General features: G+C 44.5%; 1 protein-coding gene and 1 pseudogene across 1 annotated transcript; both read right to left on the minus strand.

Annotated features, from left to right (window-relative positions):
• Positions 1–5957: 5957 nt before the first annotated feature.
• Positions 5958–8399, minus strand: LOC113186472 (L-aminoadipate-semialdehyde dehydrogenase-phosphopantetheinyl transferase-like; annotated as a pseudogene).
• A 4365-nt stretch (positions 8400–12764) lies between these two features.
• Positions 12765–50593, minus strand: Nlrp1 (NLR family pyrin domain containing 1). The gene is made up of 17 exons (XM_026393939.2): positions 50311–50593; positions 49267–49428; positions 47548–47748; positions 42398–44015; positions 38478–38648; positions 32666–32836; positions 29793–29963; positions 28071–28160; positions 25375–25466; positions 24912–24916; positions 24466–24686; positions 22893–23116; positions 17602–17867; positions 16978–17103; positions 15585–15726; positions 13496–13540; positions 12765–13057 (listed from the first exon to the last, which is right to left on the minus strand). The coding sequence occupies exons 1-17, from the start codon at positions 50591–50593 to the stop codon at positions 12765–12767; spliced, it is 4281 nt and encodes a 1426-aa protein (XP_026249724.2).
• Between the last annotated feature and the right edge of the window lie 21496 nt (positions 50594–72089).

Here is a 72089-nt window from a genome sequence, read left to right on the forward strand (position 1 = left end):
GCGGGTCGAGGGAGGACACCAGCGCTCAGCCGATGTCCGGGCGTCTGTTGGGTTATATTGTTTTGCACCCAGGGGCTCTGGCTGACCAGGACTTTGGGAATTTTGTTCTTTGCTTTATTTTGCCTAAGGCTTTGTCGCTACTGCGGAGCTTGGAAGACACTCCTAAGCCTAAGGAACCGTCCTCTTTGGAGTCCCCCGCCGCACTTGTCCTGAACGAGGAGATTCCCCAGGTGCAGATCTTCCTGGACGCAGGCGCCTAGAACTCGCTTGCTGAGTAGAATGAGACCCTGGGAAGCCGTCTGGGGTTAGATGGAGGGCTGTCTTTGGGTACTGTGGTGGCAAGCTTTTACAGGCATGGGAAGGATATTGAAATCTAAGAGATCTATTCAGTACTAAAATAGTTAAGGTGAAAAGTTATGGAGTGAATGGCTCAAACATGCTCAAAGGGAGAAAGGCAGGCCCTATGGAAAAAACTAGTAGGTGGGTGGGAGGAGTGGGGGGGAGGGATGACTTATACAACTTTTTAAAGTGTATCGCTGCTTGAAAATCCATTCATTGCTTGCCTGCAGCAAACTTGGACTAGCACATGCACTGTAATAGATGCTAATGGAGCACTATGTATATTCTTGTTTGGCCAAGGAAGTAGTGAGGATGCAATCTTTGGATTTGCTTATGCGGGGGAGGGAGATATTACTAGCCAGTCACTCCATTGTGCTGGGGGAATCCTTAATGAACGCATGTGATGCTGCTCCAGTTAGAGGCCAGAGGCTTTGTGAATGTTGCTGTTTATATCCATATGGTGTAGAAATGGTCCTGTGGGGGAATAAGCAATAAAGCTTTAGTTCCCTGTGCATCGATCAGCTGAGCCCATTTGCACTCCTAAAGGCTGAGCCTTTGAGTAAAGGAAGGAATTCCTTCCCTGGTTGTAGTGGCACCTCCCTCCACCACAGAAAATCTTAATGAAGCTTCTCCAGAAATCTTCACCATAATTGATCTCAGGACTATCAGCAAAAGGATCTCTGCAAAAGAGTTCAACTGTAGTTAAGCTTCCCATTTCCTGTTGCTCTATCTTAAAATAATTAAATTTGGCCAGGGGCCTGAAAGAGATTAGCACTCCAGGTACTGAATGCCCTTTTTCTAGTTTTTCCACAAACATTTATGGACTTTCTAGTATAGTAACAATATACATATTAGTTTGTAAAATATTTCAAGTGGGAAGTGCTTTGCAAACACAAAGTGTGATAAGGAAGACTTGTTTTTTAATGAGGCCTCTTGGGCCAGAGGCCTTAGGGCCTGGAGCTTCACAGAGATGTTTACATTTCAAAGATAAGAGAAGATGTTACTAATTGGGCTCCATGGTAACAGCTGGCAGGAGGAGGGAAGAAAGGGGAGAAGAAGCTCTCCCTTTTCATTCTGACTGTCCTTGAAGGGTTAATTTGCCTAGAACAGTGAAAGAAAGAGCTGCTTTTGTGTGAACTTCTGCATACTGTGAACTTCTGAGCCCCTCCCCTTACACACTGGATATAAAGTTCTGAAACTGCTTGAACTCAGGGTTCAGGGGGATTGATTGATTGCAGCAAAAACTTTGCCTTCTGAACCTGGTTGCAATCAAATAAGCCTGCTTCCTGTTTGTTTTTCTTTTTTTTTTTTAAATATATATATTTTTTAGTTGTCAATAGATCTTTATTTTTTAAAAAATTTATTTATATGTGGTGCTGAGAATCATGTGCCTCACACATGCTAGGCAAGCACTCCGCCACTGAGCCCCAGCCCCAGCCCTGCTTCCTGGTTTCCTATCTGGTGTCCTGACTAGTCTGTCCCTACAACATGGTCATACTGTGACTTTCAAGGAACTGCCTCTTCTCAAGGGGACAAGGTACCTCTTGGACCAAAGGCAACAGGGAAAAATCTAGGGCAACGAAGGGGCTGGACTTTCAGGACCGGCTCTGCTTTTTTTTTTCTTTTCTTTTTTTTTTTTTTTTTAAGAGAGAGTGAGAGGGGAGAGAGAGAGAGACAGAGAGAGAAATTTTTAATATTTATTTTTTAGTTCTCCGCGGACACAACATGTTTGTTGGTATGTGGTGCTGAGGATCGAACCCGGGCCGCATGCATGCCAGGCGAGCGCGCTACCGCTTGAGCCACATCCCCAGCCCCGGCTCTGCTTTTTAATGAATGACCCATCAGTATTTGGGCTCATCCTTTCTTGCGACATTCCTGCTTCTTTTCTCCTAATAATAGGTCTTCTTCTGCCTTCCCTTGTCTTGCCGTGAGAGCTTGGCACCTCCCTGTACTGTTCCTCTGTATTGTCTCCTAGTAATCAGTCTAAAGTCTAACATCTTCCATATATTCCTCAATTGTAGTGCCCTGTCTACTCAATATGCTGCTTTGCCATTTGCTCACTTGAGGAATGCAGTTCAGAATAGGGTTGGGGCAGGGGAGTTCATACCCTATAGTACCTGTCGGGCCTCATTTGAACCTTAGATTGACAGGGGCTGATAGACACAAATTTAATATTCTAATAAGTAGTATATATGAAAAATGACAACATCCGCCCCCAAATAGTGAGACCTGGGAAAAGGGGAGTGAGAAGGAAAGCCATACATTGAGAGCATTGATCCTTTCCCAATTCATTCGTTCCTGGTGATAAAACAAACTGGGGAAGAGGTGTCCATCAAACCTAGAAGGGCAGTCTCTGGGAAGAGGACAAAGCATTAATCCTTCCGTAAACAAATCCTTTTCAGATACCAACCACTGACCCCAGGGCCTCCATCAGGTCCAGTAAGATAAGTCCCAGAGACTGACTGCTGACCCTAGACTCCCTCCCATTTTGCCCAATAAAACAGATCCCAAATTCCTGAGTGCCCAAGTTGACATACTCATTAATTAATTCACCTTTCAGTATAACCTGAAAGGGTAAAGTTTCTAAGCTGCAAAGCCTGAGTTAAAATGTAAAGGACCAGGTATTGTTAAGTTCCTATGCTACACTCAAAACCTGAAATTCCTGTAGCTGTTAGGACAATTCCTGGGACTGCCCAGTAGATATTCCCCCCTGACCATTTAGTTGCTAAATAACCTGGACCCTGTGCAGTTTGGCACGTAGGCATTCAGGGCCCAAACCAATCAGTTTGAATGTACCCCCCTCCTTAGGACTGACCTATCACCCCCGCCTGACCTGTTCCCGCCAATGAATGGACTAATCATGTTTGAGAGTTGTTGTTCAATTTTCCTGTGCCTCATGATGATTTGCTCTGATGTATGCAAAGCCCCCGCCCTCCCCAAAAAGTGTACTTAAGCACTGCTCAACCCCTGCTCGGGGTTCTTGGCCGCTCTCCCTTCTTGAGTGAGCCTGGAGCCCCAGCGCGCTGGATTGGATCCTCAATAAACCCCCTTTTGCTGTTGCATGAGTCGGTCTCTTGGTGGTCTCTTCCTCTGACGTTCGACGGACCCTTACAAACCTACATAAGCCTAGTCCCTTCCTTTGTTCTGGGGCTCATTTTCCACCAGGAAAGTGGGTTCATTCCTGTAGATGTAGTCCCGTTCCTGAATAAAGGCTGACATGATCTGTGAAGTTTGCATCCAACCTAGACTCTTTGTTCTAACAATAAGGAGCTGAATATATTGTATTAGTAGGAACACAATAATGATTTTTTAAAAGTATTAATCATTTCATTATCATAGTGACAAGACAAATGGTTTTTCATGTCATCATTACACTCATGCTAGAGATAACAATACTTTCTGTTTTACAGATGCTACTTGATCTTTTTTTTTTAATATTTACTTTTTAGGTATAGATGGACACAACACAATGCCTTTATTTTTATGTGGTGCTGAGGATCGAACCTGGGTCCCGCCCGTGCTAGGCGAGCGCTTTACCACTGAGCCACAATCCCAGCCCCTACTTGATCTTTTTTAAACACATTACTTATTATGCTTGGAATAAATGAGCATGCTTAATAAAATTTAAAAAATTATAAAACATTCCAAGATTTTTAATTAACAAAAAAACCTACTCTTATACAGTTTACATACCACTTTCAATGTTAGGAATAGAAACAATGAAATTATTTCTTGATATTTAACAATAACAACACTAACTTCCCAAGACATGCACTACAACCATATGATAGATTCTGTCATCGATATGATGGTCTTGGCATCTTAATATATTATGTTCACATTTAAAATTAAGTCCTGTTTACTATAATAAAAACAGATGAAGGGCTGGGGATAATAGCTTAGTTGGTAAGAGTGTTTGCCTTGCATACACAAGGCCCTGGGTTCAATCCCCAGCAACAATCAATCAAACAAACAGATGAAGACAGTGAACAAGATGATCATGAAAAGAAGGAATACAAATAACCAGTAATTTTTTTTATCAAGCCCATTTGTAATGAAAAAAACACAAATTTTAAAAAATGAAGGGCTGGGGTTGTGGCTCAGTGGTAGAGCGCTCGCCTAGCATGCATGAGGCACTGGGTTCGATTCTCAGCACCACATAAATGTAAAATAAAGATATTGTGTCCACTTAAACCTAAAATATAAATATTAAAAAAAGATACAACATTCTTCAGTTATACAGACAAAGATTAAATATGGGGGAAAAATAAAAGATAAAACCTACAGTTGACCAGGGATATACTGATAGGCATGGTCACACATACTCTACAGCTTTTTTGAAGAACAATATGGTAATATTTACCAAAACTCTAAAAATGTTTAAGCCCTTTGGATCAGTCACTCAACTTCTGAAAACTTTCTTTTTAAAATTTTTAGTTGTAGTTGGACACATTACCTTTATTTTATTTATTTATTTTCATGAGGTGCTGAGGATCGAACCCAGGGCCTCACATGTGCTAGCTGAGCACTGTACCGCTGAGCCACAACCCCAGCCCCTCTAAAGAGTTTCTTAAAGACATAATTAAGCATGTGCCTCAAAATGTACTAGGACATTCACTGCACCACTTACAGTAATATAATGCAGACAATCAAAAATGCCTAACAACAGAAAATAAGTTCATTATGGCACATCTTTCTTATGCCAAGCAGTGGGCTTCATCTCAATGCCATAATCCCAAACCTCCTTTAGCTTTTTCCTTTCCAACAGAGTCTACTTCTAACAGAGGCCAAAAGAATGTCAGATGCTAGCTTTCTCTATGACCAAATCTGAGTTGATGGAAAATTAGGGGAAATTGTTTGGAGGCTAAGAGGAGAAAACTTCCACACCCATAAAATAAATGTTACAGGAAAAATGGTCTTTCGTGCCTTGTAGATGCAATTTTAGGAAGATATAAGACTAGAAGTTATAGCATTATGCTGGAGAGTGGGATGAGCCTAAGGCAAAAATCAATAAATTGAGGCCAAAAATAAAAAAATCCTTAGAACCGCTAAAAGTTTATATAACAGAGGTATTATGAACAGTTTTTAAAAATGTACAAAACAGTATTTCCCATTAAAAAAAAAAGTTAACATGGGTTCAATGGCCAAAGAAAGTCTGGAAAGATAACTCAGAGTTAAAGAGTAATTTATCTCTGAAAGATGGGATCCAGATGTTTCCTTATTCCATATTTGCACTATTTTTTTTCTATAATGAACATGTAAAATTCTGCCAGCCTTTTTCCATCAATTCAATGCAGTTTCTGACTGGAAGAGGTAAGTAAACGTATTGTACCAGAAGTCTGTTTTTTTTTTTTTTTTAATATTTATTTCCTTTAGTTTTCGGCAGACCCAACATCTTTGTTTGTATGTGGTGCTGAGGATCGACCCTGGGCCGCACGCATGCCAGGCAAGCGCGCTACCGCTTGAGCCACATCCCCAGCCCCCAGAAGTCTGTTTTTTTTAGTAGTAAAAGTTTTCAGTTTTTAAAAAATTGTTTTGTGAAATAAAATTTGATACCATAGGGCATTGATATTTTTTTTTCTGTGAATATGGAAGATTACAATTTTCAGTTCCCTTTATTATGTAGGGAATCTTGTCATGACTTTGTGCCATTTTTGGATTGGAATTTCTTCTGTGAAGCAAAAACAGTCCCCAAATAAAGGATTTTTTCATGGGAACAGCAGATGATATTAAATCATTAAAGCTGGGAATAGTAAACTGCCTCTGGGTTGGTATAGAATCATCTTGGGATGAAACATCCTTGTGTCTAGATCCACTGGATTTCCTAAGAAGTGCAAAAAAAAAAAATGGGGTTCATATATTTTGCTTTCCTCAGATGCCCATTATTTTTCTTCCTCTCCATCCAGGAACAAACGTGTTTCTTTATAAACTTGGCCTATATCCAAGTTTAATGGAGATATATCAAATTCAAGCCGCTGCAATTCAAATCTCAGTCCAACACCAATAGCTTTCATGAAGATTTCCTTCAGCACCCAATTCCTATAAAACACATCTAGCTGAGTCCATTCAGCCTTAAAGCTTCTGATTGTTTCCCATTCTTTGTTGGTAAATTTCCTTTTCATAATATGAAAGAACTCTGGAATTGAACCTCAGCCTGGAAAACGAGTCTTCATTATATCAATTCCAACATGTAGCTCAGGTTCCCCAGTAAACTCTGCATAATCCTCTTGATGAGAGGTGTTAAAGTTGAAATTAGGGTAAGGATTCAACGAGTCCTTTGTAAGGACTGGATTTCCTTTTGCAGTTCTTTGCAAGCGGATATGGTGCTTGAGGGATATTCAATTTCTCTGCAGCTAATTTCCTTATCATCAGACCACCAGCCATAGCTGTCTTTGTGTCCAGGGCAAAGACAAACTGGCTGATGTGCTCCTTCTCAGGCTGGAGAATTGCCTTTCACTCAGGGAGGTCAGTTGTTAGTTCTTTTCAGGCCTACGACTGATTGGATGAGGCCTCCCCACACTGTGGATGGCAATTTGCTTTATTCAAAGTCCTCCAAGTTAAACATTAGTCTCCTCCAAAATCACCTTCACAGAAACATCCAGAGTAATATTTGATTGACACCTGAAGACATACCCTCGCAAACCCTATGATCACAAGTACTATTCTCATCTTCATCCTTGATCTACAAGGAAACCAAGGCAGAGAGAGATGTTAGATAACTTCCCTAGAGTCCCACAGGAAGTTTACCAACAAAGAATGGGAAACAATCACAACCTAGAGGCAGTTTACTATTCTCAGCTTTAATGATTTAATATCATTAAACAAACAAACAAAAAATGGTGGAGATGGGACTCAGCCCCTTGCAAACTCTGCTGGACAAATAGCTCAGTTGGACAAATAGCCTGCTGTCATTGAAGACCTGGAAATGCATCCAATGTAGAGATTCCTGGAACTTGTCATTGCCCACTAAGGGGCCAAGAAGATAAATTTGTCAAAAACTACAGGTTTCTACTCCTTTCGTGACCTTGAAATATATTGTTTTTAATTTCCTGTGGCACCCACCAAATTCCAAGAAGCTCTAATTTTCTTTAACCAGTGGTATATAGCCAACTGGTAAAACAGCTATTTTTATTTTTTTTAAAGAGAGAGAGAGAGAGAGAAATTTTTTTAATATTTAATTTTTAGTTATTAGCAGACACAACATCTTTATTTGTATGTGGTGCTGAGGATCGAACCCGGGCCGCACGCATGCCAGGTGAGCACACTACCGCTTGAGCCACATCCCCAGCCCCCAAAACAGCTATTTTCAGAATCTGTATTTTGCCCTACATATAATTGTCTGCTCTCATCTATTTTACCCATCTGACAAAAATGACTTTGATGTGGGAAATGGGTCCATGTTTCCTGTAGGAAATACTTGGGGTGATCCTAGTACTCCCGCCTTGAGGTTAACCACTCCCCTGGAAAACTAATATAGAACCCCCAGTCCCTCCAGAGGAACTGTCAGGTCTCCACCATTACACCCCTGCTTGCAGAAACATGGACTTTTAGAGGATGTCTTCATTGAAGAGGGCAGTTACTATTTGCTATTTTGTATAACAAAAGGGGATTAAATTGGCCAGGGCATCTTTGAAATAGTGTGGATGAAGGAAAGCTTGGCTGTGTGGGTGGTGTATGCCATGTTTGTAAATTCTGATGAGTGTGTGTGTCCTCATATGAGGGGCAGTCAAGTGGCAGAATATAATGGACATGTCCCGATTGCCCCATTCCCCAGCACGCTAAATGGTAGCAGAAATAGCCATGTTTGTAACTGACCTTTTCTCCCTAGCCCTAGCAGACAGGTCATGGAGGAGATGTTAGCAGGGACCATTTCCTGGGAATAACAGAGGAAGGCTGGCTGCAGGGTTACAAGGGACAGGTGAGTGTAATTCAACCCAAAGGGTGACACCTACATCTGAAGACACGCCCTCGACTTCCTGAGCCGGGACAATGCCCAAGTCACTATGAAATGTAGTGATCCATCGATTGGTCAGAGCCTCTTGCTTCAAGATGGAAGGCATGGGTCATTCAGAGAGGCTCCCCACACTAGCCTACCCTGAAAAATTTGGAGTTGCCAGCCTCCATAATAATGTGAGCCAATTCCTTAAAATCTCTCTCTCTCTCTCTCTCTCTCTCTCTCTCTCTCTCTCTCTCTGCACATCATATTGATACTGTTTCTCTGGAGAATCCTGAGAGATACAGGGTTGTCATTAGAATTAGATGAGCTCCTGCACATAACACTTTTCAAACAGGGCAGGGTTGGGGGCCATGCTAAGAGACTTCAGTATTCACACATCCGGTTGAACTTCAAAGATACCTGTGCTTTCTTGCTCTTTGAACATATCCCAAAGCTATTGAAAATGCCCTTCTACCTTCAGCAAGGCAGCAAGAGACACTTGGGTCTCCCTGCAAGTCAGACACTCAGAGGTGGCACAGCAGGAAGTTGGAGGCTGCCTTCAATGACTCTTGGTGTTGCAGCCCCAACAACTGTGGCACCTCCAGCTGGGAGCTACAACTTGAAGGACAGCCCCTTGGACAGCTCCTGAGCTAATAGTCTCCACCTGCAGCTTCCTGATGGTGTGGCTCAGAGCTTCCTCTAGATTAGAACCGTGATGTGCAGTGCAAGGCAAAAGAAGCAAATAGTTTGATCTCTCTATGCTTCTGAGAGACTTCTTTGAGGCCTTCAGTCATGCAGAGAAGAAACAAAGTCTAAGACAAATATGGCCTCCTTTCCTTAAGATAGCTGAGGAATCAAATTCAGATGCAAGTTTTGAATCTGCCACATTTAGCAGAAAACACAAAACGCTGTGTGGACACAGGGAACTGATCTGGAATCCATCTAAAGCAGCAAGTTCGTTATGTATAGCTTTCTTGTCTTTGGAAGTGGACAGAGTCTTGGCTATAGGGTCCTGAGAGGCCTTAGGGTCTTATACAGTTAGCAGCAGAAAGTAGCCACAGTTATCTGGATCTTAAGTAAAAACATCCTTTTCAAAGTATGAGACTCCTTTTCCATTATGGGGCACATCTAAGAGCTGGCATACAAAAATTCGGGGACATTCTCATCCCTTTAGGAGGATCCTGATAGAATCAACCAAATTTATGGAACTTGTTAACAGTGTGGCCTGAGCATGAAGATCAGTGGGTCCAGAAAGTGGCATCTCTCTGGCTCATGCTTGTGAGGCAGGTGGGACTAATGTCACATGTGTGAACCCCTCCCTTTCCAATTTGTTTTATGCTTATGCACTAACCTTATTAATTTCTCTGTAGGAATACTTGTGGGTGGTTGAGCTATGCTGACCTCTCTCACCCATCCAGTGAGCAGGGAAGCCAAGAGATTGAACCTACCCTTTATTGCTGCTGTAGTCCCTCCCAGCCACCCCAACATGGTTTCAATTTGTGCAGTTTGTTACCCAAGGTCAAATGTATCCCAAGAATATTAAGTGGAAAATTCCATAAATAAACAATTCCTAGTTTTAAATTGTGTGTCATTCTGAGTAGCATGATGCAATCTCTCGCCGTCCTGCTCTGTACAGTCTGGGAAGTGAATCATCCCTGTTTTGTGTGCACACATGATGCTGCATATGCTGTTGCCTGTTAGTCACTCAGTAGCTGTCTGGGTTATCAGACCCACTGTCATAGTGTCATAGTTCTTGGGTTCAAGTAACTCCTTTTCCTTAATGGCTCCAATGTGCAAGAGTAGTGATGCTAAGAATTCAGATATGCCCAAGAGAAGCCACAAAGAGCTTCCTTTAAGAAAAAGGCCAAATACAATAAGATATTTTGAGAACGAGGGACACATTCACTTAACTATCTACACACACGTATATTTTATTTTATTTTATTATTGATCATTGTTGTTCCTCCTGCCTGCTTTGTGCTAGGGATTGAATTTAGGAGGCTTAACCACTGAACAATATCCTTAGTTCTTTTTAGTTTTCATTTTGAGACAGGGTCTTGCTAAGTTGTTTAGGGCCTCAGTAAATTATGGAGGCTGGTTTTGAACTTGGGATCCTCCTGACTCAGCCTCCTGAGCCACTAGGATTACAGGTGTGCACCACTGTACCCAGCTATTGTTAATCTCTCATTGTACCTAATTTATAAATTAACTGTATTTATAGGTAGGTAGTTATAGGAAAAGTATAATTATAAGCTTCAGTACTATCCACAGATTCAGGCTTCCACTTGGGGGTCTTGTAATGTATGCCCTGCAGAAAAGGGGGGACTACTTTACAAACTACATGCTTGACACTGATCTGAGCACCTACATGTATTATCTCCTGACACTCTTAGAACAACCTCAAGTCAGGGACACCATGGAAGAGATCCCTCCACCCAGAGGGACCCACCCCCCCAACTGTGCAGTGGTTGGGAAGGGCACAGGATGGGGAATCAAGTGTGTTGGCGATAAGATCAACTTGTGGTTCCGGATCTTGGGCAGGGGTAATGCGAGTGAAGTCTTGCTCTCATGAGTCAAAGGCAACATTTGTATAAATGTCATAATACCAGTGGGTTCAATTCTTTTTTTCCCCCTTGCTTCATGAACTTTATTATTTTTCAAATTTTTTAATTTGTCCTTTTTAGTTACACACGAGTCTCTCGGTAGAATATATTTTGACATATCAAATACATGGAGTATACTTCCCATTCTTGTGGTTGCACATGATGTGGAATTTCACTGGTCATGTACTCATATATGAACATAGGAAAGTTGGGTCTGATTCATTCTTCCATTCTACTGTATTTCCCATTCCCACTACCCCTCCATTCTATTCCCCCACCCCGCACCGCCCCACATTCCAAACCAGTGAACCTCTACTCCTTTGATTTTTTTGGGATTGTCTTATTTCACTTATCATGATAATCTCCCGTTCCATTCATTTACTGGCAAATGCCATAATTTCATTCTTCTTTATGGCTGAGTAATATTCCAGTGGATTCAATTCTAAGATGACCATTCACTGGAGTCATGGGTGGTCTATTAACTTGGAGATGATGAGTAAGGTGAACCCTGGCATCACATGGATAATGTGATGGTCAGGGAAGGAACTAAGGGAGATATCTAGAGAAAGTTCCTTTACCATTTACCTATTAATAAGTTCCCCATGTGCCAGGCAGTATACTAGGCACCGGGAAGGAATTGATGAGCACATTAGACATGGCTCCTTCCCTCAGGAAGCTTACTGTTTAATGGAAGGAGATGAGCAATGAAGCAGCAGGGATGATGCCATGTCTGATGGGCAAGAAGGAAACAGGGTGCTTCAGGATCACAGGGCAGTGTGGTACCTAAACCCAGTGGAAGGGCATGGCATCACTTTCTACAGGAGGACATCTCTCAGCTAAAACCTAGACTCCACCCTGCCCCAGGCCGCCTTCTTTATCTTTCCTGGCTCTAGGAATACATCTAGACTTCAGAAACAACATTCGAACCAAGATCAAAGCCAAGTCCAACATGACAATGGGAGATGCCCACAGTCTTGCCCCCCTTTCTTTATTTTTCTAAGTCACACAGATAACCTTGACTGCTCTGTTACCTGGCCAGCTGCATGTTTTCCTCTGAAGGATGGAACCCAAGCTGTGGCCTTGGGCCATTCCTAGGTACTGATAAAGTTGTCTAGATTAAACAATGAGAGAGCCATCACGTAGAAACTATCCCTGCTCCTGAATTTCCATGAACTCTATGATCCAACCCGCTTTCATGGATCTGCCTGCCTAGAACATGTCCTTTCTTGATATTCATCTAGAAGATGCTGATACCCTCTATAATAAATGCTTTAGATAAGATCACCCTGGCGTTTAGTGCTTTTTTTTTTCCTTTGGAACCCCAAGCGGCTCTATCTTGAGATGATTTGGGATGGTCCCTGGCAGCAATTCCCCTGTCATTACTTTAGGTGAAACTCCAGCTCTGAGTTTGGCTGGATAGAATAACTGAGAAATAAATCTTTCCCTTTCCTATTCACAGGTCATTCACACTCTCCAAGTACACATGTCCATTTTTCCATTGTCTCAAGTCAGAGGCCAACAGCCCCATGACCTCCCTACTCCTGTGTGCATCTGGATGGGACAAGGAGTGCTCTGGGCTTGGGTGCTGGGGCCACAAGACCAAGCACTTCAAGATCTGCAGGAATCTCGCCAGCTTCAGAGGAACATTCCCTGAGATGCTGTTATCCCACCTGGACAGTAGGCTGTGAAAGTCAAAGGAGGTAGTCCGGGGGCCTGTGAGGCATCTCAGGGCAGGAATGTCCATCAGGGGGCATCATCCATCCCTTTATAGCTGGATGGCAACTCAAACGATAACTTATTAATGATGAAGAAACTGAGACCAAAAGAAGGATCAGGCAGAGCCAGGACTCAATTGCGAACTCTCAAGACTTCAGTTGTTGAGCTTGTCAGAGACTCCCTAAGCCTCCCCCCCACTTCTCCCAGAGTTCCACAATCAGATGAGGATGAATCTCCTTCAAGGCTCGGTAGAGCTGGTCTTTGCAGGCCCAATCCCAGGACCGGCTGAAGCTAAAGAGCTTGCGCATCTGGCCCAGCTTGGTGGTCTCTGCCCGTACCTTCTCATACTGTTCTTCGCTCAGCACCTGTCCATGCAGCTTGTCCAAGACAGGGTCTACAGATGTCACTCGGGCCACCAGCTGTTCCCGATGCCGGTCCACAAAGTGCAGTGAGCCCAAGGCATCTGGGGAGTAAAGGTGAGGCTGGCAATGAGCAAGGAAAGGCTCCCACCATAAGCTCTACCCCTGATCCCACAGTTCTGGTTCTTGTCACTTATCTCATCTGCATCTCTGGCTTCATATTCCCTCTGGAAAGGCATTGGACACCAGCAAGGCACCTCAGCCCTTCCTCATGACAGCATCTAGCCTGGCATTCTGATGGGGTGGGGAGGAAGGATTCATGATGGGTCATTGTGACAGAGGGGGTACGAGGGCCTCCATGGGCAGGAGCAAGGCAGATGGGCAGGAACTCTGCCCTGGGCATGCACCACTCTTCAATCAGATCCCTGGTGAGGCTTGCAATGAGAAGTTCCCCTCCTTTCTCTGGTCCCTTCCCTCCAAGACAAGACAGTACACCCTAGGACTATACCTGGCTTCTTTGTTCTCTGACAGCTGTTACTGACCTTTGGTGACTGGAGGGATCGGAGTGGCTGCAGGTCTGAGGTCTCCTGGAGGAAAAGAGAGACGTAGAAGCATTCGTAATGGTTATAAATATGTATGACACACCTTAAGACTCCCACCCACTTCTGAGATTCTTTGATTCTGAGAACAAGCTTCAGACCAATTGGGGTAGAATCTGGAATAAATCCTGGAGGGCTTTTAGGGATTATTTAGATGAATCCCTTCCTTAGGCAGATAGGGAAACTGACTCAGAGGGGGATAATCATGGACTAATAAAGAGAGAAATTATCTGAATGAGCAATAGCAATTTCTCCCTCAATATCTCAGACTCAAGGTTTTATCTTGTCTTGGCTGGCACTGAATCTGTGATGGAGAACTAGCCAAGTCCCTTGCCAGATAGCTTAAACTATTTGACATCTTATTCTGAGCAAAAACACTCTCTTTGTACTTGTTTGATCTTCCATGCACACAGACCGAGTATGTGTGTTCTGAATTAGGATGTCAGAATCAAGAACAAGCAAAACCTTTGCACATGGGAATAACGAGTGAATTTTAATAGGAAAGTCAGCAGCAGAGGCAGCAGCAAAACAGCAGCAAATGAAGTGGCTTAAATAATTAATTCCATAGAGGGGAAGGGGTAGTTCTGAGCAATTTATGTGAATGAGGTCTGAGAGTTTGAGCAGACCCTAAATTCAGAGGACCCAAAGGGTAGGGAAGTGAGCACAAGGACCCAGGCTGTGGTACTGGGGGCACTGGGTCCATTGGTATGCTGCGGTGGGTTTTAGGGGATGGTGTTCCTCCTACTCAATTTTGACTCAGAAATCTTGGAGTCAATCCTGACTCATGCACAAACTGGAGCATCTATTGAGAAAGGTGACAGGGAGATCCAGGATTAAAAACCAAAGTATAAGAAGAATGATAGAGGGAACTGGAGATGTTTAGCTTGCATAAGGGTAGACATAAGGAGGCCGTGAATTCAGTCTTCCACTATCTGAAGACATTTCCCTGGGGAGGGAGGTAGACTTCTGTGAGCTTCAAGGGACGGAAGTAAGATAGGAGAAAGAGGTTGGCTTAACATGAGTAAGAAGAAGAATATTGCTACTATTTATTAAGGATCACTGCTTGAGGCATGGACAGACATCATTTTATTTAGTCTTTCCAACAATCCTACCAGTTGGTCATTTTGATCCTCATTTTACAGATGAAGAACCCCAGACTCAAACAAGTTCAGTAATTTCCCAAGGTTATCCAGCAAGTAAATGCTGGGGTGGGATTCAAACCAGGTCTGAGGCTGGGGCTGGTTGTTTCTCCCACTGTGGTTGTACCCAAGCCAAGGCTGAGTCCAGCCCATCCCCTTTCCACCATGCTGTGGAGCCTGTGTGTCAGTCCAGGTGGTGCCATCACCATTGTTTGACGGCTGACAAGGGCTGGTTGTCCCTAAAAGTACTGATTATGGGATTTTGGTTTGGGGGGACGTTGGTGCTGGGCTAAGAATCTATAAGTTTTCTTTTTTTTTTTTTAAAGAGAGAGAGGAGAGAGAGAGAGAGAGAGAGAGAGAGAGAGAGAGAGAGAGAATTTTTAATATTTATTTTTTAGTTCTCGGCGGGCACAACACTGGAGAGAAAATGGGGCTTCACTAATCTCCAGGATATATAAATAACTCAAAAAAAATCCCTCCAAAACAACCAATCAATAAATGAGCTAAGGAGCTGAAAAGACATTTCTCAGAAGAAGATATACAATTGATCAACAAATACATGAAAAAATGTTTAACATCTCTAGTAATTAGAGAAATAAAAATCAAAACTACTCAAAGATTTCATTTCACACCAATCAGAATAGCAGTTATCAAGAATACAAACTACAGTAAGTGTTGGTGAGGATGTGGGGGAAAGGCACACTCATACATTGCTGATGGGACTGCAAATTGTTGCAACCAATATGGAAAGCATTATGGAGAATCCTTGGAAAAGAGAAGTTATGTAACTTCTCTGGGCTATTCTCCTTAATGAATTATGAACTCCCCCTTTCCCCCCAACACTGATCTTCTTTCCCCCACTTCTGAGCTGTCTAGACTTGTCCTGGTTTTACCTGGTTTCAGCTGGGCCTTCCAAACTACAGTTCCACCTTTCTTGTTTTTGATTTGCAGCCTGATCCCTGATCCCAAGTGGCCAATGTAGAACTCAGAGAAGAGCTGAGGTTCTCTGGGGCTCCGATAGCAGAGCTCCAATTCCTGAGGAGACAAAGAGTTGCCATGTGAGAAGCCACTGTTCATCCTGCAAGTGAGGTCTTTCCTTACCTGATACCTTCCTGGCCCGGCCCAACCCCATTAAGGATACTGATTATCTCTTTTACTGCAATCATTCTCGGTGGGGAATCACTCCGAATGACCCATGCCTTCCTTCCTGAAGCAAGAGGCTCTGATGGATCACTACATTTCATAGTGACTTGGGCGTTGTCCCGGTTCAGGAAGTTGAGGGTGTGGGGGTGTCACCCATGGGGTTGACTTACACTGATCTATTCCTTTGTGATACTACCCCTTTGCCCTGTTTGGGATAGAATGTTCCATGAAACACCCTTTGTGTGTCTCCTTCTCTTGCTTTGTCCTTCCTTCCTTCCTTCCTTCCTTCCTTCCTTCCTTCCTTCCTTCCTTCCTTCCTTCCTTCCTTCAGTACTGGGGATTAAACCCAGGGGCACTCTATCAATGATCTACACCCCCAGCCCTTTTTAAAAACCATTTTATTGTGAACTTGCAATCCTCCTGGATTATAAGCATGTACCACTATGCCTGGATATAACTGCTTTCTTTAGATTGCCCTCCTAGAGAAAAGATTTATTGAGATGCTCAATCATAGAATTCTCCTGCTTCCTGACAATATCCAATCTAAAGTAAATCTGTTTCCTTAGAAATTTCCTCAAATTATTCAACTGAGGCCCAGATGCTATGTTAGTTTCTTTCTTTCTTTTCTTTTTTTAAAAGTTGTCAATGGACCTTTTATTTTATTTATTTATATGTGGTGCTGAGGATTGAACCCAGTACCTCACACATGCCAGGCAAGCACTCTACCACTGAGCCACAACCCCAGCCCATATGGTAGTTTCTTTTCAACATTCTTTTACTGAACTGCCCTATGATTTCCCATGGTGTGTATTCTCCCGCTGCAATAAGTAATAAACCCAGAGTGTTTGATTACAGGTGTGTTCCTGGTGCATTTTGGCCGGAAGGCATTGATACCCTGTAGTCCAAATACTTTCCAGTGCCCTCAAGTTGAACCCCATCATCCTCCCCATCCTGAATGTGATCCTTCCTCCCTTAATTTCCTTTCTTTCAATCTTTGAAGCATTCTTATTCACCCTGAATCCCACTTGTTTTCTGCCCAATCTCAATTTACCTAGTCCCTGGGAGAACCCTGAGACCTGCCCCCATACACTCTCCTAAACATGACTTCTGACTCACTGAGGGGCAAACATCCAGATTGCTCACCTTGGGGATGATTTCCAGCTTCCTTGAAGCAGACACAGTATAGCGGGATCCCAGGTAAAGGGGGGTCACTGGGGGTGGCTTATGTATTCGCACAAATTGGAACTTCTTTTCTTCATCATCTATGGCCTGAGGGATATACAGAAAATTGGGTAAGGGAGATCTGCCCTACAGAATCTGGTCTGAATACGGTGAGAATGGTGTGTGGGTATGTCAGTGGGTTTGTGTTGGGGACCACACCACCTCTGCCTCCCTCTTCTGTAGAGTACTGTCACGTAGATAGCCCCAAGCTTGGCCTCTGCTCTGTTCAGGGTAGAAAAGAGATCATTGTGAGAGAAGAAGGGAGAATAGAGAAAGAAGACAGTTTGGCTATCCTTTTGACTCTTAGAAACAGGTTGCAAAAGGTTATCTAGAGGTGAGTAGTGGAGCAGTGAACACAGTTTGGGGGGACTTGAGTGTCAGAAGACTAGTCCACCCTGAGTAGAGGGTAAGATTATTCCCCATCAAGGTTCCTTCAAGAGTCCCATCCTTATTCCCAGTTGAGGATTCCTCTAGGAGTCTCTCTGGCTGCATATTATGGTCAAGGTCAGCCCACCCTGGCCCTATCTTTTTGGTTCTTAGCCTCACCTTCTGAATGGAGCAGTCACTAGGGATCAGGTAGAGGTGGAAGGAGGTGATCTCCTTGGGATGGAGTTGATGGTACAGCAGTGTGGTGGAGGTGATGGGGATGAAGCACAGGGCGGTGGGGATCATTCTCAGCAAGATTCCCATCGGGGAGAAGCTGGGGTCCTCCAGGACTGCATAGTGTGGCTCCACCCTGCTTGGCTTCTCCAGGAGCATCCCTTCCTCTTTAAAGTGGGCCACATGGAACAGGGAGATGTCCACAGGCCCCTCTGTCAAAGAACGGATTTGAGAGGTGTGGATTCAGTGTCCTCACAAGGTCAAGCTTGGCTGGGTAGAAGGATATCGGGGTTTTGGCTCAAAGATCATCCTTGGGAAAACCTAAAGCTATGGTCTGAATGTTTGGGTCCTCCAAAAGTCACACGTTTAGATCCTAACCCCCAAGGTGATGGCACCAGAAGTATTTGGGAGGTGAGGAGGTCACGAAAGTAGAATCTTCATGAATAGAATTAGCAAGACCCCAGGGACCCCTCTATCCTGGGAAGACACAACTAGAAGATGCTATCCAATGAAGAAGAGGGCCCTTGCTAGTCACTGAATCTAAGTGCACCTTGATCTTGGACTTCTTAGCCTCCAGATCTGTGAGAAACAAATTTGTTTTTTATACACTATTGAGTGTATAATATTTTACTAGAGCAGCCCAAATGGACCAAGACACCCAGAAAAGGGAAGAGGGAGCATGTCTGGGCAGTGGGGGAGGTGGCTTCAGTGGCCATGGGCAATACTGTCTCTAGAGTGAGAGTACCACAGGAACCCCAACTGCTGAGCTTCTAAAACTCAGACACAGGTCCAGCTCCTGTCCCTGGAGATGGAACGGATACTGAAACTATGGTTTCCTGTGCTGGTGTGGATTCTGTAACTCTGAATGTTGAGTGTTTTTGTTGTTGATGATGATGATGATGATGATGACGACCTCGAACCACTCCTAACAGCCTACGACTCAGAAGACAACAGGCATTTCAAATAAGATGGAAGTGATCTGTTCCATACAAACAGCTGTTTGCCATTTAATTCCTGACTTGAGTTTAACCTGTAATGAATTAACCCACAACTTAAGTGCGTATTTCAAAGAAGAAATTTACATAATATATCACTCTTCTGTGGAGTGATGCTGGCAGGTTTGACTCTAGGCAGTAGAGAGCAAAAAGGAGGATGTGGTGGTGGGAAATGGAGTGACCAAGGGCAGCCTACCTTGTTTATCTGTTTGGCTATCATTCAGACTATTATTTTGGGGCTGGGTGCAGAAGTGCATGCCTGTAATCCCAGGGGCTCAGAAGGCAGAGACAAAGGATCATGAGTTTAAAGCCAGCCTCAGAAATGGCAAGGTGCTAAGCAACTCAGACCCTGTCTCTAAATAAAAATACAAAATAGGGCTGGGGATGTGGCTCTGTGGTTGAGGGTCCCTGAGTTCAATCCCTGGTTACCTCTCCCCACAAAGACACACACACACACACACAACAACAACAACAACAACAACAACAACAACAAAACCCTACTATTTTGGGAAGAACCTCTTTCTTTACTGTTGGGTGGGTGTTGGCAGGAGATAAACTGAGACTCCCACCCAGGAAGCAAGCAGCTACTCCTTGGCAGCTATGACACAAGTATGTGACCAAGACTTAAAAGGGTGATCCTAATCAGGACCTAGAGTCTAGAGGGGTGAATTTCAGATGAAGAGATGGCTGGAAATAATTTTGGCAGTTGCAGTGGGATCAAGAATCCAATGGTCCCATGGCAGGAGGATCCCACAGGGACTGTGACTGCAGTAGATATTGCTTTATATTTTCTTGGTGTGACCTTGGCTATGTCCTTGGTTTCTTACCATCATTGGTTCACTGACTTTTCCCACCTCTTAGACTTGTCGCATAACATTTTGTTAAGAATATGGCTACTCAAGAATATTCTAATATATTCCTTTACTTCCTAAACAAATCAGAATTTGTTTCTTTGATTGTAACCTCTGACCACTTTCCCAGGTAGGGATGTTGAAGCCATAAGAGACAGCTCAAGTGATGAAGGCTGGGCATGGGAGAGACACTGGCTTAGAGATCAAGAGTTCGGGCTCCATCCCTATGTTGTTCAGCAACCACTGCAATGCAGGTGGCATCTGGGCAGCAAGCCATCCATCTAGCTGGACAAGGTCCTTAGTGTGGCAACAATCAGAACATTACCGAGTGATATTAATTCTGGAAAGGGCCATGAGGACCATTACTTAGGACCATGCACTTATTAATTGCATTTTTGGATGAAAAATAATGTCATAGTGGTGGACCTCTTAAAAAATTCAAGAATTCACCTACGAATTTCAGCAATCAAGCAACACAGTTATTATGATCATTGTTCCCTTTTCTGTTACAGCTGTTCCTTGCAGCAACACTTTTTCCACATAGCCATCCTAGTCCAGGTAGCTTTTTCTCCTGCTTTTTCTCACTCTGGTTTAAATTGTTGCAAGCATCTGTGGATCTTTCTCATAACCACAGCATGGGATCCCTGCCAGTGGATGCCTCTCTCTGTAATTCTCCATCTGCATCTGGTTGCAGTGTTTGCTTCCAAGTTTTCACCATGATGAATAGTACTGCAGTGCACACATTTCTGCAGAGAGCTTTTCTATTTCCTTTGGGTAATTGACTTGGAATCAATCAGTACCAAAGGATGAGAAAAGGATATGAAAACATATGGCCTTCCCCGGTCTCCCAAATTGCTTTTCTAAGGGGTGGTACTGCTTGCTTGGCACTGTCATCGGTGACACTAGGTGAATGGGCTCACCTGGACCTCCACAGTACCAAAATGTCTGTAATCCTGGGAAGGAAGCCCTTTTCCCAAGGTCCCACAGCCAGCCACAGCCCTAGTGACAAATTCTGACATTCTGACCATAGTCTGTGGCACTTACAGATGCTCTAATTTTGACTGAATTCTGGAAGGTGCTCTGACTTTCCAGCTTACTTTCTTGCTACGATATCCTGAGAAGTTTTCTGGAATGCATAACTTTCAGTGCTAAGATCAAGAAGGTCCTGGGCCATCTAAGATGATTTGGTCAATTCTCTTTAACACATATTTTGTCCCTTCCACAGACTATAGCAGAATTACCTTCTCCCAACTTCCTGACAACAGTGTATTTGTCTGATAGACTGGAGGGAGAAGATTGTGGTTTGGAGGGGAAGAAGCTTGAGGGATGACTGGGGCAAGTATCATTGGCAGGAAGACCAAGACCTTCAGTCTGGAGCTGCCTTTGGCTGGTCTCATTAGACATATTCAGAATAAGCCATCAGAGGTAAGAGTGTTTCTGTGGCAAGGCCTGGGGCCCAGGCCTTCTATTTACTTATGGATGCTCCATGCATGTAGTTGGGAACTGGGACACATAAACACTGCAGTGCTGGAGCTTGTGGTCCAACAAGGAAGATAGACAGTGACTAGATCACTGTCTAAAGGATCACAAGTGCTCTGTCAGGCGAAGCACCATGGCAGCCTCCTTTTCCCCAGCCTCATGCCCAGCCATTGTCTTGGTCACTGCTGCTCCCATTCTCTAGGTGGATCTTACTTCTTTGGGACCTGCCCTTGGGCCTGTGACATGATGCCACCCTGGCCCTGTCCTTTGCTGAGAGTTGTCCACACCTTCCAGACTCAGGTGAGCTGTTGACTTTTCTGCTCAAAGAGGGACAATGGGATTCATACATGAAGACTGTCCATCAGAGCGGTTAAATGATAAGGATTGCCTGACTTGACTCCTAGCAATGCAGCTCAGAGCAAACTACAAAGCATCCCCATATGTCATCTGAAAAGTGCAACCAAGAATGGCCCACCTCCTATTGTGGTTATGAAGATTGTGAGTTTGTGTCTTAGGGTTGCAGGGGCTTCCTTATTATCATGGAAATGCAACTTGACCAACTATATCATCACTCGACTCTTGTGGTTCTTTCCTCAAACAACTTGGCTCAGTCCTCCTGGGAACCCTTGGGGTCTTGGAAGGAAAAAGTAGTAAGATCTTTTGAAGAAGCATTTTGCTGAACCTGAGTAGATCTGGGGCTCTCTACTGCTGTACAATCAGAAGGTATTGGTCCCAGAGAGCCAATATGGGTCCCAGCAATATAATCTGGGTGAGCTCCTTGGATGGGTGGATAAAAGGACTGAGTAAAATGAGGGAATTCGCCTTGCCAGAGGGCAGGCCATGTGGAGAACAGGGGTCTGTGTGCCCTGTTTATTTCATTTATTTATTTTGTTGGTACAAGGGATGGAACCCAGGGGTGCTTTACCACTGAGGCGCATCTCTAGCATTTTTATTTTTTGAGACATGGCTTTGTTAAGTTGCTGAGGGTGGCTTTGAACTCGTAATCCTCCTTCTCAGCCTCCTGAGCTGCTGAGATTACAGGCATGCACCTCCGTAATCTTATCTCTTGGAGCATGTTATATACACTTTTTCTCTGTTCTATTTCTGATAATTTCAGTAACTGAAGCATTTAAAGGGCTTATCTGGTACCTGGGGGTTCCTCTGGCTCTTACTTGTGGTGGTTGTTAATGATAGTGACATTTTTTTTTTACCATGAGGCTATAGTATTTGGCACTTTATTTGTAGGAAGTCTTTGGAGGTGACTGAGGACAGAAGACTTTATAACTACTGTCTTCTATTAGGAAGTCCCTCTTCCATGACTCCAGCTCTCCAGTGGAACTGGGCAACTCTGTCTACTCTCTGCCTACAGGGTTGTAATGGCTTACCATTGTTGATAGGCCCTGGCTACTAAATATTCCCTGTTAGTTCATTTTGCCTTACTTTGACATAATTGTGTCTTTAAAAATCTCCTTGAAAATCTCAACTGAGCATCTCATCTGTCTCTTGCTGGAACCCTGAGTGGTACAATCTCTGTCCACAAGCCCTAGGGCTGCATCCAGTAGGTGTTCGAGGAGTCAAGAACACTTAACATTAATATGCTAGTTAATATTGTGATTGAGGGTTGATAGGCACCACATAAAAATAAAATAAAATAAAGGTATGTGTCCAACTACAACTGGAAAAAAATAAAAAAACCAATTCTTAAAAAATAATAATTATAAGGCTGAGAGACATAAACTTAAAAAAATATATATATATTTTAAGAATGGAATGAGGGAAAACCTCAGTCTCTGCGTCTGTAACCTTACTCTCTGCCTTAGTTAGGAAGACACAAGCTCCTTTCTCATCATCCATGATTCTATATTCTCAATCCCATTGTTACCACCCTCCTCCTTAACCTGCCCTCATTTACCTTGGAGGGCCACAAAGTGAGGCAGGTACACAGCGGCCACAGCTCCCTGTTCAGCTTTGATGTCAAACAGAGGCCCTGCCACCATCCAGCTCTGCGGTGGGATAGTGTTGCCCAGGAACTGGTCCCATGCACAGAACTCAATCTCGATGGTCACCGCCCTTCTTACCACAAAGGTGAGACCCGTGTTGGACCAGCAGTAGGAGCCAGCCATGGGGAAATGAACTCTAGGAAGAAGAGGGAGATGATATTAAATGACACAAACTCCTCAAGCACCTACTGGGGCAGGGGCTTGTGGACAGAGCGGAGCAGCTATAACCTCAGACTGTAAATAGGAATAATAGCAAGACCCATCTCCTAGGGCTGTGAGTGGTGAGTCATCTAATATACGTCAGCCTAGAGGCCTGGGAGCCCTTAGCTATTTCTATTACCATGACAACCATGATGAAATGAGCAAGAGTTCTTATTATTAAGGGACCTACCCACCAGTAGTTAATAGCAATCTACATACTGATATTAACTGTAACCCTTGGAGCTAAAAATAGTGGTTTTCTCTTGGTTCTCCAGGTGGCACATGGTCGGGTAGACAGATGCCACATTCTGTGAATGCGAGTTGGGAGTGACACTATCTCCCATTGGAGAGAGTGATTTGACAGTGTTTGGTGAGTGGTAATGTGTTATATAAGAGATCATGATTTTGATTATAGGCATTTATGACTCATGAGACTACAAATGCTCGGAGAGAGCAGGGTTACCATATTCATCTTAGGGTTCCCCCCTACCAGTAGGTAATTATCACATAGAATAGCTATTAATACAATGGAAGCACATAGATTAAAAGAGAGTTAAGGGACATAACCAAATATAACGAGAAGATCTTGTTTGGATCACTGGCAAGCATGCATTTTAGATAATGGAGCCAATTAGAATACAGTCTGGGTGTTAGATGATATAAACTCATGTCAGCTTTGTTAGATGTCATAATGGCATGGTGGTTATAGAAGAAAAGGTATTTTTATTTTCTGGGTATGCCAAATGAAATACTTAAGGATAAAATAACCCAGTGTCTTGAATTTAAAATATTGTAACAGGGGGCTGTGGTTGTAGCTCAGTGGTAGGTAGATTGCTTGCCTAGCATGTGTGAGGCCCTGGGTTCGATTCTTAGCACCAGATAGAAATAAATAAATAAAGGTTCATCAACAACTAATAAGATTGCTTTGCATGCACAAGGCCCTGGGTTCAATCCCCAGCACCACCAAAAAAAAAAAAAAAAAGCAACTAATAAGAATATTAAAAAAATAAAATATTGTAACAATAATGAAAAAGGACAAAAGAGAATAATTGAATTTGGCAAAATGGCGGCTGAAATTGGGTAATGGGATGTGGAAGTTCCTTGTACTATTTTTGTGTATGGTTGAAACTTTTCATAATAAAACATCTTTTTTTTTTCCATAATAAAAAGCACAAAGCCAGGATCTTAGTCCTGTCCCTTCCTGCTGATTTGGTAAGGGGAGAGTTCCCAGGGGGAATGGGGAAGAGAAGGCCAGCCTGAGACAGGCAGAGACCCCTCACTCACCGATACAAGCTCTTCTCTTTGTCTACCATCTCAGTAGCCACAGGCCCTGTGGGGCCCCAGAAGTTATCTTCAGTCCCCAGAGGCTGCATGTGCAAGTCCTCAGCAGAGGCATGAGAAGACAGATGGAAGGGTTCCACTTGTGCTACTTGTGGGGAGCTTTCCTCTGGAATAGGCAGGACAGTGGTCAGCTGTATGTTCTCTTGTCTGTTCTCCCCAGCACCCTACAGCAGGCTTTCCTGGGGCTGTCCACTATCTGAGAATATCCCCCCACTGACCCTTGACTCAGCCTCTGTCCACCTCCCCTTTCCCACTGGATCAGATGTGTCACTCTGCTGGGCGCAGTGGGGCACGCCTGTAATCCCAGCAGATTGGGAGGCTGAGATAGGAGGATCACAAGTTCAAAACCAGCTTCAGCAACCATTAGGTGCTAAGCAACTCAGTGAGACCCTGTCTCTAAATAAAATACAAAATTGGGCTGGGAATGTGGCTCAGTGGCTGAGTGCCCCCTAGGTTCAATCTTTGGTACCAAAACAACAACAACAACAACAACAACAACAACAACAACAAAAATCCCAGAGGTGTCACTGTTTTCAGCATGCCCTAGGTAGACAGATCAAAAGATGGATGGGCAGTGATGGAGAGGTGATTCTTTGAACCCAGGAGCCCAGAATGGGGGCTTCAGAGTCTGATGCATGCCATAGACATTAGAGAGGGGCAGCAGCAGCCCCCAAATCTGGGAGAGAGGGAAACAGAAATTCATCCAGGTTCTTGCAAGAATATCTTGCATGAGGCAGGACACTTCTAGATGGGGAACCCCATCCTACTCTGGAGTTAGGGAGATGGAGATCATCCCATATCTTAGAGGTACCCACTCCATCATGATGCTCCCAGTCCAGTCCCTTCAAATACCTGATTGTGGTCTCTGTCGCTTGAGTGAGGACATGTTCTCACCCATCTGTCCTTCATCCGGGTCCCCAGTAGGGATCATCACACTTGGCTTCCTGCCAGAGATGTTCATGCTCCCTCAGATCTTGGGGAAAGCTAGGGTTGTCTATATGACATCCCCACTTGAAATTCAACTTATCTAAATTCAAATCCAGTCCCATCCTGCTCCTATAGTCCCTGTCTCAGTGAATGGTCTCCATCCACACAGGCATACATGCTAGAATTGGGGCATCATCCTGACTCCTTCCTCCCTGCTGTGGTTTGATGTGTCCCCAAAAGATCATGCATAAGAAAGTTAATCCCCTATGCAATGGTATTGGGAGGTGGGAGCTTTTTAACCATGATGAGGTCAGGAGGGAAGTGCTCTCATCAGTAGGTTGATGTCATCATCACAGGGGGTGGATTTGTTGAGGCCAAAGTGGGTTTGTTATAAAAGCAAGTTCAGCCCCATTTTTCTCTCTCACATGTAGTCTCTGGCCCTTCTGCCTTCTGCCATGGATGATGCAGAGAGAAGGGCCTTTCCAGATGCAAGTTTCTCCACCTTGGACTTCCCAGCCTTGAGAACTGTAAGAAACAATCTCTGTTCTTTATAAAGCACCAAGTCTCAGATATTCTGTTATGGCAGCACAAAAGAAAGTAAGACATTTGCCCACAGCTGACCACCTTGATAATACCCCCTGGTAGCTCTCCTTTCTGTTCTCCATTCTCTGCCTCCAGCATCTCTATTCTAGTCCCAGGGCCTTGCATCTGTGGCCTGAACCACTGCAGCATCCCACCAAAGGTTTCCCTGCTTTTGCTCTGGGTCTCTCTCCAGCACATTTTCTGCACAGTAGCTAATATTAAAATATGCATCTAACATATCATTTTACTGTGAAAGTCCTGTAATGTCTCTTTATTGCTTCTGGGGGAGGGAGCGGGGGAACGAGAAGTTCCTAAAATGGTCCAAAGGGCCTTGCTATGGCCCTTATCTCTCTCCAACTCCATCTGGGCCATTTTCTCCCTACTCACTGATCTCTAGACAGGTGGCACTCAGACTCTATGTGCTTAAAAATGGAACGGAGCGTTTGTTCAAACAGATTCCATTGAGAGAAACTGGCTCCACCCCAGAGATTCCAATTCAGTAGGTCTGGAGAGGGGCCTGAGTATTTGTGTTCCCGAGAAGTTCCTCTGTGATGGGGAGGATGCTGCTGCTGGTCTGTGGACAACACTTTGAGTGGCACTGTCCACACACCTGGCCTCCTGTATTCCTCAAAGGAGCCGAGCTGTCTCCTGCTTCAGAGCCTCTGTCTGGAATCCTCTCCCTTCTCAGTTCAGCTGACCTTGCCCCATCTTTCAGAACTCCCCTCAGCTCCTTGGACAAGATCAAACAGGCCCATTAGTCTCTCTGTTGGACTTGAGATAGAATAGAAGATATAAGAGATAGAAAGGAGTCGAAAGAAAGCAAAAAGGGACTGTCACTTTAATCTGAAAGCCTTGTGCTAAAGTTCCTCACACTTTCACATCCTAGGCCAGGATCCCTCCCAGGCCTGTTACTTCCCAAGCCAATTCCCCCCCCCCCCCCCAGGCCTGTCACTCCCACATTTCTGAGAAGTCTCTAAATCTTTATTCACAATCTTAGTGTTACTGGAAATTCACTCAGGAAAATGTGCCATGTACTTTTAGAACAGATGGAGCAAAGGGAGATGTGATATTTTAAGTAACCTGTAACATAGGGAACGTTCCAAACATTATCTATTGATCAGATAATGCAGACAATGTCAAAGATCCTGAGAACAGCCAGACCACCATAAAAAATGTCATCTCCCCATACCTTCCCAAGTCCATCCCTTACAAAGTTTGCTTTTCTTTTTTTTTTTAAAGAACACAAGATCCCCAAAGTGCTTTCTCACTTAAGATAACCCACATTCTGTCTTGAATATGTACTCCTTGCTTTCGTGAACAAATCTCTTCTTGTGCCTCTCTGACACATTAAAATTCTTTTTTTCTGATGTATGTCAAGGACCTCATTATTCTGAGTTGAGGTCCAGGACCTCCTGTCCAGGACCTCCCTCACCCCTTCCAGTGACAGACTGAGCTCCTGGAGGTTGGACTGTGTCTTGTTTACTTCTGCGTCCTCAGATCCCCAAATAGTGCCTCCTGTTCTTTTGATGAATGGATGACTCTGTGGCTTAAGCCTAGGAGTCCTTTTCTTTCCATTTATAGTGAGGCACACAGCCTCCAGGAACTTGAGGACAGAAGGATTTCACAGTCAGGTGCTGAAATGTGCCAAACTAAGAGAACATGGGGGCTACAGAGCATTCCCTGGGGGTGGAGGACGGATTCTCTTGCTCTGAGGTGCTCACTCAAGTCCAGGGGATGGGTACAGTGTGGGTGGGTGGTGGGGTGGTGGTGGGGAGGGGGTGGGGGTGGTGATGGTGGTGGTGATAGGGGAGATGTGATGGTGGTCTTTCCTCCAAAGGTTTCTCGGTGTCTTTGTCTTTGTCTCCCCCTTATGGTCATTGTTTTCACTGATCCAAATCTCCAGTCCCGGTGGCCATTCCTTATCTGTTTGTCTTTCCCACCACCCCAAGACCCTTTGTCCACCTCTTAGTTCTGGACCAGGGGCAAGGGCTCAGCCCTGGGCCTGGGTGGGTCAGAAGGAGACCTGGTCCACCCCTTACCATCTGCTGGAGATGAGCAGCCTGGGTATCTCTTCTTCCAGGGCCTTCAGCTCTTCCCTCACCTGGTCACTCAAAGGGGTATAGTCCAACCTGCAAGCACAGGGGCGGGGTCTGGTTCTCCTGGGATTCTCCATGTGATCCTAAGTTCCTCAAGGACCCAGCTCCTGGGTTCCAACACCTGCTAAAGGAATCTGCCACAGGTTCCCTGGGAATCAGGCTCTGAGTTGGAGGTAGAGTGAGGAGGTTTATTAGGGAGTGTTCTTGGGCCAACACCAGGACAAGGGGAGGGAGGGCAGCAGAACTGGGCAGGGGTGGAAACTGCTGTGATATAGTCTAAATGGCAGCCTTGGCTAGCTCATGGGGGGTTTCTGAAGCCAGGATGAAATGATACTTTGGAACTGGGATGAGGGACTGGGAGTTTATACCCCAACATGGGTCAGTCATTGGATGCAGGCTATCCCAGGAAGGGGATGTCCTTGGGTGAGGTGGCGCTCATTGGCACAGGACATTCCTGTGGCCAGCTGCCATCCGCATCTCCAGTGGTGGAGGGATACATCTTCATTCCTGAAGGGACTCTGGGCTACATTTCACAGTGTCCACCACAGAATGGCTATTCAGAGTGACCACCTAGGGCCTAGTCTCAGGTTTCCTTCCCAGAGGCTGGAAGAACAGAGTCCTGGGGTTTCTGTTGTATTTGAGGTAGTTATTCTCTTCTCTGGGCCCCTGTGTCCTCAATCTACAACCTGGGATTGGTCACTCCTGCTTTGCTCATCGTGAGGCAGGGTGAAAAGAGCCTACATCTGCAAAAGACTGTGCATTGTCACGGTTACTGCTGTTGAGCTGTTCTTTGGGGGAAGAAGATGGAGCTCTTGAAGCGAAGCTTGTCCCTGTTTACCAAGCCTTGGGCTCAAAGAAGGAGGATGCAGAAGCCATCTCAGAATTTCAGGGAGCAAGATCTGAATCCAGATCTACCCACAGCATCAGCTCTGGAGAGACTTCTGAAAGAGCTCTGTGGGGAACCAAGGCACTAGCACCCAGGGTAGAGTTCCCCTGGTTGTAAATGGCCAGTTTTAACCACAGGAGAACCTGAATGTAAGTTCTTCATTCCCATTATCTTGCCCAACTACTCCTTTAGGTTTTGGAGTCAAGGCAGAAGGCCTGGCTGAAGAAAGCCTGAAGGTACAGGCTTTCTGGACCCCTCCTAAGAGCCAGATAGAACCAGACACTCAATGACACTCTCTTTCCCATTGGAGTGTACGCTTTGGGAGGGCAGGGCCCATTTCTGTTTGCTCATTATTGTATCCCTAGGGCCTGGGCAGTGCCTGACACATGGGAAGCCTGCCAGGCATTGGTGTATGAGTAAATAATGGATGAAGTACTACCCTGGAATGAGGTGAACATGGGAGAGACCCTTAGAACATGCAGTCTCCCCAATAATTATCATGTGATCATGCTCAGTTCTCTTCCTGGTACCATCTTTATTTTTATATGCAGTTCATTATAACCCAAAAGGTGGGCATGATATTTCCATTACATAGATGAAGAAACCAAGTTTTAGGCGAGATCATGACTTGTCCAACTCACACAGTATGAGTGGCACAGATGACAAGGAGCCCAGGCCACCTGGGCTATGCATTTATCCATTTTCCTTCCCTTGTCCCATCTCTCAGCACCCCACCTCTACCCCTGTCCCTGACCAGAAAGGACCCACAGGGCTCTTACCACAGGAGTGTGAGTTGGCAGGCTGGATGCTTGAGCCCCTTGTAGAGCAGCCTCACTCCATGGTCGCCCAGGTCATTCTGTTGCAGGTCTAGCTCCAACAGTCTGGGGCTGACGCTGAGTGCAGAGGCCAGGTCCTGGCAGCAGCTGGAAGTGAGGCCACAGCTGACCAGTCTGCCGGAGAGATGCACACGGACCACTGGTCATTGTCCTGAGGACTCATTCCTTTGGGTAACTGGGGTCTGGTCTCTTTTTCTAATTATTGTGGCCCTGTGGTGTTCCCAAGTGATGTTAAAGGAACATAAAGACCTTCCTGACTTGTGCTAATCTGGGAGGTTTTAATTTTCCTTTCAGGAGAATTAATCATTCAATTATTAAATTTAATTTGCGACCCAGGAGCCATTCAGGATGCAGGCCACCTCCCTTTTATGCTCCTGTGGGAGTCACATGAAATCTGCCCATGCACTGTATCCACCTTGTATGAAAAATTTACTCAACCTCCCATTGGTGTGTCTGGGTTTAGTTGTTAACCACATTGGCTTGGCCAAATACTCAAAGTCAGTGGACACAGGATGCTCTGGTGGGTTTCAATATTAAGGGGATCTACAGTCTAGGAGAAAAACTACTGAGTTTCTAATATATGAACAGAAGTTGAGGGGGATATGATAGGTTCTATTGGAATTGAGGGCCTTTCCTGTATTCTCCAGTACAAATGGGTAAATATTGGGTACATATGCTGGCCCAAGCCAGAGCCATGTCTGACATGCTGCATGCTGCTCTGAGCAGTGCTAAGCTCTAATGCCTTGTCTTATCTGTGTGGATAACTCTGTATCTCTTATAGTCTAGCTGCAGGTCAAATGGAACGGACATAGAGATCCATTGGTCTGCTGCTTCTGGGCTTGAAGAAGGGCTCATATTCCATGATGTCTGGGAAAATCTGATTCTTACTGTTCATGGCCATCTTCTCCATAGGGAGAGGATGGGATGGCTCATCTGGGAGAAGCAAGGATGGAGTGGAAGGATGGTTTTACTCTGTTTTTCCAAATAAAGCCCCCTTTCCCCCTTGTAGAAGTGGGGTAGCTATAGACATTCACTGAGAAGGGGCTGGTGCTGGGTGCTTGTGACTGAGGCTTATGTGTCCTATTTAATTTTGGTAAACAATACCCATCCCCAGCTATTTGATACCAGGGATTGAACCCAGGGGTGCTTAATTGCTGAGCCACATTCCCAGACCTTTTTCATTTTTTATTTAGAGACAAGGTCTCACTATGTTGATTAAGGCCTTGCTAAGTTGTTGAGGCTGGCTTTGAACTTGTGATCCTCCTGCTTCAGCCTCCTGAGTCGCTGGGATTACAGGTGTGTGCCACTGTGCCCAGCTTCAACAATGTTCCCCTTAATTAGTACATTCTTTGTAGAAGGCAAAATTAGCAGTACATATAGTCTTTACCCAGAAATTCTCAGAGTTTAGTCTACAGATAATACACTGTGTCTCAGGATACATAGAGGAGGATATTAATCGAAGCTCTGTTTATGGTGATAAAGATTAGCGATAACCCAGATGCCTAAGGAAGTGATTAAAAAACTAATGGTGAATCCGTGTAGTGAAATTCTGTGCTTCCATTAAAAAGAATGAAGCAAATGTATGTATTGATGTGGGACCATCTCTAAGATCTGCTTTTAATGATGAGTCAAGGTTCAGAAGAGCATTTGGGACCTTTACTACAGGAAGAGGCTGTGCATGTGCAATATGTAAAAATAGGCTTTCTTTAGGTGATTGCTGTCTGGAGCTCCTCTGCTCTTGGTGTCTTAGTTCAACTTCTGCAGCCCTCAGCTTCCACAACTTGATCTGCTCTGCTCACAGCAGAACACTCAAGACTTATTTGCAAACCAACCTGGTAGCATGTCACTTAGTCCTTAAAGGGTCTTGGTGAAGAGGGGGCGCTTGGAAAGTGGACCACCAGGCTTTGATGTCAGACCGGATTCAAAACCCAGTGCTACTGCTTCCCACTTATGCAGCCTTATAAAAATAATTTAACCTTTGACCCATTTTGTCTTTTGTAGATGTAGAAAGGATAAAATATTACCCTAGCCTTCTAGGGATGGGTGATCCCTGGTGTTAGAAGGAGACCCCAGTGGCTCCCCTTTCCATCCTCCCATCCCATCTACCTTTTTGCTCAGGATTATTGAGTAGCAGAACAGGCAACGGCACCGTGAAGCAGAAGATTTGACCTTGGGAAGGTCAAATGCAAGTAGGACCAGAGATGTGAACAAACATCTCTTGGGGCTCAGGCAGAAGCCAAAAGGAGACCTGATGGCAACTGTGAGACCTGAGTGCATGTGTGTGTGTGATCTTGTGCATGGGGGGGGGCTCCAGAGAGACTAGGGAGACATGAGCAATCCACTCTTGTGCTATCACCATCATCCTCTGTAGTAGATTGTGAACTGGCCACATAAGTTCTCTCCTGGTGCCCACCTTGCACCTGTGCCCCATGGTAGTGTCCTTCCATCAAGAACTAGAGTCTATTTTTTCCTCCCCTAGAATCTGGGCTTGGATATCAGGGGATCTTGTTTTACCAATGGGACAATAGCAAAGGTGGCCAAGATAGGTGTTTGAGAAGGGCTTGTACACTGGGACTTGGCTTCTCTTGTTGCATGTGGAGCCCTGAGGTCACCCCCCACCCCACCTCAGCCCAGGTGTGGGTGAGCATCCTCCTGAGCCTCCACAGAACATTGAGTTTCTGCAAGCTCCTCCGCATCCCACGAAGCAGGTCCCCCCTTTCTCTGCCATTTTTCTTAATCTGCCACATGGTCAGCTTCTTTCTCCACTGTCCATGTCCACCCTCACCAGGCAATATCTCTCAAAGAGGGACACTTACCGTAATCGCTGTAGCTTGCAAAACCTCTGACTCAAACTCTGGAAAAGGTGCTGGGCTCCAGCATCTGTTAGCAAGTTGAAGCTCAGCTCCAGCTCAGTCAGGGTCTCGCTGGTGCTCAGCCCTATGGCAAGGTCTTTGCAGCTTTCAGCGGTGAGGCCACAGCTGGCCAACCTGTAGGAGACACACACATCCATGACCTCAAGTTTATCATCTTGTGGTTCAATGTATACCCACAAACAACCATGGAGCACCTACTGGGGCCACACTTGTGGTCCAGGTGGAGGTTGATAAGACCTCTTATCTCAGGTCCCCAGAAATGCACATGCTATGGTGGGGATGGACTTAGAAACAAATAGCAATAGGTCAGTTTTTGATCAAAACTCTACAGTGCTTTTACTCAGAGTAAAATTCAAGGTTCTTATCCTGGTCACCAGGATCCATCCTGATGATCTGGATCTTTGTCATCTCTGTCCCCATCTCTTTTAGCTCCATTATTACTAAACTTCTCCCTGTTTCTTAAACACACCAGAGCCTTTGCATCTGCTCCTTCTTCTGCCTGGAGCAATCTGGAACAAACCAGTACCTCATGATTAATTCCTTTACAAGCTTCAGGTCTTTGCTCAATGGTAAGTCACCTTGATGAAGTCTTGCTCACCACTCTGCCTATTCAAGATTATACAAGCACCCCCAGACTCCCCACAACTTTATTCTGCTTTGCTTTTTCTACAGCCCTTATCACTCACAATGCATTTTACTTGCTATTTGACTTTTTTGTGTTCCTTCCTCTTCATAATATAAAATCCATGTGTTTTGTCCCTTTTTATTATTAGCCACACTCCCACCCCTGGGTTAGTGCATTTCTTAAGTCTGTAGATGAATGCACAGAATAGCATCAAAAAAGGGGTAAGTCAAGATCACTGAAGGCAGAGGAATGAATGATTGAGAAAAGAAGGAGGATGAAGGTGTGCCTGGAATGGGTGGCTCCCAAAGGTGAGGGTGGTTTTGGGGGTACTCCTGGATGGCAGGGTGGATGTGAAATCACAGTACATTTGTTGTTTAATCTCGTTGGCATACAGATTAAGTTTGAGGATACCAAGATAGTGGTAAGTCTCGACTGTCATTATAAGATGTTTGGACTTTATTCAGTGGGCACTGATGACCCTGTGAAAGTTCTTGAGGACAGTTGTGATTTTTGTATCACTTTGGAAAGGTCCCTGACAGCCAGTGGAGGGTGATAGGTGGGGCAATGCAAGAAGCAGGTGGTATGGTGGGAGAATGAACACCTGGGTCAGAGTCATGGCTATGGGGAGATGTTTCTGGGAGACTAGATGACACTCAGTGACTCTTTAGATTTTGGGACCAGGGTTGGATATGGAGTTGAAGCTACTGCCACTTACTGAGAAAGCAGATGAGAGAGGAGACAGGGTCAGCTTCTCAGGTCCACAACTAAGTGTACTTGCCACATAGTGCCAAGTGCTTAGGAGGGCCCATGATTGGGGTTTAATTCTTGGTGGCTGCCATCTTGGATTTTTAAATATGCTTATCTTTGAATTTATGTTTTGGAAGCAAAGCTTGATGGAATAACAGAATCTTGGCTTATATATGCTCTTATCTCAAGTCAGTTCTCTCCTTCCCTGAGCTAGAAGAGTTCTTGGCTTCCTACTTCCTTGCCTCCTGGTGTCACAGGGTATCAGCTAGCCTTTTCCTCAACCCAGTGACCACTGTTGTCCACTGTCTCCAGTGTGGGACTGGATCAGGAATGGGGAGGATAAGGGTGGTGCACTTAGAACCATGGCTCATTTGGTAATTTGGTGAGAACAAGACTCACCCACTAATGATCTGGATACTGCATGCATCCTGGCAATACACTGGTGGTGGTGGTGGGGTTCTCCCATCTGCCGTGGATTGGGTAGTAGAACCATGGGCACATACATGCTCTCTGGCTTGAGTTTTGCGCCCACTCTAGGACAAGGTGCATGGGTCTGGTGACTGCTGGGAGCGGAAACCTGGCATTTGGTGGGCTGTGTGCACATAAGTTGTGGGTGGGATCTCAAGGAGCCACTTTTGTGGCCCTCTTCATCTGCAGGGATTCTCCTTCTTCAAATCTCAACCTCTCCCCAGACCACCAAGGACATCAGGCCTCAGGCTTCATTGAAGAGGCTGAGGTTATCTGGTTAGGGGTGAAAGAGTGGACTGTATAAGGGCTCTGGAGCCAGAGAGACATTGGTTTAGGTCTCACCTTGTCAGTCACCAGTAGAAGACTAAGGGCAGATTTTATTCTCTTTGAGTTTCACTTACTTACCTATAACATGGATTTGCTAACTCTACTGTGCAAGGTGGGTGTAAAGATCTGAGAAGATAGTGTGTGCTGTGTGTTTAGGACAGTGCCTGGCAGTGTTTAAAGGATGCTGCTGTGGGACCTGAAACCCTCAGTGTCCCTCAACCTCTCTTCCTCAGCTGCCATGTTTCCACACAGTCTGTCTCTGTCCCTTTGTTCCAGAGAAGCCCAAGGCTCCTCCTTCAGGTGTCTTTGATCCTATGTCCTTCTGCTCTCCTTCTGGCTTTGCTCTTTCTAGATCTCTGAGTTCTCCATCCTCTTCTCTTACAACTCCTCCTATGTTTATGCAATATGCTCTTATGTAATGCACTTTACATGAAAGTGCATTAAAGAAAAATTCCAGAATTCTTGATTCTAGCCCATTCAATGTATTTCAAGAAAAATCCAAAAGTGACATAAATGACATAAATCCTATATTTAGAAGAACCAAAAAAGGCTGTGTGCAGTGGCACTCACCTGTAATTTCAGTGGCTCAGGAAGCTGAGGCAGGAGGATCATGAGTTCAAAGCTAGCCTCAGCAACTTAGTGAGTCCTTAAGCAACTCAGTGAGACCCTTTTTATTTAATGAAAATATAAAAAGGGCTGGGGTTGTGACTCAATGGTTAAACACCTCTGGGTTTAATCCCTCGTTCCAAAAAGCAAACAAAAACCCTCAAAAAATTCCGCCAGAAGACTTGTGGAGTTGATAAACAAATTTAGCAAAGCAGCAGATACAAGATCAACATACATAAATATATTGCTTTCCTGAACTTTGATAATGAATCAGCTGAAAAAAAATTAGGAAAATTATATCCCATTCCCAATAATCTTAGAAAATACCTGGGAATAAATCTAACCAAGAAGGTCAAAGACCTCTATAATGAAAACTACAGAATATGAAGAAAGAAGCTGAAGAGTATCTTAGAATATGAAAAGAACTCCCATGTTCTTCTTGGATGGGCAGAATTAATATTATCAAAATTGTCATACTAAAAGACTAATACTTTTGTCAACAAAAGCATTATCAGATTCAATGCAAATCCTATTAAAATACCAATGACATTCTTTACAAAACTAGAAAAAAAATTCATCTGGAAGAATAGCTAAAGCAATTAGACCCAGAATAGCTAAAGCAATTCTGAGCAAGGATAGTGATGCTGGAGGCATCACAATATTGAACCTCAAATTATACCAGAGAGCTATAGTAACCAAAACAGCATGGTATTGGTGCCAAAAAAGACATGAAGACCAACAGAATAGAGTAGAAAACACACAGAGAGAAATCCATATACATATAGTCATCTGACACTCGACAAAGGTGTGGAAAACATATGTTGGAGAAAAGATAGCCTTTTAACAAATGATGCTGGGAAAACTGGATATCCATATGTAGAAGAATGAAACTTGATCCCTATCTCTCATGCTTCACAAAAGCCAACTCAAAGTGAACTCAAAGGCTGAGGAATTAGACAAGAAACTGCAACTGGTAGAAAAAAAATGTAGGCTTAACACTCCAATGTATTGGCACAGGCATTGACTTCCATAACATAACTTCTAAAGTGCAAGAAAGAAAACCAAGAATCAAGTGGGATGGCATCAAATTAACCAGCTTCTGCATAGCAGAGGAAACAAGAGGGTGCAGAGAGAACCTCCAAGAATGGGAGAAGATCTTTGCTACCTGCTCCTCAGCTAGGGGATTAATATCCAGAATATATGAAGAACTCAAAAACCTTTATACCAAACAACAACACCAACCCCAACAACCACCATAAAAACCCCCACCAAATCATCCAATTAATAAATGGGCTAAAGAACTAAATAGATAACTTTTTAAAGAAGAAAGACAAATGGCCAACAAATATATGAAAAAAATGTACAACATCTCTAGAAATCAGGGAAATGCAAATAAAAAGTGCATTGATATTTCATCTCACTCCAATCAGAATGGCAATTATCAAGAATACAGATAATAATAAATGTTGGCTAAGATGTATGTGTGGGGGGAAGGTACACTTATGTATTGTTGGTTGGACTGAGTATTAGTATAAATACTCTGGAAAGCAGTATAGATTTCTCAAAAAAAAAAAAAAACTGCAAATGAAACCACAATATGACTCAGCTATCCCATCCCTTGGTATATATCCAAAAGATCTAAAGTCAGCATATTATAGGGATGTAGCCACATCAGTGTTTACGACAGTGCAATTCATAATAGTCAAGCTATGGAACCAGCCTAGGTGCCCATCAAGAGATGAATGGATAAAGAAAATATGGTACATATACATAATGGAGTTTTACTCAGCCATAAAGAAGAACGAAATTATGTCATTTGCTGGTGAATGGATGGAACTGGAGAACATCATGCTAAGCGAAACAAGCCAGACCCAGAAAGTTAAGGGTCGAATGTTTTCTCTCATTCGTGGCAGTTAGATCAAAGTAAGGGAGAATAAAGGAGGGGAGAATGCCATGAAAATAGGAAGAGAAATTTGTGAGGTAGAGGACAGGGATTGATGGGGAGGGAAGAGGGACAGGAAAAGGGAGGAGTGGTGGAATGAATCTGACCAAACATTCCTAAATACATATATGAATATACCCTAGTGAACTTCACCTTTATGTATATCTATAATGCACTTATTTAAAATAGACCATAAATAGCTGGGCATGGTGGTGCATGCCTATAATCTCAGGGGCTTGGGAGGCTGAAGCAGGAGGATCACAAGTTCAAAGCTAGCCTCAACAACTTAGCAAGGCCCTAAGCAAATCAGTGAGACCCTGTCTCTAAATAGAATACAAAATAGGGCTGGGGATGTGGGCTCAGCGGTTGAGCGCCCCTGAGTTCAATCTCTGATACTCCCCCAAACAGATTATAAATAGATAGAATAAAGATCAATAGTATAGAGGAAAGGGAGGAGGGGGAGGAAGGAGAGAAGTCAAAGAGAAAGGTAAATGAGAAGCACTGGGGACTGATTTGGAGCAAATTACATTCCATGCTTATATAATGATGTCAAAATGAACCCCAAGAGTGACATAAGCCAGAATAGAAGAACACTGCATGATCTCACTTGTTGGTTAAAAAGAAAAAAAAATACACAAAAAAAGTAGAATGGAGGTTCCATGGAGAGGTGGGAGAGGGATACTATTCCCTCTGCCTGGGATATTTTCCCTCCGGTTTCACTTAGTCAAATCCTCTGTGTTTTTTAGATTTTCTTCCAGTTACTTCCTCAAGGAAGTTTTCTCCACTAGAGCCTTTATCTGGGCCTGTTGTCACTTGTTTGTTAGCTGTGGTCCTTAACACCAGTCTCTCACAAACTGCGGGAAAAGATTTTGTGTGCATGCGTTTACCATAGTAGCACAGGCATTCGTCACAGTGCACGGTCAGAGGGGATCAATGGGTATGTGATAAATACAAAGACTAGTCTTTCATCCTAAGACTCAGCCTTTGCCTCCCATCTCGCACCCCTCACTGCTTCATTGGACACCCCAGGCCAGACTTACCTCAAGGTCTCCAGGTAGCACAGAGGTGGTCTCAGGGTCCTACGAAGATTCTGCACTGCAGAGTGACTTAGCGAATTTCCACTAAGGTCCAGCTCCTTCAGGCCTCCACTGACCCTGAGAGTAGAGAAGAGAACCTGCCAGCTATTGTCGGTGATGGGGACCCATCTGGACCTGAGGGAGACAGAGAGGAACAGGAGAGATGTGACCCAGATGTGCAGAGTCTGTGTGCACAGCACTGCACAACAGGGAGGGGTTCTGTCCTCCTGAGCACCAGGCCTCAATGGGGAGTGACATTGTCAGGACTGACCCACGTTTCCACCTGCTCCTGCCAACCTGGTTAGGTGGCCTCCTCTGTGTGGTACCTCATTCTACAACCCTTACCAATATGCAGGGGCAGATAGTTGGTATCTCTTTTTATCTGTAGTACTCAGCATAGCCCCTGGCATAGAGGAGGAGCTTGGAAATTTGGACAGCCTTCCTCCCATCAATGAAGAAAGACATACCTGTCTTTGGCCCAGAATTTTGGAGTCCCAGTGGCTAGAAAGGAGATGGGAACAGAGTCCAGGAGAGACGGTTTGAGGATGATTTTGTGATGGGATGTTGGATATGATTAGATATACTACTCTTCATGTTGGTTTTTGTGGGCCCCTGTACTTTCTAAGGACAGCAAGACCTTAGTGAAGTTCCACAGGAAAGAGATGGCAAAAGGAATGTCCTAGGAGAGAATATTTGCAACCCAGATGGGAGAGGATGATGAGTTTCACATGAGTGTTAGAGTAGACTCTGCCTTATAGGACTTCCACCCATGTACTTTCTCCATTTTCACCCAATACTTTAATGATCTCACTTGCTTCTGGGGTGTTTTGGTTGGATATGAGGTGTCCCTCCAAAACTCCTGTTAATGCAGGAATCTTCAGAGGTAAAATGATTGAATTGTGAGAGCTGTAGTCTTATCAGTCCATTCTAGTTTGAATGAACTGGGTGGTAACCATAGGCAGGTGGGGCATGACTGCAGGAGGTAGGTCACTGGGGTTGTGCCCTGGAAAGGTCCACCTTCCCTGTGGCCTCTTTCCCCTCCCTCTCTTTGCTTCCTGACCTTGTCTTGAGTTCAGAAGCTTTCCTCCACTTCACCCTAAGCCCAGAGCTTGCTTGGTTTTGTAGAGCTTGAATAACGCATCTTTAAATTTTTGCTTCACCTTAAGCCCAGAGCAATGGAGTTGGCCATCTATGGACTGAGACCTCTGAAATCATGAGCCGTAAATAAACTTTTCCTCCTCTAATTTGTACTTGTTGGGTTTTTGGGTCACAGAGATGCAAACGCTTACTGAAGCACAGGGCTTCAACTGCTCAAGCTCGATTCCATGTTTCAGAGTGACATTTCTGTTTTCTTGCCAGAGGTCTCTATCACCACACTCCAGTAACTCTTCCACCCACTACAGTCCAGTCTTAACTCATCTTTCCCCTAAAGCCTCCAGAGCAGTGCAGAGGTGTGGAGCAGAGGCTCTGGAACCAGCTGCCTGCTTGCGAGTCCCCCTCCCTGTGCCTCATTCAGTCTCCTTAGCTGCAAAATCAGGACAGCAATAGCACTTGATGGTGCACAGGGTTTGTGACGATTATAAGATACTGCAGAATCTCTCCCAAATCCTAGCGCAGTTTTAAACATTAATGACTTCAAAAATATAAATGCTACGCATGCATCAAAAAAAAAAAAAAAAGATTCTCCAGGTGGCCAGTGTTGACTGAAACAAAAATTTAAACACGTATTATTCAAGCTCTACAAAACTAAATAAATATAAAATAAATCAAATAATTAAAGTTCCAAAGGATGGATTTTGTTGATTCATACTTAGCATTTTATACTACCTGAAGGGCAAAATTCAAAACTGATTCTTCAAAATGCTTGATGCTTGATTATAAGACAAATAGATACCTGAGGCCTCTCATCCTGTCTTGATATATTTGGTGGTGCTGGGGATTGAACCCAGAGCCTTTTACATGCAAGGCAAGTACTCTACTGACCAAGCTATATGCCCAGCCCCTCTTCCTGGAATATTTTTGTTGGTGGACTCTAGTCTTCTGGCTGTTCTCCCTGCCTGGCCTGGCTGACTTGGAGCCTCTCAAATCTCCCTCTCCACTTGTATACCTCCCACTTTCCCATGGGATGCTGCTACCATCCATTCCAAACTCTCTTTCTCTGGCCTTGTATCCCAGGTTCCTCTTATCCCCCATCTGGTCTCTGCCTCTGTGCCTCTCCAGGATGCACATCAGGGCACTGCCACTTGCAACACCTGTGTCCATATCCTTTAAGGCCAACATCATGTTTACAACCAAGAATAACTAGAAACAATCCCACGAATAGGGTAATGGTCAAATCAGTCATAGAGCTCTCCTGAGGGATGACCCCCATGGTCATTCAAAATGCTGTTGTATCGGACTTAATAACACAAGAAGATAGTCTTGACCTTTTAGGAAAATAAAGCTGACTGATATAAAATGCATAGCATGGTTCAAATGAGTAGAAGACATAACTGAATTATTATTATTATTATTATTTTCTGGTGTCAGGGATTGTACTCAGGGGCCCTTAACCACTGAGCCACACCCAGCCCTATTCATTTCTTTATTTTGAGAGAGAGTCTCAATGGGTTGTTTACAGCCTTGCTAAGTTGCAGAGGCTGGCTTTGGACCTGCAATCCTCTTGCCTCAGTCTTCTGCGCCTTGGGGATTACAGGTGAGAGCCACCATGGCCGGCAATAACTCAATTCTTAATAATGGTCATCTTTGAGTGACAGAATTACAATTGATATTAATGTACATCTTTTTGCTTATCTACATATCTTAATCTTTCTACAGTGAACATGGGTTTTATTATGAGAAAAAGCTTTAAAAATCTGAAAAGAGAAGACTCAAATAAATAAAACATTTTTTTTTCCCTCTGGGCCTTTCTCCTTTTCTGGTTCACTTGTGTGCTCATTCCCTTCTTTGGGCTCCCCGTAATACCTTTTCCATACCTCTATTATCGAAGGCCATCAAATTCTATTGTAATTATTTGATGGATGACTGTTTTCTCTCCCAGTTCCTTAGGGCAGGGATTGTTTTTTTTTTTTTTTTTGATTTGTAATTTGTAGGGCATGGCACAAAATCAGTGTTAAACTAATATTTTTGGAATGAACCATCTAAGGGGGGAAGATAGACTCATACTGATACTGAACCATCAATACTGCAACACAGGCAGGGGAAGTTCCCAGTGTTGCTGGGGTTGGATGGCCACTCAGACAGCCACTGTTTTATGCTTAGAGAGTGTGTTTCAGGTTGAGTGTCCAGGGCAATAGTGGCACCATTGATGCAAATAAGGAAATCAGTTTTGCAGGGAAAAATTGGGGACTCCACTTCATAGACATGTATCCTGAAGTGATGGGGGAAGATCTCAGGGTCAATGTCATTGTCATGGGAAGGGAGAGGGAGGTGTGCTTGAAGCAGTTGAAATAGAAATTTATCATTTCTTGGAGAGATAGCATATCAAGAGAGAGGGGAGCAGAGGCAGATGGATGGCTTGATCCTTGGAGAGGGTAGAGTTTTTTTTTTGGTACTGAGGGATTAAACTCAGGGTGCTTTACCACTGAGCCACATCGCTAGCCCTTTTTATTTATATTTATTTTGAGACAGAGCCTCACTAAGGTGCTGAGGCTGGCTTTGAACCTGCTATCCTCCTGCCTCAACCTCCTGAGCCACTGGGATTACAGGCCTGCACCACTGTGCCCAGTCATGCAGAGGATCTTAAGAAGGTAGAGAATGGTGGTTGGATGGGGCAGTTAGAAATCATGGTGACATCATCCTTTGGCCCCTGGGGCTGAACATGAGTGTCTCCAGTGCTCAGGAAGTGGGTGGGAGCTGATGAGAGGAGAGGTCAGGATACTCACAGAACAACACCAGGGGGTCTCCATCCTTGTCCCTTCTGTGGGCCCTCATTCAGCTGAAGCCTCTTCACATGACGGCAGAATTTAATGCAGAAAATGAACACCAGAAGCTCCATGTCTGTCTGGACATACATCCTTGTTCTTTGGAAACAGTCCATGGCCTGCATTAGGAATTCCTCATCCTGAGTCTCATACAAACAATGGAGAAACTCCAGAGAGTGTGGCTGTCCTGGTGGGGATTTGGCCTCCACCCATTGCAGCAGCTCCCATTTCCTTTCCGGATACAACTGGAAGGTGAAGGGTTCCTCGGTTGCTCTTGACCAGTGATCACTTAAGAGGCCGAACAGGAAGCGCACGGTTGGTGCCCCAAAGAGGTTGTTCCTTCCATACACATCTAGCAGCTCTTCCATACCTCCAAGGCCATCAGGACTTTGGCTTCTTTCCTCATTATCCCTCAAGGCATAGGACATTGCTGCAAAGAACTCCTGGAAACAGAGATGAATGAAGCTATAGGTCAGGGAGTCAGGGCCCTTGCGGAGAACACCCCTCTTCAAGAAAATGGTGATGATGGCTTCATTTAACTCGTGCTTCCTGAGGTCACCTGCACTGAACACAGTCTTTCTTTGCCAGAGGCCTTCAGCAGCCAAAGAACAGAAGTCCTTGAGCTGTGTCCCTAGGTGTGGAGCTGGAAAGGCCTGGAAAAGGTAGTGCATACACAGGCTTGTGAGGGTCTGAATGGTGGGTGGGAGTACTTTCCCCAACTCCATGTTCTCCTTCAGGTAAGTGCAGACCATCCAGGACACCAAGGGCATGAGACACAACGTCAAGAGCTCAGGGTTTGATTTCAGCATAGTAAAGGCTCTGTCTGCTTGGCTTTCATCTGTGAAATATTTGTAGAAATATTCTTTCCTGCCAGACTCTGAGAAGCCCAGGACTTCTACCCAACGTGGTTGCTTCAAAGAAGGAATGAGTTTCTGCAGATCTGTGGTCCGAGATGTGACCAGCAAGGAGGCCTCAGGGAGTATGGCTTTCCCCAGCAAACCACCCAGGAGTGCATGCACGGGCTGTGACTGGCTCCAGTGCACACAGAGCTTAGGACTATGATTCTTCAAGACCCATTTTGGCTCGTCGATACCATCCAGGATGAAGAGCAATTGCCCTGGCTGAGACAGGATCTGCCTGATGGGCGCTGTAGGGGCTTTCCCATCTTCTGAGATGAGCTCAGCCAGACTCACCAACTTGCACTGGGCCAGCTCTCTGCAGCTGAAGTAGAAGACGTGCTGGAAGCGGTCTCTGTACAGCTGGCCTTCTTCCCAGGCTCCCTTCACCTGCCTGGCCAGTGTTGACTTTCCAATTCCAGGAGCCCCATGCAGTATGACAATATGAGGTTCTTTCTGGAAACCTGGGCCTGGGCCAAATAATTCACGGATCTCAATCAAATGTCCTTGCTCCTCCACTATATCACGATGCCAGCTTTTCCTGGCCAGGGGATCCTGGCCTCTGGGATGAGGCTTTTGTAGAAGTAGCAGCTGTGTGAATTTTTGGTGCATATTGTCATTTTTCCAGGATTGTGCGTGGCGGAGCTTTTCTCTTCTCTGGTTTTGATATCTTTCTCTGATTCCTAAATAAGGGAGGAAAAGATGGGAACTAATGGTACAGAACAGAGTTGATCATTTATTCATTTAACAACTGAATTGACTTAGGTACCTACTCTGAGCCACATAGCACATTAACTGCAAGATAATGGTGGGTTATGGCAGGTGACGTAGAAGGAACAAGGGCTTTGGAGTAGAAGATTTTAGTTCAAATCTTTACCAAATCATACTCTCTGATATATATTTTTTTTCATTCAAATATTTATCCAGGGCTTTCCAAATGCCAGGCACTACTCTAGGGGCTGGGAATAAAGAGTGAACCAACAGACACAACTGTCTGCCCTCATTAAGCCTAGGACTTGGGCCATGAGCTGCACTGAGCCTCAGTTTTCTCATCTGTAAGTTGGGCATTTTGATATCTCCTTGTAGGAGGAGTGGAAATCATAGATAATGGAGCAGATGCTGTTGTCTCCTGAATGGCATCTTTTCAACACCCACCTTTGCAGGACCTGCCAATCATATCCTTCAATAAGCACCTGTGATTGTCTGAGGGCTCTCTCATGGCCCACAGTGGGATGTGCCAGAAAGACTGCAAAGCTAATGCTTTAGAGAAAGCATTAGCTGACAACAGATGGGGTCCTCTGTACTCAGGACAGGCAACTCTGAGGAATGTTCTACGTTGTCTCTCAGACATCCTCAACAGCATTGAACCTCAGCTGCTGCTTTGGTTTGGATGTCATTTATTTCCCCCCAAACTCATTGAAATTTGGTTGCTGATGTAGTGGTGTTGGAGGTGGGGCTTAATGGGAGGCATTTAGGTCATGGGGGAGGAGCTTTCATGAAGAGATTCATTCATTTCTTGAGGAAATGAGTTAGCTGTGGAGGGAATTGGACTCCCTTTCCTTTCTTCTGCAGCCTCCTGCTTGCTCTTCTGCCCCCTATCCCTCTCGCACACACGGAGCAGCACAAGATCCTCAACAGAAACTAAGCAGATGTGGCCATCTGATTTAGGACTCTTGGCATCCAGAACTGGCAGGAGATAAGTAAACCCCTTCTCTTTATAAAGTACGTGGTCTCAGTTACTTTGTTGTAGCAACAGAAAATGAACTAAGACAGATGCTCACAGGGGTAGCCTGCTCCATGGTGCACCTTTGCAGGGATTCTTCCTCCCCAGACTCACTTCCTTCTTCACTCCCAGTGCCTCTGGGGAATCACCTCCCCAATAAACTACCTGCACACACAACTCATCTCAGGACCTGCTTCTAAGGGAACCAACCTGTGAAAGATGGAAAGATGCTTAGTGAACAGTGAGAAGCTGAGCTCATCATGCAAGAGATCGTTCCCCACAGATGGTCTTCAGGCTCCAAATTAAGTCAGATTCTGAATGGAGCAATTGTTATAATCTCGCCCCACATTTCTCTTCCTAACATTTTGAATGTCTCTTGCTTTCCCCCCTAGATGAATTTTAAAGATGATCCAGATGGTTCATCTGGGATGGTGAAGACCAGTTTATCCCAGGACACCTGGTGGGCTATATCTGGAGGTCAAGCTTACTACCTGTCCTACCTTTCAGGCAGGATGAAGAAAATCTGGGGAGAGTTTGGAGTGTGGAGTCAATTCATATTGTTATTCTTTGTGAGACTGCAGCTTCAGGGTCCAACTCACCTCTGAAATCATAATCTATGGGTCTGCCTTTATTGTCTCTTGTGAGAACATTTCTAGCAATGTGAATATCTTCTAGGAACAATAGGTCACTGCCAATTGTTACCTGGGGCCACTGTCCACTCTGCTCAGGCTGTGCCTCTTGAGATGCCAAGAGAGGACTTAACTCTTCTGATGTCACTTTTTCCAAAACCTCCTAGTTTTCATGGATCTGTGACCATGGACTGTCCTCTTGAATCAAGTCACACTTAAAAAAAAATATTTTCTTTCTTGAATTAAGTAATACTTAAAAAAAATCCTCTACCTTGAATGAGTTTCATTTTAATGTTACGCCCCTGACCAGGTAGGTGTTGGTCAGCTCCATCCAAATCCACAAAAACCAGGAAAGCTGGCTGGATTTGGCCTGTTTTTGCCAGTCCCAGCCAGCCACCTGTTTTTGTACAAATTGCAAGCTGAGAATGACTGTTACGTTTTCAAATGGTTGAAAAAAAATCAAAAGATGAATATCATTTCATGTTGTGACAATTATATGATATTCAAAATTTAGTGTCCATAAATATAGTGTCATTGGAACACAATCATGACAGTTTGCTGCTGTATCGTCTAAGGTTGCCTTAAGGCTGTGATGGCCGGTTTGAGTAGCTGCGGCAAAGACCCACAGAGTTTAAAATATTGTTTATCATTTCCTTTACACAGGCAGATTTTTCTGCCTTTGTTCTTGATCAATGAGAAAGCCTGCTGTGTGATTTTTGTACTTGTTATGAAACTGTTCAACTTCCACCCTTGAAGAATTTCTTTAGAATTTAGAATCAGGAAAAACTTGAGGAAATGGGTTAGCTGTGGAGGGAATTTGACTCCAGTTCCCTTGAGCGGGTCTTTTCTCTTCTTATTGATAATAGCTATTATGTAACCCATTATATTGCTCTTTTTGCCCTGCTTGCCAGGATGCTCAGAACTGATGGAACCTTTAATTATAGCAACTAATTTGCCTTCATGGTTTTTATACTTGCTTTTTAAAATTTTTTAATCATTATTGCATTGTATGTTTCTGTACGATGCCTTGACTCCTTCCTATTTTTCTGCCTTTCCTCATTTCCTGTCTCCCTTCTTTCTTCCTTCTTTTCTTTTTTTGAATGGGAAGTGGTGTGACTAAATCAGTTGACACACATTGAGCCTAGGCCACATTTTCGGCCCATGAATTCTGTAAATTAACTCCCAGTTGTGTGTAGAAGGATTCTTTTTCACTCAACACCTCTCAGATACAAAAAGAGCATCCCCTAGCATGGGTTAAGACCATAACACCAGAAGCCAGTGTGGCTGTGGCTTTGAAATGACTGTCCTCATTGCCTATACAGCAGAGGGAGTAGGACATAGGGGTTAAAGGTGTGGACTGTGGTGTTGGGGAGAAGGAAGGCTGAATTCCAGCTGTGCCCCTCATTGTGAGACTTTACTTTTTTCAGCCTCAGTTTTCTCATTTGCAAGATGGGACCATAACGGTGGTTGTGAAATTTAAATAGAATATGCAATTGAAGCACTGGCACAGGGTCTGACATGGAGTGGGGTGTCTAGCGAGCACTTGCAGGCACGTGACTTTCTCTAGACCACTTCCAGCAGGGGATTGGTGAGAAGCTCTGTGGACATCAGATCCAGCTTACCTGACCCCAGGCCAGTGGAGTATGTTTCTTGTGCTGGAGAATGAACCCACATCCTCATTTTTAGCGGCTTCCTAGAAGCAGGGCCTAGGTCTAGTGGTGACTGCAGTGTCAGGGGTCCTAGGGAGTGGATTCAGAGGTTCTCCAGGTCCTCTGCTCAGCCTGTTAACCTGGCCCCCAGGGACCTGATTTTGTGCATGCCTTTGTATCCCCGCCATGCCCCAGAAGCTCGGCAAGGCCTCACCTCCATAATAGTTTCCAGATGTTTCAGCCAGAAGCCTCTCAGTCTCAGGAGCTCCCTGATGCCTTGGTTCTGCATTGGTTTGAGATGGAGGTTCCCAGCCCCCCAGCACTGTGGATGTGGGGGCATTGGGTGACTCTTGGCTTGGAGACTCCTGGTCTGTAGAGCTTGAAGGAGCTCTGTGGAGGAACAAGGGAGAATTTCCTGGATGGGGGGATGGGGGATGACAAAAGAGAAATGATTAGCTACTGAAAATGCACTTTGACTCTCACAATGATCTTGCGGACTAGTTGTTAAGATCTTATTGTTTAAGCCACATCAAGGTAGATGGAGAGTTTTATTTTCTTACGGCTGTTCTGAAACATTTTGGTGGGAATATAGTGTGTTTAAGGTTGCAAGATTTTGATGAACCACTTGAGAGGCCAAACTCCCTATTTCAAGTAACCATAGTTACTCTGCAGCTTCCTGGGCAGGGTGGATCCTCTTTACTGCAGTGCACAGTTTTGCCAGACACTGAGAACTCAGGCCATGCAAGTTGGAGGTAGAGTTGAATTGTTCAAAGTGATAGAGAGCAGCAGAGCAGTCTGGTACTGATTTGGGCATGGGAAAGAGGAGAGTGCTCTTGGGAGGCATAAATAGTGGGGGATCTTTGTTAGGGGAGACAGGTGAGCAGTCTAGCCCCTCTTATATCAAAGTAGAGTGTTTGCTCAGATTTTGTGCAAGTAGATATGTGTGTGCGTGCATGTGTGTGTGTGTGTGTGTGTGTGTGTGTAGTTTAATTCTACCCTGTGGAGTTGGAGGTGGTACAAGGAGCTAAAATTAAGTAGTATGAAGTCTCAGATGAGGGTGGAAAGACTTGTTCCACATCATACCACAAGTGGGTGAAGTCAGAATGAAAACTGAGGGCAATGGAGTTGGATCCTGTAGCCACCTATGCCAGGACTTGGGAGCAGAGGATCGAGAGTGGGCACAGAGGAAGGGGAAGGAAATTGGGGCAAACCCAGGACTTCCACAAAGCAGTGACAGGGTGGAGAATGAAATAACTTCCCCAGGCATGGATTGCTCTGGATTCTAGCCCTGGCTCTGCCCCTAAGTGCTTGTGAGTTTGAACAGGCGGGCTGTTCTCTTTAGCTCTTCTGCACTGTCAAGAGGTGGCCATTTTGATTGTTGGGATAGGAGAGGAAGAGGCAAGGGTGTAGCTGAGGTTTGAACCCTGGTGACCAAAACGGTAGAGAATAAAATAAGAGAAGTTAGGAAAGGGAACTGGCTGGGGATGAGGAATGAGCCCAGCCTCATGCTCAGATTTTGTGCAAGTAGATATGTGTGTGCGTACATGCATGCATGTGTGTGTGTGTGTGTTTTCATCTGGAGAACAGAAGCCTCTTTTGAACTTCTGGGCTACCCTGACCCTGTGGATCTTCAGTGCCCACCAAGATTATGGGATGAGCTCTGCATGGTCAAGGACCATGCCACACAGGACTGATGCACATGGGTCCCAGTTTCCCCATCTGTCAAACGGAAAGGGGAGCAGTCTCAGCACTGAGAGGTCCTTGAAGGACCATTACTTCCAGCCGTATGGCTCTCACCACCCCTATCCTGGCTCTTTCATCTTTCCTCTATAGTATGCCCCCCCAGGTCCCCATGAAGGTCCATGTGTAACTGTGGGGACCCACTGGCTGACTCACTGCCCCACCCCAGTCCCAGGCAGGGCTCTTAACTCACCTTTCTGGATGTGGCTAGGTGTTACAGGAAAAATTCTCTTTGATTCCCGGGTGGACCCGGTGCAAGGAAAATTCCAGAACTTCAGCACTTCTGTGGAGGTGGGCCAGCTGGGGGACTCCATGGCGGGTGTTTTTGGGGAGCCAATGATTAAGGAAGAGTTGCCTATGGGAAGGAGACAGAGAGGTTGAGGGCTTGTCCAAGGGGCAGGAACAGAAGCCAGACTGAGCCTGGGGTTCTTCATATTAATCAGCTCCCATTTCTTAACCAAGTGAGGTCGGGAGAAACCCATGAGCCCACTGAGGCCCTCACAACCTCCCCCCGACAGGCTTATCCAGAGAATGATATCCTCACAGACACCACTGGGCAAAAAGTCCTGATCTGGGGCTCAGAGAATTTGCCTACCTTTCCTGGTTCTGATGTTGCTTCTTTGGGTAAGTTAACATTCCCCTCTGAGCATTAGCTCTCCCATGTGAGGCTGCCAGCACCTGCCTCCCCAGGTTGCCAATAATGATAATAGCAGCAGCAGCAACAATAGCAAGAGCTTGCATTTATGGAGCATTTACTGTATATTAGACTCTGCTAACCGTTTCACATGGATTATCTCTTTTAACTCCCACACAGGCTCTTACTCTCTCATGGAGAAACAGAAGCAGAGTAGTAAAGCGACTTGTCCAGGGTGGCAGTGCTGTGACAGGAGCCTGCCTCTGCCTATCTCCCAGTCATGTTCATAACTACAATGCTCTGTAAGGGCTTCTTGGGGAGCCGGGCTTGAAACCCATGCCCACTCCTCTCTGTACCCTTCTGAATGCCAGTCTACCCCCCATCAGCCCTCCAGGCACTGTGAGGATCCCATGGGGGATAGAAATGCACTGGAATAGAAGAGGGTATAGGGCAAGGAGTCTAGCAAGAGCCCCCCCAGCAAGCCTTCTAGCTCTAGCCTAGTCTTCATGCTCCTTTGGACAGTCCCAAGTCACCCACCCAGAGGTGGCTTGGTGGGAGGGTGGTAGTGCCAGTGGGACTGGGGTAGGGTCTTTTTCTACTCACTTGAAGTCAAGGTCGTCTGTGCCTGGGCCTGGGCACACAGCAGACTCAGGCCCATCTGTTCCCAGGTATGGAAGGCCAGGTCCCAGGCTCGCTGCTCCCCATACTGAGCCACCAGTTGTGAGGCCACCTCCGTGCCACTTGCCTTCTCTGGTTGAGCTGGTGTCACACCAGAAGGACACCCAAAGAGTGTTTTGTTGGATAGCCGAAGCTGGAATTCCTTCAGCTCCTCTTTCGGCAGTAGCTCCAGGTAATGAGCCAGCTGGTCCTGGGTCCCTCTGGCCATCTCTGCCCCAGGAAGGAGAGCCTTGGGGATATTCATGGGGGGAGCAGTGGGCAAGTGAGTGGGTGGTGAAGGGCATCAGGCAGGTAGAGAAGAGTGATCTTCCTTTGCCTTGGCCAATGCACGTCTCTCAATGCACGACTCTCCTGGGGATCATGTCTCTTAGCCTGGCAAACTCCGATTCAGCATTTGGGACTCAGTTTTGTAAACTGAGGGCATCTGCCAATATAGATGATATCAGGAGGAGAGAGGGGAGTGGTAGGAGAACCACAGGAGGGAGGAGACCCAAGGGGACTGGAAGATACTGGGAGAAGTCAGAGTCCATGGAGGTGCGGGGGCAGGGCCCAGGGCTGGTCAGGAAAGGTGATGGGGAGGAGGAAAGGGAGGAGGGAGGGGTGGGAGGATGGAGGGATGGGGAGATGAGGGTGTGACTGACACTTACTATTCTGGGTTCCTCAGATTCTTCCTTCTCCTGGGATCTGGACTCCTGGAATCAACCCTTGGGACACAGCACTGAGAGGGGGTGAGGTGGAGGGGGGAGAGAGGCCACCCAAGTGGTGGGCTCAGAGCCCAAGATTCAGTTCAGACCCATTTGCAGTTCTCTCCAGAATGCTCCTGGTTGGGACATCTCCTGGTTGAGAACAACCCAGAGCTGGCCACAGCAGGAAGGACAAGTCACCCAGAGGAAACCTCTGAGGGGTGTGGTCAGGGGAGGGGAGGGGCCTGGACAGGCCTATCTACATCCAGGACAGACACATGCTGTGTGTAGGTGCACATTGCACCCTGTCACCCACCACCTGAGCCTGCCTACAAGGCCAGGGTGCAGACTCTCCAGGCAGGGGCTGGGGGTCTGTGCCCTGGCACTCAGGGTAGGTGGGGTCCCCCTGTGCCTGCCAGGGCAGCTTCTTAGTGGAAAACGTTAGAGTTGTCCAGGAAGCATCTTTCCAGCCTCTCATGGTTTGGGGGCTTCCTAAGCCCACTTGCTCATCCTGACATCTATCTATCTATCTATCTATCTATCTATCTATCTATCTATCTTTCTATCTATCTCTATATTATCTGGGAATAGATAGATTCCAGATCGAGGGGGCTGTGCAGGCTGCCCAGCTCTCAGCTAGCAAACATCTCCACCCGAAAGCGGAACAGTCCCTGCCTTATCGTCGCGAAGCCAGGCACTGGGGGAATCAGAGACAGATGTTCTTCCTCTTTTGTCAAAGTGGCAGAGTTTGGGGACTCTAGGCTGGAGAATGACATTGCCCAACTCATTTGCTATTGTGCAATAAATAACAGCAGGAGTTTCAGAAGATGCCTTGACTTGCCCTGAGCTGGAGGAGCCCAGGCTTCAGGAGCTTCAGTCCATGGCTCGCTTGGCCACTGGCTCCCTGAGTGGCTCATTCATGTCTTTGAGCCTCAGTCTGTTTTTTTTTTTTTTTTAAATTAAGTGGGACATCATAAGTTTTCCAAGAGCCTCCAGTTCAGCAGGCATTCTTCAAACATCCTGGAGCTGAGCTCTCAATCAGATCACTTCCTTTTTCCCCTGCAGCCTGCCTGGATCACATGCTCTTTGTTTCAGTAAATGACTGCTGGGGTCCCAAACATTGGGTCCTCCTTGACTCCTGTCTCTCAAACCTCACATCCAATCTAGCAACTTTTGCTGACATCATTTAGAGAGATCCCGAGTCTTCTTGCCCCTGCCTATTGAGACTGCTGGTCCAGCCAGCATCTCTTTTACCAGGATTGCTTCTCTAGCTTCCAAATTCTTCTCCATGGTGCTGATGATGCCCTTTTGCTGTCTACTTAGCCCAGCAGCCAGAATTATCCATCTAAAATATGAATTAATTCAGTTCTCTCCATCTCACTATGAGTAAGAGCCAAAGTCCTCCCAGTGGCTCACAAGATGCTCTAATCCAGCCCTGTGGTCTCTCTGGATGATATCCGAATCCCTTTCCCTCTCTCATTCTGCTGGGGGTCCTCTTGGCCTCCTTCCTAGTCTTTGAACACACCAAAACCATTCTCACCCCCGGGCCTTTGCACTGGCTGTTCATTCTCTTGGAATGACTTCCCCCAGCTATCCAGACTCTTGCTACCTGTACTATAAAGCATCACTCCTTCCCTCTAATACTCTTCACCCTGCTTTATTTTCCATTGACACCACCTGACATTATAGACTTTGTGTCATCCTCACCTGCAAATAGAATGTTAACTTTTGGAAGACAGGATTTCACTTGTTTTATGGACTCTTATATTCCCTAGGCCTAAATCATTGCCTGGCTCACAATATCACAATAAATGCTTAGGGATCCTGAATGTCTTTTTGACTTCTTTCCTTTTTCATCCTTCTGAGCAGCCATTTACTCTGGCCACTAGATGGCACTCAAGTACTTTCTGTAGGTTGAAACTGCCTCATCAATTAGAGGATCTCTGGTTCTCTCCAACTGAGTGCTTTTTTTTTTTTTTTTAATTGCAAAATTATCTTCTTGCGGACCCAATTTAAAAGCAAAGTATTTTACAAGGTTTCTAGCTACATAAACCAAAAAAAAAATAGATGTTATCTGTTCTCTATCACGTGTAATTATAATGCCCCAGAGTCACCTGCATTCATTTTTTTTTTTAGCTATTCTTTTTGACACTTGCCTTCACAGTTCTAAATAAACATTTCTACTATTAGCTCTTTATCATTAGCTTTAGGTATCAGCTTTTGACTTCCTGCTATACAACATGAGGATTTAACTCTTTTCATGCTCATTTTCATCCAAATACAATCTTTCCCCTGCTCCATCCCCCATCTTCCCAATAAAGTCCTCCCCCCCCACCCCCGCACCCCCAGGTGGCACATATAAATGGAATCATATAATTAAAAACAAAAACCTCTATTGGGGCCTGGATTTTTAAAGTCCTCTCTGTTTCTGGTGCTTTGGGTCTTTGCTTCCTTTCATTGCAGGCCTTTTAGGAGCACATAAAAAAACCAATTTTATTCAAGTCATGTTATTTTCTACTAAAAAAGGACCGATGAGGATCCTCCACATGTCCCCTACTGGACCAGAGTGAACTAATGCTTTCTTTGTAGATTTAAATTATCATGACTTCAAGCCAAATCTCTGCAACTCTTGGATGTAGGTCTCCTTAAAATTTGTTTCCTCTCAGCTGTTTCCAAAAATGTCCTTGGCATTACCTGATGGGGATTCTGGAGTCAGTCCTCAGTATGCTTTCTGACCTCCTGGTCTTACTGCCTTGCTGTTGTCCCCAGGATTTCAGATGCCATCTCTGGCTCCCTGAGATTGATGGGCCTTGTTGTTCTTTCTGGTTCACCAAATCTGGGGGTCACTGTTATTTTTTTGCTCATTCCTAAAATGTGGGACAGGATCCCCTCAATTCTCCCTGACACAGCAGAGACGGTGATATAAAGATAATGACTTTGAGGGGCTGGGGTTGTGGCTCAGTGGTGGAGCACTTGCCTTGCACACGTGAGGCACTGGGTTCGATCCTCAGCACCACATAAAAATAAATAAAAATATTGTGTCCATCTACAACTAAAAATATTAAAAAAAGATAACAACTTTAAACAGACCCTCTTTTGTTTTGTTAAAAATATTTTTTAGTTGTAGATGGACACAATACCTTTATTTATTTATCTTTATAATGGGGCTGAAGATCAAACCCAGTGCCTCGCCCATGCTAGGGGAGTGCTGTACCACTGAGCCACAACCCCAGCCCTGAACAGACCCTCTTAGAGGATCAGGGATAAAGGGAAATGAAGAGAGCAGAAGGTGACTTACAGTGGCAGCTGCTAATAGTGTTCGTGGAGCCCACAGGTCCAAGACCATTCTTAGGGCCTCTTTTCCAGCCTGCAGTCTCTGGCTCTGTCTGACCTTCTTTTGACATGGCTAGGTCATTCTTCAGCCCCATGATTCTCCAGTCACCTCCATGCCTGGGAGGCTGGGTCCATCTGGCTTCAGGTCCCAGGAAGAGATCAAGTTTTCTCCATGTCTACAATCATTCCAACGCAGTGAAGCTTTGACCTTCTCTCATGATGAGTGACATGGAACTCTATCTAACCCTTTAGGTGTGTGGTCGGCACTATGGACCCAACAAGACAATAGCTGACAATTCGTCTTCTACAACTTGGTATATTTCAGGCTTAGCTAAAACTGTGCACAGAACACTGGTACTTGTCATTCTTGGTTAAAAAAGTACAATCTAGTCCATCTAGTCTCCCTCATTCCCTGTGCCTCCTCTTCCTCCTTTTTTTCCCCTTGATACTGGGAATTGAACCCAGGGGTGCTCTACCACTGGCCAATCCCCAGTCCTCTTTAGTTTTTAATTTGAGACAGGGCTTTGCTAATTTGCAGAGACTACCCTCGAGCTTGCACTCCTCCTGCCTCAACTTCCCGGGTTGCTGGGACTGCAGGTATTTGCCACTGTGCCTGCTCCTCTTCTTCCTTCTAATCTTTCCTCCAGTACAAAGTGAAGGAAATATCAGGAATTGGTGTCTCTCCCCTAAACATGGTTTGCCTTTAATCTCTGTGAAATCGGACAATATCATAAAAAAAAACACACCCAGATTCTGTAAGGAATATTGATATTTATTTGGGAAAAGCAGAACAGTTCACGAGAATATCAAGATATTGCAGTGGGAATATGCATGATATAGTAAACTATGGGTGAATTCAAAGAGGATGAGGCAGCCGGGCAGTGGGGCACACCCCTGTCATCCCACTTACTTGGGAGACTGAGGAAGGAGGATTGTAAGTTTGAGGTCAGCCTGGGCAACTTAGTGAGTCTCTGTCTCAAAACAAACAAACAAACAAACAAACAACAACAACAAAAAAACAAACAAAAATACAAAATGTAAAAAGGGCTGAGGATATAGCTCAGAGGTAGAGTGTCCCTGGGTTTAATCCCTAGTACCTAAGAGGGCGGGGAAGGCCAGTTTTCAAAAAGGGAAGCTTTCAAAGACAAAAATAGGGAGGATTACATCAGATATTTTGAAACAATAATTCTTGACCACGATGATTAATAATAGGAGTGGTGTCAGTGTGAGGTTGAACAGACAGTTAAGAAGTTGTGGGGCAGATGTCCCTGAAGAAGTACTTTTTATATAAGGTTCTGGTGTGGCATTTGGTGATAGTAATGATTAGGCAGCCATGTATTGGAATCCTTCTTTTGTAACCTCCCTGGTTTATTTACTTTTTTTTAAAAATTAAGATTGACACAAGTACTCCATTTTGATCATGACAGCATTCACATTCCTTCACAACAAGAATATACACGTTCATATCACCATTTTCTAAGAACACATAATGTCCAAGGGACACAGTCAATTTACATCACTTACAGTAAACACATCCTCCCACTCTGAATATTCTCATTTGACTTTCTTAATTGCATTTAAGTCTCAGTCGAGAACAATGATGGGTTCCTGAGTATGTCCCATAAAAATCACCCACCACCGGGGTCCTCCTATACTCCAGGTGAGGCAGACCAAAATCTCCACTCCAGAAATCATGTATAATGTTTTAGGAATTCTTTTTACCTTGAAAACACTTCAAATGTACAGGAAAATGGCAAGAGTTGTGCAGTGAGCTTCCATATAACCTTTATCTAGATTCCCCCATTGTTACATTATGACATTTGCTTTCTAACTCTGTACACCATTGTTCAATTTATTTTTTATTTATTTTTGGCTGGTTATGTGAGAATAAGTTGTAGATGTCATGTCTTTTCACTTATAAGGACTTTGGCAAGGATCTACTAAGGATAGTTATTTTCTTATATAACCACAATATGATTCTGGAAATTCAACATTAATCCGATACTACTATCCAAATACACTTAATTTTTAAAGAGAAATTTCCCCCTTATTTTTTAAATCCATTATTAGCATAACAAAATATAATACAAAAAAAAGGTAAAGTAAAAAGTTAAAATTTTCAACTTCCATCATCATTCCAACCACTTCCCAGGGGGTAACCAGTGATATATGGATGTTACATGAATATTTCAATGTTACATTAAAAAATTACACTTTTTCATGAATGTAGTTACTTCTCTATGTACCACATATGTAGAACCTGATTTTTTTTTAAAGCAGAGAATTCTTTTTTTTGAGATGGGGTCTAACTATGTTGCTGAGCCTGTCATTTTGATTTATTTCTGGTTTTTAATTTTAGTTACTTTCTCCATTGAGTCACTGTTCTTTTAATGTAGTTCCTCTCCTTGCTGGTTTTCATTTCCTCTTCATGAAATATCTTATTGAATATGTTTTTTTAGTGCAGGCTTTCAAGTTGTGAATTCTTTTAACTTTTGTTTATCATGGAATGTTTTTATTTAATCATCTATCTGAAGCTTAATTTTGCTGGTTATAGTATTCTTGACTGGCATCCATTTTCTTTTAGAGCTTGGTATATGTTATTCCAAGACCTCCTATCTTTTGAGGGATCAGCTAAGATCTGGATTGGTTTTTCCCTAAATTTTATTGTTTTTCTCTGGCAGCCTTTAAAATTCTATTATTATTCTGTATTAGGCATTTTCATGACAATGTGCCTTGGTGTGGGTCTGCTGTAATTTTGTATATTTGGGGTCCTGTAAGCCTGCTGTATTTGATTTTCTATTTCATTCTTTAGGTCTGGGAAATTTTCTAATATTATTTCATTGAGAAGATTGTGCATTCCTTTGGTTTGTATCTCTGAGTCTTCAACTATTCCATATTTCTTGAAAGTTCTGTTCATGGTCTCTTAACATATTTTCTCCACAATCAACTTTGTCTTCAAGATTATATATTTTGTCTTCATTGCCTGAAGCTCTGTCTTCTTTGTGATGTTTTCAATTGAATTTTTAATTTGGTTTATTGATTCCTTCATTTTGAGGATTTCTGCTTGTTTTTTTTTTTTTTCAGAATCTCTATCTCTTTAATGAAGTGATCTTTCACTTCCTGTATTTTCTCTCTGATTTCACTCCTTATGCCATCCTTTACTTTGCAGATCAGTTTAACTATCTACATTCTAAACTTCTTCTCTGACATTTCTTCCACTGTGGTATCAATAGATTCTATTCTTGGAATATCTTGGTTTGTTTGGGGCTATTTGTTTCCTTTCATGTTGCTTGCATGTCTACCCATGTAACAGTGTGGATATGAGGCAGTAGAGTTTCTACCCTGTGGACTTACAGTGTCTCTGAAGGTTTATAGTACCTCACTGTTTAGGGAGAGGCAAATAATAACAACAACCAATGAAAACAATATACAGCATTAAACCAAATATTTCCTGCTCTAACATCTACAATGCTAATTATCACAATAAACAGAAATGATACGATCAGTTGTTGCCTACAAGACAAACAGCATGTTTGCAAAAGGGTTTCCAATTTCAAATGGTGGACAGGGAGAGAACAGAAGTGGTATAGGATTTGATGATTATGAGGGAAAGGAGAGAAGATAGAAGCAAAAAATTAAAGAAAGAATGAAAGAGAGAACAATAGCGGTTGTTTGTTAGTGGAAGAAAAGAAAGAAAGAGAATCAAGAGAGACAGGTGAGAGAAAAATATATATAAAGTAAAAATTTAAAAAAATTAAAAATAAAAATAAAAGAATAAAAAGCAAAACTGAAATATACTAATCAAATATCCTAGTCCTCAAAAACCTGATCCATGAAAAATGACTGGCTTCAAAACTGCTGGAAATGAGAAAAAAAAAATCAAAATATGAGTTGTGTAAATGCCCATGAACCATTAAGGTCACAATTAAACAGAGGAAAAAAAAGAAAGAAAGAAAAAAAGAAAAAGAAACCAAAAAAATGAACAAAGGAAAAAAAATAAAAAAAATTAATGAAAAGTTAAAAGAATTCTCTCCATTGGAGTTCAAAAGGTTTTCAGCTTCCTTTCTCAGCAGTTTTAGGTTGGGTCATCTGGAGCATAATGCTCCAGTCTCTGGACAGCTGGAGAGAGGTAATTCCACAGGTGGAATTCCTTGAGGCAAGGTTTAGGCTTAGGTGAGCTCCAGGCTCTTCACTGAATGCCAGTTGGTCTGAAGATTTTATTTATTTTTATTTATTTTTTTTAACATAATTAGTAAGATAGTTTTATTTGATTTTTTAAAAAGATTTTTATTGTTGGTTGTTCAAAACATTACAAAGCTCTTGACATATCATATTTCACATTTTGATTGAAGTGGGTTATGAACTCCCATTTTTACCACGTATACAGATTGCAGAATCACATTGGTTACGCATCCACGTTTTTACATAGTGCCATAATAGTGTCTGTTGTATTCTGCTGCCTTTCCTATCCTCTACTATCCCCCTCCCCTCCCCTCCACTCTTCTCTCTCTACCCCATCTACTGTAATTCATTTCTCCCCCTTGTTTTTTTTCCCTTTCCCCTCACTTCCTCTTGTATGTAATTTTGTATAACAATGAGGGTCTCCTTCCATTTCCATGCAATTTCCCTTCTCTCTCCCTTTCCCTCCTACCTCTCATCCCTGTTTAATGTTAATCTTCTTCTCATGCTCTTCGTCCCTACCCTGTCCTTGTTTACTCCCCTTATATCAAAGAAGACATTTGGCATTTGTTTTTTAGGGATTGGCTAGCTTCACTTAGCATAATCTGCTCTAATGCCATCCATTTCCCTGCAATTCTTTGATTTTGTCATTTTTAAATGCAGAGTAATACTCCATTGTGTATAAATGCCACATTTTTTTTTTATCCATTCGTCTATTGAAGGGCATCTAGGTTGGTTCCACAATCTTGCTATTGTGAATTGTGCTGCTATGAACATCGATGTAGCAGTGTCCCTGTAGTATGCTCTTTTTAGGTCTTTAGGGAATAGACCGAGAAGGGGAATAGCTGGGTCAAATGGTGGTTCCATTCCCAGCTTTCCAAGAAATCATACTGCTTTCCAAATTGGCCACACCAATTTGCAGTCCCACCAGCAATGTACAAGTGTACCCTTTTCCCCACATCCTTGCCAGCACTTGTTGTTGTTTGACTTCCTAATGGCTGCCAATCTTACTGGAGTGAGATGGTATCTTAGGGTGGTTTTGATTTGCATTTCTCTCACTGCTAGAGATGGTGAGCATTTTTTCATATAATTGTTGATTGATTGTATGTCCTCCTCTGAGAAGTGGTTCTGAAGATTTTAAATCAGTGTACCTCCAGGGCCCGGTAATTGTCAGTCCACACTGGAAGACTATACCTCAGGAATCTCCCCTGGCTTCCACTCCTGGGTGGAGGAGCCAATTCTTAGTCCTCTATGTGACCTGAAGACCCCACATTTCCTGATCTTGGGTTCAGTCTCAAAAACTCAATCTCTCCTACCTCTGCCCTTGCAAATTCCCAGACAAATAAGTCTCTTTGGCTAGCAGCTGGATTGGAGGGGGAGGAGTAGAGCTGAGTGGGTTTCTGAGGCCAATTGTCTCCTGGGTAAACCTCTCTCCATGTATGATTTTCTGCTGGTCACTTAAGCACACTCTGTGTTGTTCAGTGTGTGTTGACTGGGCCTGTGTTTTGGGCCAAACTTGGGTTTGCCAGGAATTGGCTCCCTTAGCTGCTAGCCCCCCATGCCACTGCTGAAAAATGGCTCCTCCCTTTGTCCTCTGCACGCTGCCTGGAGAGATGGTGGCTTCTTTCCAGTCCAAGAATATTATGCGGTGTGCCTTTTAGTTTAATCTGAAAATGTCCTTGATCTCTAAATGCTCCATACCTAGATATGCTTCAGGCCTCCTAAAAGTGCAGATTCCTAGCTGGGCACAGTGGCTCACACCTGTAATCCCAGAGGCTTGGGAGACTGAGACAGGAGGATCCTAAGTTCAAAGCCAGCCTCAGCAAAAAGTGAGGCGTTAAGTGAGACCCTGTCTCTAAATAAAAAATACAAAATAGGGCTGGGGATGTGGCTCAGTGGTCAAGTGCTCCTGAGTTCAATCCCTGGTGCAAAAAAAAAAAAAAAAAAGTGCGGGTTCCTTTAATTCCCTTTTCCTCCACTTTGCTCACAAAGGGACCCTTTTGACTGGTGCTTCTGGTCTGGCCATGGCAGTGGCTGTGCTGCTGGGGATTTCTTCCTTATTTTATTATATCCAACCTCCCGAGTCCCTGATCTGCTTTGAATGTCCAGTTTTAAGTTCCAGTGAAGTGCCCCCCACCTTTTTTGTTTACCCACCTGGCTGAGAAGCTTCCTGTCTGCTTTCTTGGTTTCATGCCTCAGAGCAGAGCCAGGAAAGTCACTCCCTCTATTCCGCCATCTTGAAAACCTCCCGAGGCTGGCTTAGAACTGGAGATTCCCCTTACCCCAGCCTCCCAAGTGTCTGGGATGACAGGTATGTGCCTCTGTATCCAGCAGGACCTAACTTTTCATGAATTGATTTTGTTTTTATCTTAAAATAGTTTGCAGACCCTTTTGTGTTAGTACATATTGATCTAAACCATTCTTTTCCCTTTCCCCTGTTTTTGTAGTCATATAATAATTTGGATGTATAATTTAGAAAATCAATTTGATGAAAATCTAGCTTGATTTTATTTGCATTTCTCTGCTACAAATCATGCTTCATTGACCAACTTTGAGGACTTTTTTTGTGTGTGTGGGGGTGTGAGTGGAATCCAAGGCTTCATGCATGCTAAGCCATTGCTCTGTACCACTGAGCTACATCCCTAGCCCTATGACCAACTTTGTACACACATAGATCTTTTCACATATGTGTGAGTACCTCTAAGGGATAGATTCCAAGAGAAGAAATTTCTGGGTGAAGGGACCATGCATGTAAAAATTTTTGTTTGGAAATGTGCTTTTCTGGGGGAACACACTTTTCTTGGGAACATTTGCTTTTCTCTTTCAAGCACTATGTCAACAGACTGGAGATATATATGCATAACTCTTTGGTTTGTCTTCTGGGAAGTTTTTTTAATGTCAAATATATCATCCTTCTCTTAAGAACGTACATGAAAAGCTGGTTTGTAAGCCCAAAGGCTGAGGCAGGAGTTTCGCAAGTTCAAAGTCAGCTTCAGCAACTAAGGAGGTCCTAAGCAACTTAGAGAGACCCTGTCTCAAAAAAATACATATTTACATGTATGTGTGTGTGTGTGTGTGTGTATGTGTATATATATATATATATATATTTTTTTTTTTTTCTGTCAATCTCAGAGAACGTGATTCCTATACCATCTACACTTTTGGTTTCCTCTTCTCCCTATTCTCATTTTCATTTTGTTTCATATGCATACTAACTTAATGCATTTTAAACTTTTCCTGTATCTTTACATAATGTAACTTTTGCACCAAGTGCTTCCAGAAAAACTTTCATTCAACTATTTTTTTTTGTATGAGTGCCGAAAATGGTTGAATGGAGGTTTTGGATGACAGCCCTGAAGCAGGGAGGGAACAGACAGACAGCTGTCTGTTGAGAGGGCTCTGTTCCCTGCAAACCCTCTGTAGAGCTGGTTCACCTTGCTTTCCCAACACTTTCCTAAGACTGGGATCTTAGATGCAGACGAGAACCAGATCTACAAGACTCCAAAGTCTGTCCTGCACATCATGTTGCCTTTGCTGTGTGGAAAGTTGTGCTGGTATATCCACCTACAACAGATTCATGGTCCTGTCACTCCCAAGGCTGCTTCTGAAAGACAGTTGGGATGTGAACCTCAGGCTTACTGTGGTCCTCACACTTGGGGAAGCCTGACCTCTTGGGGCACACCTGCATGTATTGCATTATGAGGACTGTCTCTCATCCCCTCCACTTCAGACTTTTGAACTAAGTACAGAGGTTGGATGATGACCTCTGAGTGTATCCAGATTCACTGATGTCAATCAAAGCAAAAGGGGCTTTCATTGTAGCAGGAGGGACTGGGGTAACACTGCTGCAGGGTAGGACTCTGCTCAGGGAGAGGTGCTAACTACAGAAATGAGTGAGCGGAGGTGAGCATGGAATCCCCTTCAAGTGCCCTTGAAAGAATAAGCCAGATCTTCAACTGTCGGAGGCTTAGGGTGGATGATTAATAAGGCCCCTGTGCCAGCCCTGCTAAACTTCCCTAGAAAGCTACAAATCCACAATGCCAACTGGTCATTAAACTCCATCACTCCTGGCTCTCTTTTCTCTACAAAATTTGGCTTAGGCCACCAGGTGGTGATGGTTCAATAGAAATAAGCCACAAGTGAAAGCATTAAAAACAGGCTAGAAAGCTCTGAAGTCGAGAAAGGATTTTTTTTTTTCTTGTGAACACAGTGGCCCCGAAGAGTGGGCTGGTCGAGGAAAATTTGGAGGCTCTAGGGGAAACTCTGAATAACAAAGACAGAGGAAGAAGCAGATGCCACAGGTGGTGGCCTCCTTGGCCTCTCAGGGATCTCCCAGGCTCCCTTGTGTTCACTCTTAGTCAGATTCAGAGGCCAGAGCACTGCTGCCCAATGGATCATGGGCAGATGAACTATGCCACCTGGAATGATTAGATCAAGGCCCACTAATCTGCAGGAATGGTCAGTAGGATAGGAGCTGGTCTTCATGGAGCTGTCCAGGGTTCTTACCAGGGCCTGGCTTCCTTTGTGGATTGGTCTTTTGCTTTCTTGCCTTTTTTTCCCCCCAGGGCTTTGTCACAAAACCTATTCCTAATATATATTTACTAAATTGCTTCCTTACTTGACAATCTTATTGTGCCCTTGGGACCCACCAATTAGTCTGCTAAATCAGGTCCAAATGGGTGCATCTCAGCACAGAACCAAATGAATTAAATGCCTCGTTCTTCCTCCATATCTGTGGCATTTAAAAAAAATATTTATTTTTTTTAGTTATAGGTGGACACAATATCTTTATTTTTATGTGGTGCTGAGGCTCCAACCCAGTGCCTCACACATGGTAGGTGAGCACTCTGCCTCTGAGCCACAACCCCAGCCCCTCTATGGCATTTTTGATTCTCAATTTCTGTCCATCTCATGTCACTGCCGTGAAGGGTGCATGGTGGGAAAGTAGCAAGGGATGGTGCTGGAGGAGTGAGCTGTGGCCAGATTGTGAAAAGTCAAGGTGAGAATTCAGTGCAGGGCAGGTGCTTTGTCCATCTCGGAGTGCTCATAGTGTCCTGCACAAATTCCAGGCACAAAGTAAGCACTCAGTAAAAGATGTGTAATGTCTAATAGTGCAGAACTGTGTAAAGGTTATGGAAATGTGGGCTGGCTCTAGGCTCAGTCCCCTGGAATGGCTCAGTTAAAAACTCTCAGAGGAGAAGAGGGTGAATGATCCCTATTCCCATTTCTTTCTTCCTGGTATTAATTTACATCTGGATTGACTAAAAGAACCAGTCCTTTGTTCTTCTGTGTTGCTTCTCACTATCTTAGACTCATGTGTAATACAAGGTTAAGATAGGAATGAGGAAGGTGAGAATCAGGAGCACAGGTGGAGCTAGGGGAGCGAATCCAAGACTGGGGGACTACAGTTTGACAGACAGGCTGTAGGAAAGTAGGTATCTATTATGCAGCTCAGAAACCAGTAGGTGAAGAAATAAAATTTCAGAAGTATCCATAGAGATGAACCAGAGGTAGATACAGGGAGTGATTTGGAGAAAATACCCAATCTTGCTCTGGTATGGTGTGGGGAATCCTGATGTCAGTGCCCATTGTGATCTGAGCAAAAAATCTCCCTTAGGGCCAGGCACCATCCAGCAGGGTGTTGGGGGCAAAAGGCAAATCTCCTCCTCTTTGCACAAACTCTGGAGCACTTATTTGAAGGACTCTGGGCACTTCTTTGGTCTCCACAGCTCCTTAGAGATACATTGATTTGGAAGAAGCCCAGTGAAAGGCCATGAGTCAGGTGCCCTGCATCCCTCTATTCTTTCCTACAAGTATTTATCTCTGAGATGTCTCCATTTTCTGCATTTGCCCTCTTCTCCATCCCCTGATCACCATCCTTTCTTCCTGGGTTACTGTGATAATCACCTCTCAAATTCGTCTCTCCATGTCTGATCTGTTCACTTTCAATCCATCCTTTACAAAGGCAGCCAGAGAGATTCTTCTGGAATCCAAACTTAATCATGTCACACCCCTCCATAAACCCCTTCAATGATTCCACACTTTTGGGTGTCACTCAAGGTTCTTTAGCCTTGGCCCACATTTCAGCCTTACCTATATCCCCCTCTCCATGTGTTCTCTACTGCAGCCTCGACTTCACAATGTCCTTGGAACCACGATGTCCTGTGCCTTTGCTGATACTCTTTATTCTATCTGGGATGCCTTCCTTGTCTTTGATGAACTTCTCATCTAAGATCACGTTCAAATATCACCTTGTGCTGGAAACCTCTCATGTCCCCAGGCACAGTTCCTTCTTTGCCTTCACGTAAACTATTTATTTTCCTATTTTTCTGTGTTAGTCAGCTTTCTGTCACTGTGACGAAATACCTGAGTAAATCAATTTAAAGGAGGAAAGATTTATTTTGGTTCACAGTTTCAGTCCATGGTCACATTGCTGAGGCCTGTGTTGATGCAGAACATCATGATGGCAGAACAGAGAACAGAGGTGCTCACTTCATGGTGGCCATGAAACAAAGGGGGGCGCAGGGAGAGGGGATGGGGCTGGTGAGGACACACCCCCAGTGACCTGCTTCCTCCAATTAAGCCCAACTTCCTAAAATTTCCATCAGCTCCCAACAGTGCCACTAACTGGGGACCAAACCTTGAACACCTGAGGCTTTTGGGGACATTCCAGATGCAAACTCTAAGGATATGTTAGAGGGTTTGGTGCTCCTCTGTTTCCCTGTGGGGCACACGTGGACTCCCTGAGAATAAGAATTACATTTGCTTTGCTTCCTCTCAGAGTTCCCTTTCCCCTCACCTCACAGCAGAGTGCCTGGAACTTATCTGCCGCATGTTGAGTATTTTGAGATTTGTGAAATCAGTTAAGCCTAATGGGCAGACCCAGGGCTTCCCTATGGAGACAGAACACAGCCAAAAGCTCTAAAAAAACCAAGGTGATGGGCTGGGGATGTGGCTCAAGCGGTAGTGCGCTCGCCTGGCATGCGAGTGGCCTGGGTTCGATCCTCAGCACCACATACAAAACAAAAATGTTGTATCCGCCGAAAACTAAAAATAAATAAATAAATATTAAAAAAAAAAAACAACCAAGGTGAGCAGAGGTCTGCACAAACTTCTCTCATCTGTCTCCTGGTCTCTGGGCTGGTCATTTCGCCTTGCTTGTAGACCCATCTATTGACCGCTCCCCTCCCTGCCACTCTTTTTAAGCTTTATTTTACTTATTCAGTTTCACATGGTGCTGAGGGTGGAACCCAGTGCCTCACATATGCTGGGCAAGAGCTCTACCCCTGAGCCACAACTACAACCCCTTGTCTTTATCTTAAAAGCTGTGTTCAGGCCATTGGCCGCTGGTTTCTGTCTAGGTTTGGCTAGAGATTAGAGTGTGGAAAGAAGAGAGAAGCCAGGACAGGCCTCTTCTCTCTGCTTTGGGCAGGGAGAACGTTTTCTGGTCTGGCTGTATCTACATAGCTGTTCCAAGTCCCCTCTGGACATCTTCTCCTTCCATGGTCTCATCTCTTGCTGTAGCTCAGACTGGATGGCCCTGCCTTTTGGGTTTTGGTAAATCCATCATCCCCCGTGTCCTGGGTAGAGAAGTGGCACTGGTTTCCTGCTGCTCTTAATTCTGATCGCTTCACAATATCTGGTTTGGTGTCTTAGTCTTTCCAGCCTCGTATGGCCCATTTTCTCTATTTGATTCCCTGGGATTGAAATACTGGAGTGGTTTCAGTTTTTCTAATTGGACCCTGACCATTATAATTTTTTTTAAAGTATTATTATTATTTGTGGTGGTAGGGATTGAACTGAGGGCCTTGTGCCGGCTAGACAAGTACTCTAATATTGAGCTGTGTCCCCAGCCTTTTGAATTTTATTCTGATACAGATCTTGATGAGTTGCCCAGGCTGGCCTCAAATTTGTGACTCTCTTGCCCCAGCTTCCTGAATAGCTGGGTTTACAGGTGTGTGCCATCATACCCAATTATTTTCATTTAAAACGGATGCATAGTCATTTTATATATTTTTGGGGGTATTACAGTCTTCTTGCTTATTTAAGCTGAAGATTCAGTCCTGGGCTCCTGGACTAAAGTCTGCCTGTGGTTTCACCCACATGAGTACCTTGCTTTGATCATAGTGTCCCCGCAAGGCAGTCATTGGTGGCCCTTATGAGAGTCAATGTAGTCCTGCTGTTGGATGCCTTTCAATTCCCACTGGGTGATGTTGGTGGTCTGGCTCCTTGGCTCAACCAATCGTTCCATGCCCTTTGATTCTTATGAAGGAGGATCTTGAATCTTGGAAGAACAATTTGGGAGGCTTGGTGCAAGAGCACAACCTACTTCCAGGATGCTAATGATGTTTTGTGCCCTGACACTTGGAAGAGAAATGTTTGAAACCCATTCAGAGAGTGGTAACCTTCAACAATTCATTAAGCCAAGAGTTGGTGCCAATAGGAAACATAAAACCCTTCCTGAGAGGCCTGGCTGAACTCAACAATTGATCTGTATACTACTATTAAGGTGAATGAGCCTGTCATGTGGTCATTACTGCTATGGAGCAGTGATAAAATACTTTGGGGAAACTGGAATCAGACCTGTGCTGGGTGGACCAAGGCTGATCACCTGGTGGTTTCCAGGATCCTTTGCAGGAGGCAGGAGGGTGAAGAGACTCCACAGTCTCTGGTGGAGGGATTGGGATGCAGGGAGCAGGGCTGGAGAGGAGGTGGATGCGCCACTCTGAGGAAGTGGCTGGGACCAGGTGCAAGCTTTCCCTGGAGCAGAGAAATGAAAATATTTAAAGCTTCAGTTTGACAAGTAAATATGACTCTCATTGAGCAAAGAGAGAGGAGGCAAGAAAGAGCTAAGAGAGAGTGGGGGAAAGAGATCTGGGACCAGAAAAAGGGAGGACATTTCAACAGAGGTCATGGAGGAGCTAGGATGGCCAAAAAGATAGGAATCCATCTTGAGGGGCCCCAATCCCCATTCTGCAAGCAGGATCTTTTGGCTCCAGGGATCAGCACTTCTGCATGCCTGGTGCCTGGCAATGCAGAGGTGGTGAAGTCACAGTTCTCTTTGGGAACTTACGCTCTGGTTGTGGAGAATGAACGTAAAGCAGATGACCATGGGTCAGTGTGATAAGTGTGCTGGTATGTGCCCGTTGCTGTGGAAGCTTGGAGGAGGAGCACCTGTTGGGTAAGTTTGGTGGAAGGGATGTCTGTGGGGCATCCTGAAGCATGGTCTGTGGTTATGCAGGAAGAGAGGAAGCAGTGGAGTGGGGGAAAGTCCTGCAGGCATCTAGAGACTGGTATCCAAAGACCTGTCACGAGGGACAGCAGGATGCGTTTTGGGCACTGCTGTGGAGGCAGGTAGGTGACAATGTTAGGAAAGGCTGGAGAGCTGAGTGGTAGAGGAAGGGGCCCAGAAGTGCCTGATTTGATTCTGGGAGGCTGGAATGTTCTCCTGTGAGATGTGGAAAACTGATAAAGCAGTATGCCAGGGGGTGACACAATCCTATTTGTGCTTTAGAAAGATCATCCTGGCTGCGACAGGGAAGCAGGAGTGAAGAGGAATAAGAGTGAGACAGGGAGGTGAACCCAGGTGGTGGTTGCTATGATTCGTCTGCCAACTGCTTCCTGTCACCCCAGGCTATGCTGTGGACCCAAACAGTCCAGCTGTAACAACCAGGCAGAGAGACAGGAATTGTCTTGTTCCCAACCAGGATCCATGGGGCTCATTCTGGAGTGGAGAGAGGGGTCTCAGGAGCAGCTTTTGGGACAGAAGTGGCATCAGCCTGCCAGGCTCTGAGATGTGCATCCTGAGCTTTCACGTGGAGTGCTCTGTCCTCTGCAGGCCACTGCAGGCCACTGCAGGCCGATGTGTGAATCAGTGGGACCGGAGCTTTGCAGGTGGAGGCAGAGGTTTAATGGCTGCTGATGAGTTGTGAGAGTGAGGGTTTTTTTCGGGAATGTATGTGAAGGAGGCATCTCTATACAGCTAAATTCCTTTATTAACTTAATGAGTTTGGCTGCTTTCCTGGAAACGCAAGTGCCATTTGGCACCATCGCTGCTGCTTCAGAAAGGGTGTCATTAAACTAAGAATCTGTAGGAACGCACAATAGTGATCAACGAAGCTGCTGGGGAGATTTGCACAGCCTCACGCAGACTTCGCAAGGACCTTCAGATGGAAAAGGCTCTGTCTCTGAGGCTGACACTCAGTTAGGGGCTGCAGGTGGAGGTGGTGCAAACTCCAGTAATGATCTGGACAATCCCTCTGTGCAGGTGATGGTGGATGATTCTGGGAGCACTGATATTAGAGCCATTTTGAGATTGAAGTAGAGATTTCAAAGGGGTCAAAATGCAGGTGTGTTGGTGCTATTGGGAGGCTGAGGCAGGAAGATCACAAGTTTGAGGCCAACCTGGGCAATTTAGTGAGACCCTGTCAACAAAATAAAAAAGGGCTGGGCATGTACCCAGTGGTAGAACATGCACTGAGCATGCATGAGGCCATGGGTACTACTAAGAAAACCCAAAAGGGGTGGGGCTCAGGACAACTCCCAACCTTCTCTGTCCCAGATGCACCCTTAAATCTGTTTCTTTTTCTTCCTCCCTCCCTCCCTCCTTTCCTACCACTCACTTTCTTTCTGTGCTAGGGATTAAATCTGTTGGGCAACTATTCTACCACTAAGCTACAGTCTTAGCCCAAGCCTGGGTTTCCAAGGACAGAATCCAAATGTCATTCTTTGTTCTATGTCCCAGCTTTGCACCACTTGTCTTGGTGGTTCTCACCTCTGCCCCTCGAGAAGGAAACTTGAGGCCGATTACTTCTTGCAAACGCTGGATCAGATTTGGAACCCCGCAGGTTGGAATTAGATCACTGGGTAGAGTGAGAACAGCACTCTGATTTTGTTCTTAGAGTGGGAGGAAGCTTGAAGTTAGGGGTGGGGACAGGAAAGTTTTGGACTTTTGAATTGATACTATCATTGTGAAACCCTCTGTCTCTAAATTGACTCTGGACCTGAAAATTGGACCCGGACACCCTGTGGCAATAAAAACTTCTCTGATTGGTGTCAGCCAAGACATTCTTAGTTCATGGGATGTCAGGTCCTAGGAGCCACTGTTGCAGAGAATGGGACCCAGTGGCCACAGAATGGCCTCTTCCTGACACTCTTAAGTGTCAGTCATCGTCCCTTGCAGCTGGAGATGCAAGTGCCAGCAAGCCTGGCAGCAAGCCTTTGGTGGCGGTGTTAGTCCCTTACAGGGGTGAAGTAGAGGCTCAGAGAGATGAAGATGCTAGCAAAGGCCTTTCCCCTGGTAGGTGAAGGAGGCGGGATGGAATTCTGATTATGTTCTGCCCAAACCAATGCCTTTGCCCACATACCTCTCCTTGCCCATGAGGAAGATGTTGGCTGGGGACCCACGTGAAGTCAGACTCGAGCTCAGCCCAGCTGAGAAGAGCGTCTGTGGCTCCTTCCACCCCCTCTTGGCTCCCATCCCAGGAGTGGATTCCACATGGTTGAGAGCTTTTATCAAAATTTCAGTTTTCAATTACATGCTCATTGTAACAAATCCAAACAACACAAGGCAGATAAAGTAGGCGGAGAAAGGCCTTGCCTCCCTCTCCCGGCCAGAGATCTTCTCCGTCACTCCAACAGACAGAGTGTGGTGGGCGGGGCCAACTCAGGAGCCAGCTTGGGTTGGCTCCGCCCCCATGGAACTCCACAACTTCTGAAATACCACTTAACCTCCTCAGTGCCTCAGTTTCTGCATCTGTAAAACAGGACAAGAGTACTTATCTCATGAGGCTGCTGTAGGGATTAAATATTTAGATAAATGTCTGGCAAAGAAGTACTTGATAAATCATCAGCTATTTTTATTATATATGTTGTTTAAAATCCAAAATGAGTATGAACACTACACATATTGTGCCTCAGCCTCCTTTTTCACTTTACAATATGCTGTAGATTTCTTTCCAAGTTGGTACATATGGTACTTCTTTAATGCTTGTGTAGAATTTTATTTGTAGGGATGTACTATAATTTATTCATCCAGATATGGGTATTTATATTGTTTCTACTTCTTAAAAACCATTAAAAGTAATGTGACCTTGGGCGCTTTACAGGGCCTTATGAGCAAGAGAGAGTTCTAGGGTGAGATTACAGGATTCTAGTATATACACATTAAATATGATTTTATATATTTACAAATTTCTTTTCCAAAATACAGTGCCAATTATATTTTCACTGACCATGTAATAAGAAAGCCTGTCTTCTCATCCTTAACCAACACTAGATTTTTAACTCATTTTATAACTGATTGATGAAAGAAATATCCAACTAAAGGTGTATGTCGATCGTAAGAAAGATGTTCATATGAAAGTAACTTAGTCATCTACTTTATGTCACAAATAGGCACACATAATACAAAAGAGACAATAGCCCAAGAAAAAGATGGCAAAAGTCATGAGACCCCGGTGGCACACCTTTGAACCAAAGTTAGGAGTGTAGGCAACACTATGCAGACATGCTCAAATCCTTATGATGCCTATTCATTATCGTCCTCATTTTAGAGATGAGAAAACAGAGGAATAGAGAGATTAAAAAGTAGTTTGCCTAAGACCAGGTGGATGGTGAATGTCAGCTTAGGAGTGGAACCTATACCTCCCTAACATCAGGATTGGCTCTATTCAAACGTGCACCCTCCGTGCAGAAGTCGACACACACTTTGGATCTGAGGAAATTGTTGAGGCCTCAAGAGAGTGGAACCTTCTATAGTCTGAGACACAGAGCTCTGAGTGGTTTGATTCTGCCGTGCTTCTTGTGTGACTTCAGACAATTTCCCTGGGATACAAGGGGGCCACACGGTAATAGGGAAATATCAGTGTTGACAGAAAGCATTCCTGATCCCCTTCACTCCTTAGGATGAAGAGACTGGGAGGTAAGTGGCAGGACAGCTCCTCCCCAGTGAGACTCCATTAGCATCCCTGTATATTTATATCAAATAGCCCATAACTCCTTCTTGCTCTCATTTCTGTACATGCCTAGCAGTGTAGTAGTAAATCCTGGGCCTGCCTGCCTTTCTTTCTTTCCTTTTTTTTTTTTAACAAAATAGAATCAGAGTCTTTTGTGTTCAAAAGCTAAGTGTTCATAAATCAGTGTTCCTTGAATGGGAAGATGTATGTGGATCCGTGAATCCAGGGCTTTGAATTATTTATCAAGAAGAGATGCTTCTTGAAAGTCATGCACATCTCAGACCCACAGCAAAGCTGGGTGGCTTCTCAAGATGTCTTTGTGGCCATGAGGGAGGATGACGTGAATTTAAAGAATTACTCTTGGGACCCTTCATCATTTGGTACCTACCCCCACTGTTCCAGTCCCCAGATGTCCCAAGCTATAGCCACTCCCAGATGCTCAGATATTCCTGAGGCATCATGTTTGCATGTAGTGTTCCCTCCCCTTGGATAATCCTTTCCACTTATCCATCCTTCAAACTCTTTTTAATTATTTTTTTTTTTGAATTGTAGA

The sequence above is a fragment of the Urocitellus parryii genome, chromosome 7 (assembly GCF_045843805.1).
Source record: "Urocitellus parryii isolate mUroPar1 chromosome 7, mUroPar1.hap1, whole genome shotgun sequence".
NCBI classification, from domain to species: domain Eukaryota; kingdom Metazoa; phylum Chordata; class Mammalia; order Rodentia; family Sciuridae; genus Urocitellus; species Urocitellus parryii.

Excerpts from the sequence above, each read along its gene's own strand:
- Nlrp1 (XM_026393939.2), bottom strand. The coding sequence starts at position 50,593 with ATGGCCAGAGGGACCCAGGACCAGCTGGCTCATTACCTGGAGCTACTG. Across the intron at positions 29,964-32,665 it reads TGCAAGCTACAGCGATTACG|ACTGGTCAGCTGTGGCCTCA; the intron begins GTAAGTGTCCCT and ends TCTCTCCGGCAG. Across the intron at positions 17,104-17,601 it reads GTGACTGCTCCATTCAGAAG|GCCATAGATGATGAAGAAAA; the intron begins GTGAGGCTAAGA and ends TATATCCCTCAG.